The following is a 72,089-nucleotide window of genomic DNA, read 5'->3' as shown; positions in this document are numbered from 1 at the left end:
CTGTATCCCCATCTAGCCTGGCTGTGGGTCACACCAAATGTGCCATGGAAGCTATTATTATTAAGAATATGTATTCTTTGCTACTTATACACTTTTCAACAATGCTTTTTTCCTTTTAAAAAGCAGCTAGGTGGGGCCCAATCTGGACTGGGGCCATGGCACAATAGGGGAGGATTAACCCTGTGTGCCCACATTGATTCCCCAACTTCAGTTGCCCCTTCTCCTTTGCAGCTATAGGCACTTTAGTGTTTCTGCGGCTAACAGCAACTACCAGAGCAGGGATATCCATTGGGACTAGAGCTGTGGCATGGAAGGAAAGTGTTAGGCCTCTTCCTCCTCTAAAGTATGGCTGCAGTCAAGGCCCTCTGTGGCTGGTTTTTGAAAGAAGTGTTGGGAGTTCTAATCATGGAACTTCCGTGTCACGTCTAGTTCGGCCTTCAGTTTACATCCAACTAGACAATCATACCAAGGCAGGGGCATCCCTTCCATGAGGTGAGGTGAGGTAGTTGCCTCAGGCAGCAGTTTATTGGGGTGCCAGTGAGACAGCAAGATGCCATCCATGCTCCCTACTTTTAAAAGGGGGGGAAGGGGCGGGGGGGATGTGTAAGGGCATGGCATTTTGCATCCTGCCTCAGGGGCACAGAGTTCTTGAGCTGCCACTGTACCAAGGAGTATGTCATTCATCTGAAGGCGAGTTCAGACACAGACCTCTGTGGAACCCTCTCACCATTTTATGACTCAGAGTAACCTATGAGTAGTCTAGGCCTTCATTTAAAAACATGGACCATAGTAGTGGTGACTTGTTCAGTCCGAGAAATCTCCCAAGTGCAGAGGGAGATGAAGACATATCCTGAGGTCTCCTGAAGGTTTAAGGATGAAAAAGATACATGGGTGTACCAAAAAAAGGGGGTGAGGCTGAAGACATATTGTAATATGTAATACGGCTGCAATGTTTGTAAAGATGTCCTGGTATACAAGGGGAAAAGTTATAAAAATGGGAATGAAATACAACATAGGAACATAGGAAGCTGCCATATACTGAGTCAGACCATTGGTCTATCTAGCTCAGTATTGTCTTCACAGACTGGCAGCGGCTTCTCCAAGGTTGCAGGCAGGAATCTCTCACAGCCCTATCTTGGAGATGGTGCCAGGCAGGGAACTTGGAACCTAGATCCTCTTCCCAGAGTGGCTCCATCCCCTATAAGGGGAATATCTGATAGGGCTCACACATCAAGTCTCCTATTCATATGCAACCAGGGCAAACCCTGCTTAGCTAAGGGGACAAGTCGTGCTTGCTACCACAAGACCACCTCTCCTCTCAAGAGGTATTATGTGATATGATGTACTATTATGTAATGTTCTCTTTTTAATAAAATGGTAACAATTAAGAAAAAGAAAGAGAAAACAAGTCACGATCCAAGCAGAATTAAAGCATTTTTAAAGAACAGGGTGGATTTGGCGAAACTCCTTGGGTGGGAAAATCCACACAATGCTGCGGACAAGTTGAGCGGAGGCACTTTTGAGTGGGAAGGACCCCTGGCCCAGAGAGCCGCCCGGCATCCAACTGGAAGAAACTAGTAAAAACTGACACTGGCCCATCTCCGTTTACCATGGGAGCATCCTAACATTCACAGGACAAATTGAGGATTTAGCCCTGCTCTGCCTTTGAGGAGAAAGAATCAGAATTCTCTGTGCCAAAGAACAGGTAATTCCGCAAGCCGACAACTTTCTGGAAACAGCAGAGACTCTTGCTTGGAAGAGAAAGCAGAAAAACTTAGTGACTACTGTTTAATAAGTCTTATTAACAAGGAACAAAGCGGGGGGGGGGATGACCTCAATATTTTAAGCATTCTGGAAAAGGGTAACACTATAAAGATAGCCCGTGTATTCCTGGAAGTTTGCACATTTATGGAAACAAAAGGGCCATAACAGATGTGACTCAGGTTTCCTGACTTCCCCCTGCCCCCTCTAAAGCAGCTGTTGGGAGGAGAAGTGGTAGGTGGGTATGATTTCACTGAGGACAACAGTGTGGTTGAACACTCCCTCCTGCAGCATTGCTGCTCCAGGAAACACTGGATACCCACCTCCTCTGAGTTGCTTTAAGTATGGGGAGAGTCTGGAGATCTGATCATGGATCTCCTGGATCATGCCTGTGTGATCCTTTGAGTGATTCACTACTCTCTATTTAGAAATCACATGTTTTTATTTACCCAAACTGTAACATGTGAGCAAACTTTGATTCATTCATCTCCTACAATCAGAGCTCCATCTTTGACTGAATCCAGGCCTACCAGTGACGGGTGCTTTAATCCTTTGTTCCCACCATGTTCCAGTACCACATTACTACTTTCCTATTTGCTCCTGGAATACCAGCTATGGGGGTCCTGATCTTGATTGGGACCACAGAGGAGGGAAAGTATTAAAGCCCCCTCCTTCTGCCATATTCCTGATTTGTAATGGGCCAGCTACATGTGCTATTTTTTGTTAGAAAAACCAAACAGCCCACAGCTGAATAAGAGGTGTATTTTGTGTACTTTCATAAAGCCAGTTTGGAAATGACATTCTGCCACCTCCAACACATCATGTGAGGGAGATGCATTCATTCCTTCTCCCGCCATCCATTCAGCCACCGCATAACCACATTGGGTGGTGTCTGCCCTGAAACCAGAAGCAAGAAGCCCAAGAGGCAGTTGGAATTCCAGCAGGCAGTGAGCAACTTGCTACAACAAAGGCCAGAATGAGTCTTAAATACCTCCAGGCTCAGACCACCCCTCCCAGGCTCCGCCTCCCTGCCTGGAAAGCAGAGAGATTTAAAGGGGCAACCTTCTGGCCTGGAGTCTAGCACCCCTTCTCTGCTCCATCAACTCCCTACTGGCTGCAGTGTTGCTCACACTGTTGTTCAGGCCTGGGGGAGTGCAAGGTCCTTGGTGCAGAAGAGACTGGTTTATGGGGGCAGGGCTCGGGCTCAGGTTCAGTGAGTGCTTGAGGATCTCCGGTTCCAGGGTTTTCCAGCTGTCAGGCTCAGGTTCCAGCCTGATGTCAGAGCTGTGGACTAGGGCTGGGTCTGGGTCTGCCTTCTCTGGCCTGACTGCTTCACCTACTCAGGATCCAACTCAACACTATTTCTTAGGGCTAGGGTCATAATGGATGGCTTGTTTGAGCTAACTCTCAATGCACAAATTAAATGCCACATTCATTCATATGTTGAAGCACGGTTCAAATGAATTATACCCCCTCCAATATAATTATGTGGTGGCGGCACAGTGCATCAAATAGAGGCAAGTCATGAGCACACACGGTCTTCCCCCACATGATGGAGAAGGGCCAGTGGATGTACACTGTTCTCCATCACCAGAACCTCCACAACCCATTTCCCTTTTATCCTATGGAGGAGGTCTGGCCAACTTGAGGCTCTCCAGCTGTTGTTGGAGAGCTGTTGTTTTACAACTCCCATCATCACCAGATGCAATAAAGTCCAAAAACAGCTAGAGGTCTCAGGCTGGCCTGTGGCCATCCCTGCTGCAGAGTCCTTGTTTCCCACAGGCCACGGGCATAACGAGGCTGGAGTGGGCCCCTCGCTGATACACACACACTCACTTCACATATGACTTGCCTCTGGGGGGCCCCTCGAGGCGTGGGGGCCCCCAGGCAGCAGCCTCCCCTTGCCTAATGGTAGTTACGCCCCTGCCACAGGCATTGCTCTGCCCCCGCCTTCTACAATTGAGCTTATATGAGTCTACAAACTGAGATGTGATTATGCGGTGGCTGAATAGATGGCGGGAGAAGGAATGAATGCTTCTTCCTCACATGATGTGTTGGAGGTGGCAGAATGTCATTTCCAAACTGGCTCTATGAAAGTACACAAAATGCAAACTGAGATTTTAGATGCAACACAGGGATTTTAGATGCAACACAGGGATGACTTGCTTCAATGCAAGGGCAAATTCTCAGTCCTAAAAGATGATGCTGTCTTTAGATCTAATTCTATCCTTCACTCTTTGCAGGGACTCTTTGTTCAACACTCATACAAGTGTGCAGTGTACATAGGTACAGATCTGTACACAGGTACAGTCATGCACACGTTATGTTGAATGCAGGTACAGAAGTACACTTCCTATCTGTGCCATGCATTTGAAGGGCCTGTATCGAGGCTCACTTTTAAAATGAACACAGATTCAGTCATTCACACAAACAAATATGTATGAGTGTACAGACATCTGTACATTATTACACCACAATATCTGAATTCGGCTATTGTATTGCCTTGCTCTGTTGGCCCCACACTGGCATTTTCAAACATGATGGCTCTGTGTGGAAGTCAGGGGATATACACTGGTATAGTGTATAACTCCCCATATGTATGTATGAATGCATACATTTGCAAAATGACAGCCTGCATGAGGCAAATGGAATCATCTTGTCATTTGCAAAACCCAATGAGCTACACAGCAGATGGGGGATCTGAACCCAGCTATCCCTGTTCATTGTCCAAGAATATAACCACTACACCACTCTCAGCTAAATGTCATGTATTGGTACTCATGTCATTCAAATAATGAATCTTAATAAATTCAACACATCACCCAATTCATATAACCCACATTTATTCTCCGACAGTTTTCCCTTTTAATTTTGAAAATGAAGTTTGGATTAGTCTCTATCAGCACTTGCAATTAATCTCAGATTCAGTTTACATCAGACAGGCATAAAAAGAACCAGATTCTCGATTTGCCCATTACTGCTCTGAGACTTAAGAGTGTTTTCTTATAGGGATGTGCGGTTCGGTTCGGATCCGAACCGGTTCGGATTCGGAGGTTCGGGTCCGAACCAAATCGGGCCCAATTCGGATCCGAACCGGCTCGGAAAATCCGAACCGGTTCGGATGTGCCAGAGGCTCCAATTGAGTGTCTTCAGTGTCTCTTTTAAGTTAGAAGTGTGTCCTCCATTTTGTGGCTCATTCCTGAAACTTTTGCTCCTGGCATCCATTTTGTGAGGCTATTTTCAGGCATTGCATTGGCTGTGCTATTGATCCTTTGATTGGCCAGAATGAGTCCTTTGCTCTGGTAGGCTGCTTGGCTGTTGTACTGTTGAGAGCTGGCACCCTGTTGGCCGTGGGGGGAGTGCAAAGGTGGGGGCTCCCAAAGGAGGGAATTTCAAAACCTATATAAACCCAAGCCTCTTGCCTAGAAACTTATCTTGGCTGCAGTTGTGGGATCATCTCTGAGACCTTGCTTGCTCCTTGCTGCTGGTGTCTGCTGTGAGTCCCTGACTGTGTCCTGTCTCCTGTGTCTTTGTGTTGTTGTGTGCTACCTTCTAATCTTTTGTCCACCTGCCCTCTCTGTGACTCTCTGTGTGTCTCTGTCTGTCTCTTTTTACCTACTTTACTTTTTTCTTAAGTTTCCCCAAATTTCCCTGTTTCTTTGTCTGTCCTGCTTCCCTCCCCCCCCTTCCCTTCTTCCTTAGGCCTACCCCCCCACTCCCCCCCACTGCATTCATTGCTTTAAAAGTTCTATTTATTATTATTGCTCTTTGTGTGCCTTGCCTTGTTTTTGTTCAACTTTTTGATTTTCATTGCATATGATTCCATTGGTTTCATTTATATATTGCTTGCTGCTTGGTTGATTGCATTGCTTTAATTGTTAACTGGTACTTGCATTCTGTTTGTTGCTGCCCTGCCTGAGTTGGTCCCCACCCCCCGCAGAGAGGATTCTGTTGTTATCATAGCCAATTTTTGTTGTTATCCCATATAATCAATTTTGGTTCTCTTTTGGTGGTTGGTTGTGTGCTCCTCCAGTCCTCCCCCCCCCATTGCCCAATTTGCTTTTGCTTGAGATTGGTTTTCGTTCTGTGTGTTCAACTTGTGCATTTTGTTGATTGTTCAGATTATTGCTCCTTGTTCTGTGTGGCCCCCCTGCTCCTAACTTGCCCCTCCCATCCAGAAACCCAAACCCACCCCACCCCAGTTTCTCCCCCTTCCCATCCAGCCTTCTCCCCATCGCTGCTGCCCGCCCGAGTTCAGTTTTGTTGGTGCAGAGTGCTGCAGACTTGCTTTTTGCAGTCCATATTATTTATTACAGCAATTGTTTCATTGTCTGTTTGCTTTTAGTGGGCCTTTTTGTTTGGTTCCCCCCCCCCCCCCCTGAGAGTCTGCTGCTGGTTTATTATTATTCATTCATTGCTTTAAATTGGGTTTTAAACTTTTTGGCTTGTGTGTGATATATATTGATTGATCTGGATTGATTTGCTCCCCCTCCCCTTCTGTGTGGCCCTGCCTGGTCCCCCCACCCACCCTCCCACCCACAAGACTCCTCCAGTCCCCACCCAGCCCAGTTTCTCCCCCCTCATCCACATCCAGGGTTCTCCCCGTTCCTGCTGCCTGCCTGAGTACAGTTTTCTGCGGGCAGACCTATAGTTTGTTTTTTGTTGCAAATCAGTTTTTTGTTGGGTTTTTTTTGGTCTTCTTGCCTCTCCTTGGTCCCTTGGTGGTTGTTTGAGTTGGTTGGTTCCCCCTCTCCCCCCACCCCCGAGATTCTGCTGGTTTTGGTTTATTATTACTCATTGGTTTAAAATTGGGTTTAAAACTTTTTGGCTTGTGAGTGATATATATTGATTGATCTGGATTGATTTGCTCCCCCTCCCCTTCTGTGTGGCCCTGCCTGTTCTACTTTTTCATTTGCTGTTTGTTGCCCCCTCCCCTTCCCCCCACACCCCAAACTTGCTACACACACACTAACCCCCCAGAAACACACACCCTCCGGTCCCTCTCTTCTTGCCCCTGACTCCCTCTACATACCCCAGACTTGCTACACTCACACTAACCCCCCATAAACACACACCCTCCGGTCCCTCTCTTCTTGCCCCTGACTCCCTCTACATACCCCAGACTTCCTACACACACACTAACCCCCCAGAAACACACACCCTCTGGTCCCTCCTCTTGGGACCGCTGCTGCTACTGTCCTCCCCCCACACCTGAATCCCCCCTCCCTGCTGCGCTCCTCCTCTCTTCCTTCTCTCTCTCTTCTCTCTCTTCTCTCTTTCTCTTTGTCTCTCCCCCCCTCCTCCCCTTCACTTCTTCCACTTCCTCCTACAGCTGCAGCCACACAGTAGCCTACCTCCGACCCTCACCTGGCTGCCATCCGTTTTTTTTTTCTTTTGAAAGTTTTTCATTGATTTCATTTGTCTCTGCTTGGGGGTGAGTTGAGCAACACAAATAGTGTTGTCTCCTCACTTCTGCCCCTCCATCGTTGACCTACCCCAGTTGCCTGTGCCTCGTGCGGCCGCCCTGCCTGTGTCCCAGCCCAGGGTGGCTGGCTGGTGGCGCCGCATCCGTGACCAGCAGTGAGCGGCAGGAGAAGGACCGGAAGAAGAGGGGTTAGTGCGTGTGCAATTGTGCACCTTTTGTTGCCCCCTTTCTCTCCCTAGTTGGCGGTTTTAAATAGGAACACCCCTATTTTGAAATGCATTTGGGTTGTGTGGGGGGAGGAGGGTGTGTGGGGAGGGACCCTCAGAGATGTAATGTTGTGACTTGTGTCTTGTTGCTTGATGAAGAAATTGCTGCTGTGTGTTGTTGCATTGCATGCAGGTGAGGTGGTATTTTAACAGGTCACCCAACACACCACCACACCGTCCCCAGGTCATTATGTTCGGAAGATATCTATGATGATGTTCATGCTGCCAAGTGTTTGATGCCTGCTTGCTTGCCTTGGGCAGCAGACAGAGTGCGTGGGTGGGTTCTCCTCTCTCTCTCTGTGAAAGTGAAGTGCAATTTGGGTTTTGTGTCAGTGAAAGTTCCTATAGGCTGGCATCATCAGTTCGCCAAAGAAGGGTTTCCTTCCTGGGGTCATTCTAGTAATCTTTGAAAGATATGTGTTGATGATGTTCCAACCATGCTTCCATCAAGTGTTTGCTGCTGCTTGCTTGCCAAGTTGCCATGGCATTCGGGAAGGCAGAGTCACAGTGGGTGGGTTCTGTGTTCTGGTTTTAAAGTCAATAAATAGGTTGCATTGCAAGGTTGATGATGATGCTCCCCCCACAGCATTTGAAAACCACCCCCCAGAACCATACCATTCAGTTCACTAAATAAGGGTTTCCTCCTTTGATCTGCAGGTGCCCAAGCTTTGACTGCGCCCCCCCCGGTAGGTGCTGTGCCCTCCCCCCATCCACTCTCCCCCAAAATTAAAAAAAACTTGCCACCCACACCACAACTACTCCACCCAACTGCCCGTGCCACCCACACCAGGGGTCCACCCTTTAATCCCCAATTTTTAAAAACAACCTCCCCCAGACCCATCTACCCCCAATTGGCTTGACACCCAAATTTTAAAAGGTCACCCTCCCCCTCACTTCAATTGGCTCCCCCCCCCCATATAAAAAAAGTCTTCCATCCTTTCCCCCCTAATTGGCTTACTTTTTCAAAACAGCCTCCCCCCTCCCCGCTGGCTCCAAATCAATTGTGGTTTTTTTGTCCCTTTCAACCCCCTCCAAATTATTTTTTTGCCCCTTTCTGGCCTTACTCTTAAAGTCTCCCTCCTCCTAGATAAGAATGTCTGAGCGCCGTGTGGCGGGCAGGGCTCGTGCTAGGTTGCCAGGCAGAGGACGTGGGAGAGGCCAGGAGCAGGGTGCGTCTGCGGAAACTCGGAGACGGAGAGGACGCGGGGAGCCTGAGGACACCCCAGTCCTCCCCATTGGAGAATACTTTGCCCCGGGTCCGAGTTTGGTGCGCAGGATTCATTTTCCCCCGCCTGCTGCCGGCAATCGCGGGACGGGCATGGGCACTCGAACTAGGGCTGTGGCGGGTCCCTCCTCGGCAGCACCAGGTGCTGCTGAGGTACCGCCAGTTGTTGTGGTGGAGGAGACTGAGGATGTGGAAGAACAGGTAGAGGGCGGTGAGGACTGTGCAGCCAGGTTCTTCCTCCCTCTGGGGCCCCTTCCCCCAGCCCTTTCGCCACTCAGTGGGGCCCCCCCTCGTGAAGCCCGACACTCTGGTGGGGAGCGGACTGGCGAGCTGGTGGAGGAGAGGCCCGCCTCTCCTCTGCCAGTGGAGCCGGGCCGTTCCTCTGGTGTGGAGGGCGGAAGGGGCGGGTTGGGTGGCAGCAGTGGGCAGGCAGCGGCAGCCACCCCCCCCCCAGGACTGCAGCCACCCTGCGAGAAACGGCCTAGGACGGTGCCCAGGGTGCAGGAGGCCAAGGGCAGTGGTGTATGGGTGCATTTTGAAGTCCCTCAAGATGCCCCATTCCACACCCGCTGTGTCCACTGCAGGATGCAGGTCAGCCATGGAAAGAACCCTGGGTACCTGGGTACGACACCCATGTGGAGACACATTGAGCGTCACCACCCAGGTCTCAGGGGACAGGCTGGCAGCGCTAGTGCGCCTTGTGCATCTGCCACTAGGGCGGACAGCGGCAGTGTGCCAGCCCAAAGGCAGGCTGTACTGCCAGTCCAGCGGTGGACACAGTTGTCGGGCAGCCAGCGTACTGGTCGCGTGGACCATCATCACCTCACCCGCCTCATAGGGGAGGTGATTTTCACCGATGACCAGCTGTTTCAGGTGGTCGAGAACTCCGGCTTCCGCTGGATAATCCAGTACCTGGCTCCCGATTACCACATCCCCTCAAGGACCACGTTCAGCCGGAACGTGGTCCCCTCCCTGTACCGCAAGTGCAGGGAGCTCGTGTCGGCCGGGCTGCGTGCGGCTTTGGCGGGCACCAGCATGCATTTCACGACTGACCTCTGGACCAGTGTCAGTGGGATGCACGCTGCTTTCCTGGCCCTCACTGCCCACTGGTGGGGACCGGAGAGTGAGGGGACCTCCTCGGGCGATGCTTCCGGGTCTGGCGCTGCTCCCGCTGCACTACGGCACAGGTGGGCCGTCCTGCACGTGGAGACAATGGACACGAGGCACACCGGGGAGGAGGTGGCGGCCGTACTCGACTGCCAGATAGAGGAGTGGATTGGCGGGTGTCCACACCTCTCCCGCGGCTTCATTGTCACAGACAATGGAGCCAATGTTACCGCCGCTGTTGAGACAGTCATGGGCTGTGTGAACATACGGTGTATGGCACACATGCTCCATCTGACCGTCAGGGACGCCCTCGGCCTTAAGGAGCTGAGGGTGGCCCAGGAGAGGGGCCACCCCATCACAGGTGCTGTTGCTGCCACGGCCACGCTTGTTGAGAAGTCTCGCAAGCTGGCTGCCCACTTCCACCGCAGCGAGAAGTCCAGGAGACTGCTTCACCACAAGCAAGATGACCTTGGGCTTCCTCGCCATCTCATCCCTACGGATGTTGAGACGCGGTGGAACTCCACCTTCCTCCTGTTCCAGCGCCTGTTGGAGCAGGAGAGAGCCCTTGTCGCCCTGGCGAGGGACGAGTCCTTGGATGTCTGCGACCTCTCGAACACAGAGTGGAAGCAGATGTCCAAGGCGGTGTCGGCACTCCAGCCCTTCCAGCTTGCCATGAAGGGCTTGTGTGGCAACACCACTCCCTTGAGCCAGGCGCTGCCCACAGCTATGGGTCTTGAAAGGCTGATGGGTGAACTCCAGATTTCTCTGACCATGCCAGAGGGTCGTGCTCTGGCTGGGAGGCTGAAGTCTGGGGTTGACAGGTGGCTCATTGATGTGCTGGGAGACAGGGAGGAGTATGTCCTCGCTTGTCTCTGTCACCCAGCCCTCAAGGGCAATGCCGTGAGTGCCGACGAATTGCCCAGGTGGAGGGGCATCTTGGTAGAGAAGGTTAGGGAGGAGGAGGCCGCTAGGGCCCGCAGAGACCAGGATGTTGGTAGTGGTGCGGGGGCAGCCACCCAACCCGCACCCAGCAGCAGCATGGGCGGCCAGCCGGCGTCAGCTTCCCCTTCCCCTTCCTCTTCCCAGTCCAGCAGCGCGGCATCCCAGGTGGCGCCATCGCAGCAGCCACTTGCTACCGACTCGAGATCCACCCAGTGGTTTCAGTGGTTCTGCTATGGCGCCATGCCTGGTATGCGGGAGGCTCGACCTGCCAGGCCCCCCTCCAGTGCTGAGCAATGCATTGCGCAGTACTTGGAGAAGCCTGTGGAGGAAGACGGCGTGGACTGCGCACAGTTCTGGGCGACCCGCCACCAAGTCTGGCCGGACCTGGCGGTGGTGGCTGTGCGCCTCCTCTCCTGCCCCCCAACCAGTGTCCAGAGCGAGTGGGTGTTTTCACGTGCCGGGGACGTGGTGACACCCTCTCGCTCCTGCTTGGACCCTGGTCTGGTGGAGCAGCTGGTCTTCCTTAAGGTGAACCTCCCCCTGTTGGGCTACCCCAAGCTGGAGTTTGAGCCGGGTGAGTGATTACCGTGGGTTGCCCCATGGTTGGTCACCTGCCTGGCTCGACCTCTGTGCTTATCCCTACCCTCCCCCCTTCCACCTCTAGCTGAGCTGATGTGACAGATGCTGAGCCGTGCCAGCCAGTCGCAGCATGTAGTGTGATGCATTGGTAGTAGTAGTTGTAGTGCTGCGACTGGCCAGACGTTTACAATGCCCACGCCCACCTAAAAAGAAACCCAATGCTGACCAGCAGCAGCACAGGCCCTTATCTCTCCACCTGTCAGCATTTGGGGACCTGGTGTGGGCACGGCACACACCCCAAAAGTAGCACAGCCCTAATAGTACTAGACTCAGTGGCAGCGGCGGGTATACGTTCTAATGCAGTGTAAATATTGTAAATACTTGTATGTAAATAAACATGTAAATAATTTTTTCTTTAAAACCCCATGTTAAAATCAACCCTCAAAATTGTGCAAAAGAAAAAAAAGGTAACAAAGGCAGAACAAAATGATGAATGCCAAATGAATTGATTTCATTGAAAATGTTACCAGAAATCACATGTGTGTGTGTGGGGGGGGCTTGGTTTACATTGAGAAAATAATTTGATGATTTTTTATAGTGAAACGAATGAATTATTATCATCTTATGTTCATCTTGATTGTGGTCACTGTTGATGTTGGCTGATGGCAAAAAAAACAAAAACCATCAGAATAGCAATGAACTGGCTGCCAACATAACATATTGATTGATAACTATGCAGGGGGGGAATTGGGTCTCTCTGTGTGTGTATGGTGCAGGCTCAGTCTGTCTCTTCCTGTTGTGTGTCTGTCTGTCTGTGTGAATGGATGCCTAGCACTGTCTCTGTGTGTGGATGCTTTCTGTAGTGTGCTGTCTGTCTGTCTGTGCTGTGTGTCTACATGTTTTTTTTCCTTCCCCCCTCCAAGACTCGCTCCCCCCCGTGACTCCCTCCATCCCTCCCCCCATCCTCCCTCCTCCCTCTTCATCACCATCCTCCCTTCCACGCCCACCTCACCTGCCCCCAAACCCCGGTCTGGCAAGATGATGAGAATCTGGTCTCTCCCACCAAAGCACACACGTGATCACGTGTGTGCATAATATATGGCTGACCAACTCTGAGCCGGACCCTCCTCCCCCTTCAATCCCCTCTGCTACATCCCTCTCCCCCTCCCCTTCCCTCCCCCCTTCCCTCCCTCCCTCCCTCCCTCCCCCCTCCTAGCTAGCAGTGCACACATACACACACAAAAACACCTGTGGTGGCAAACACCACCTGCACACATGCACTCACACTGGTGCCACCACCACCTGCCTTGGGCCTCTCTGTGTCCTTGAGCAAATATGTGGTGGTGGACCAGAGAAGCATTTCTTTCAAGTAAGGCAAAAGGCATGCACTCACTGCACACCACACACACACGAAGAAGAGGTGAAAAGATGAGAAGAGGCAACTTCTAGAACCAGCAGCAGGTGAGTGTTGTGTTGTGTTGCTTCCCAATGCCATTGCCCATGCTCAATGCTCAGTCTGCTGAAACTGAACTAACTACTATTATCCTCACACGCACCTCAGCTCAGCTCAGCTCAGCTCAGCTGCACAGCACTCACTAACTAGACACTACAGCTGGTGGTAGAAAGAAGATGTCCTGGTGGATTTTAAACTTTCAAATCTGTGCTAGGATTGCCTCGCCTCCTCCTCCTGCCTGTAATTGTGCCCTCTCCCCTTGCAGTTGCGTTGTGATGGGTTGGTGTGCGTGCGCCGTCTACTTAGCTCTCTCCTCATGTTGGCTTGGCTTGCTAGGCACTGGCTGGCAAAAGCTGTTGGCTGTGTGCTAGGCTCAGGCTGTGGCTCGCGTGACTGGACTGGGAATGTTAGTGTAGCAGCAACACTGGTTGTGGTGGTAGCAGTAGTAGTTGTTGTTGTTGCTGAGCTGGTGGCTGCTGCCCTGTGCTGACTCTGCACACTTGGTCTGGTTTGGATGCAGATGTAGGGTGTGTGTGCATCATCCATGGGGAGCAGCGCAGCAGAGCAGAGCAGAGCAGAGCAGGTTGGCTGGCTTCTGTCTGTTGGGTCTAGTCAGTGGCAGGCACTGAGTGAGGCGGTGGTTTCTTTGGGCATCACATCACCCATCATGCAGAGCAGCAGTTCTGCTGCTCTGCTGCTCTACCTCCTGCTTCTTCTCTCTGTGTGTGCTGTTGTGCTTAGTGTGCTGCTCCACTGGCAGGCAGCAGTAGCAGCAGTGGCCTTTTTGTTAGATCAGAGAGTTGGCATTGTCTCTCTGAGTGTCATCTTAGTTGCTTGGAGAGGTGTGGTGGTAGTAGGTAGGCATTAAGGTGGACTGACTGGGTGTTACGTGTTAGGACGCCCAGAGAGAGGGGCAAAAAAGCTGGCAATTGTTGGGTTGCCCCTAGCATTGTTGGTGGATTTCTTGAAAAGAAGAGAAAAAATCCCATTGGCTAGATTGGGGTTTTTGGGGGGGCAGCCCCGGACCCGCCTCCGTGGGGCGGCAGCACCCCCAAAGTGGGTCCGGGGCCATGGCGAAAATGGCCTCAGTCCCTCCCGGCAATCCCCGGAGAGATAGGAGTGATGGTTTTTTTAATAGGATTTCCTAAGGCATTAAATAACTGTCTCTCTATGTGGCACTGGCTTTTATTACCTTTCACCCACTGACACACATTCTATTCTTTCCAATTAGATATTATTTAATGCCTTAGAAAATCCTAATAAAAAAACCATCACTCCTATCTTTCCGGGGATTGCTTGGAGGGACTGAGGCCATTTTTGCCATGGCCCCGGACCCACTTTGGGGGTGCTGCTTCCCCACAGAGCCGGGTCTGGGGCAGCCCAAAACCCCCATTCTAGCCAATGGGAATTCCCCCCCCAAAAAAATTCACCAATAATACTAGGAGCAACCAATTGCCTTGGGATTGTTGGGGTGGAGGACACCCATGGGTGGCTACCACCCACCCCAGCTTTTTGCCCCTAAGTGCTCCACATAGGGAGTTATGGGCAAAAATTGAATTTTTTAAAAAAAATTGTAAAAAATCAGAGGAAGGTCCAATCAACTTGAAATTTGGGTGGCAGGTAGAACACAAGGTCCCCTTTAAAACCAGCTATTTTTTTGAGATCCGAACCAGACCAGGGGGTGGTTCGGACAAAACCAAAACCAAACCACCCCGGTCCGGTTCGGACCCGGTTCGGATCCGATCCGAACCGGGCGAACCAGTTTTGTGCACATACCTATTTTCTTATTGCTTTCCTTCTCTTTTCTGCAGTGACTATTTCCCCCTTTTAGATCTCTAATTTCTTTTTGAGAAAATACTTTTCTCAGCAAGCTCTTTTTTTTGCTTTTTGTTTTATTTTGTTGTTGTTTTTTACTTTCTCGCTTTTCTAAAACTCTGTTTAGAAAAAGAGTCCCCAATACTATTTACATAAATATCTTTGAAGAGGATTCCCCCCCACCACAAAACCTGGTTCCTTTTTTCCGTTTCTTTTTAAGCACATGGACAGCTTTTTGTGGGTGGATGTCAGCATGGCTGTCAAAAATGCATCACACAGTTATAGACTGCAAAGATGTATTTTTGTGAGAGTGAAGCTGTATTAATAAGTTTTTCTGGAAAATTTCCCCCATATCCAGGATCAATGAGCAGGAAGACCATTTGGCTTGGGCTACAAGCTCAAAGGGGGGCTCAGATTTAAATACTTGTTAATATTTGGCATTTGATTAGTTTTTTAAATCTTATTTTTATGTGTCATAATTTTTAATTCTGGTTAAGGGCCTCGAAAGTTGGAAGAGGCCCAGGACTCTCTGGACCTCTGGGAGAGCCTGCTCATATCTTTTGAGATAATTGCCTGGTCAGTAGAAACTCATTTTCCTGAATGGCTACTTTGAGAAGTTTGTGAGGGGCTGCGAGGACCAAGGTCTAAGCCACCAACTGCTAAATAGACCTGCCCACAAGTTTTGTTGACTCGTTCACTTTCCCTACATCAAGGGACGTAACTTGGGGAGAGGGGCCCATGTTCACCCCTCTCTCTGGCAGCCCCTTGAAGTGAGAGAGATAATGAAAAAAATAGGAAGGGTGGAGCTGGGGGACCATCAGGAGGTCCGGGCCCTGGATTCTTTGAACCCATCTGCTCAATTATAGCTACACCCCTGCCTACATCCCTTTTGCCTGTGGGCTGGCAGCTAAAGAGATCAGTTGACATTCCTGGTGGGCTGGCTTTGGCCCAGAGGCCTCCAGTGATTAATCTCTATTATAATGTTTTATCTGCCTCCTCCCTATTCATCTCCCACCTCACTAATAATATCATTAACATGTTTTAGTTTTGCTTTTCTCATTTCCCACTCCCACCCCTTTTTTGCCAAGCTACCAATGGAATTCCCTTCCCTCACTTTATTGTTTTGACCCAAGGCTACCAGAGTGTCTCCTTCTGGAAAATTCTTTGCTTCCCCACTCTGTAGAAATCAGATATATTCCAAACTCCCCTCCTTTTCAGCAATGAACTTCTTTAGATAAGTGGGCATTTTATATTTTTGAACACCTACATTTTCTGAAATATTTAATACTTGTTATTCTGGTAAGCCATGCAAGATATTCAGTAATGTGGTCTGCTTTCTTTCTCCTTGGCTTGCAAATACCCTGAAGATAGTTTGCTTCCTAATTGGTCAAGGTTACCCAGTGAGCAGAGTGAGTGGAGATTTGAACCTGCATGACCCAATGCTTATTATTGTTATTCAGTAATCCAAAAACCTTTGGTTTGAGATGATAATTAAGATGCTTTACATTTTCACCTGTGTTCTAAATAATGGAAATTGCAAGTTAAGGTGCCCATCTTAACCAGCACCATATAAGCTGTAAAGACTTTGTACAGTCTGGTATATGATGATGGCTTTAGAAATGAGGTTCAATGTACCCACACTTTGCCTTGATCATAAATGCATCAGGCAGAAATTCATCAGGGGCATCTCTAGGGAGTGATTAGGGAAGCTGCACTGTCTGGATGCCTGCCTGGATGCATCACTCCCCAGCCCAATGTCCAACTGAAAGACCAAGGCAAAGCATGGGTGCATGGAGCCCAAAGCTATTAGCTGCTGATTGGCCTATCGGTCCTCCATGAATTTGTCTAATCCCCTTTTAAAACCATCTAGATTGGTGGCCATCATCATATCCCACTCAGCAAATTCCATAGTTAAACTACATGTTGTGTAAACAAATACTTTATTATGTTTGTCCTTAAACTCAAAGCATTAGCTCCAGTGGATGACCCCGAGTTATAATATTATTTGTTTGTTTGTTTTATAATTTCTGTTTTAATTGTTTTTATTTATTTATTTATTTATTTATTTATTTATTTATTTATTTATTACATTTATAAACCGCCCCATCCAGAGGCTCTGGGTGGTGAGCCTTTTAATGGTTTTGTTTTAATTGTAAACCGCCCTGAGCCACTTTGGAAGGGCAGTATAAAAATTGAATACATAAATAAATAAATATCATATTTTTATACTGCCTGATATGTACATCTCCAGGCGGTGTACAAAATTTAAAATGATATTTAAAAGTCAACATGGATTAAAATACACAACACAATAAAAACAATAATATAAAAGAGTTATTAAAACAAATTAAAATTATTAAAATTAATTCTAATTAAAAGCTTGCGAGAACAGGAGAGACTTGAGGGTCTTCCTGAAAACATACAGAGAAGGAGTTGTTCTTATTTCAGCAGGAAGCATATTCCAAAGCCTTAGGGCAGCCACAGAGAGAGCCCGGTCCTGGTTCGCCACCAAATCAGCTGGTGGTAACTGTAACCGGACCTCTCCAGAAGATTGTAACAGGCAGCAGGGTTTATGGCAAAGGAGGCACTCTCTTAAATAGCCTGGACCCAAGCTGGACCCAAGCTGTTTATTACATTTATATCCCACTCTTCCTCCAAGGAGCCCAGAGAGGTGTACATCCTCACAACAACCTTGTGAGGTTGTGGCCCAGGGTTAACCAGTGAGCTTCATGGAAGAATGGGGATTTGAACTTGGGTCTTCCCGGTTCTTATGAGAAAGGGAGAAAACCTTCTTACCTCTTCTCACCTCTCCAATTTGATCTGAGAAAGGATAGTAATGGTGGCTGGATACAGGGGCGTAACTATAATAGGGCAAGGGAAGACAGTTGTCTGGGGGCCCATTGCCTTGGGGGGGCCCCAGAGGCAAGTCACATGACTGACTCCCCCAGCCACGCACCTGCCTGGGCTTCCTTCAGTTGTAGTCATCCTCCGAAATTGATGTGAGTGTTAAGACCTGGAGCTACCAGAACAGCATGTCTTTCTCTAGTACCATTAAATGACTTGCATCGTCCACAATTTACAAAACCTTAAAAAAAAAATTTAGAATGATGTTCTATTGTGGCACATAGGTTGTGTGTGTGTGTGTGTGTGTGTGTGTGCTTATTGTTACCACTATTCAGCCTCATTTAATATTTCTTTACTTCTTGAGCTGAGCTTCAGTGACGGGGGGCCATTTTAAAATCTTGTCTCTGGGCCCACGCCAACCTTGCTACGCCCCTGGCTGGATAACAGCCTCTAAAAGTCTTCTTAAAATGAAAAAACCCAGGATGGTTTGATGATTTGATCTCTTCTAGCTAATATCCATGAACATCCTAGTTCCTCAAACTTTGCCTGTTTCTCAGTCTATTATTTCTTCCCTGCCGAGAACTTGGGCAGTTTGGTTGCTAATGTTGCCATTGTTCAGTGCTGGAAGGGTAAATAATTTGCTCTCATTAAATGATATTCCCTTTCTGTCTGCATCAAACCCTTGATGCATCTTCATCCCCACAGGATTTTATAACCTTTCTGCCCTCTTTTGGTTAGTGATGTCAGAAACAAAACTGTTACCATGGAGAGGAGAGGTCCAAACTCCACTGAGACAGACACAAACGTAGCCTAAAACTCAAGCAAACTTGCAATTCATCAACCAAATTGGATGTCATTGTTAACAAGTTAAGAGGGGTCATCTACAATTCCACTCAAAGGTTGATGCAGTTGGAGAGAAACACATTAAAGCCTCACGTTAATAAACTGGGCTACATTTACGTACAAAAGCGCCCACATTTTCTTGGCTAATTAATAGGTGGAATAAAATGAAGGTAGGGTGTCATCACATGGGTGAATATAGACAAGGGATATTGAACCCTGGCTGAAAGATACAAAAAGAGAGAAAGGCATATTTGATGGCTTCAAGTTCCATATGGCCAACAGAATATTAAAGGAGTTTAACAGTAACAGCAGTGGGCACTAAGTGCTTTTAAAAACAATTCCCAAAGAGGTTAATATAGAAAACTAATAAACAAATGGTAATAATAATAATAATAATTTATTTACACAGTCAGACAGGTGTTATTGACTGGTTTGTTTTATCCAGACATCGAGTCCTTCCCAAGGACCTGGGATGGCTGAATTTTATTATCAATGTTGTTGCTGTTGTTATAGATATCGTCGCAGAATATAGGCTGTTCCCAGTAAAGCTGCTTTTTGTAATTGGCTGATGGTGATTTCTGTGGCCCCTATGGTGTTGAGGTGCTCTTCAAGGTCTTTTGGATCTGCACCCAGAGCACCAATTACCACTGGGATTATTCTGGTCTTCTTCTGCCACAGCCTTTCAATTTCAATTTGTAGATCTTTGTATTTGGTGATTTTTTCTATTTCTTTTTCTTCTATTCTGCTATCCCCTGGTATTGCCATGTCGATTATTTTCACTTGTTTTTCTTTCTTCTCGACTACAGTTATATCTGGTGTATTGTGTGGCAGATGTTTGTCTGTTTGTAGTCGGAAATCCCATAATATTTTTACATCTTCATTTTCTACCACTTTTTCAATTGTATGGTCCCACCAATTTTTGGCTACAGGTAGCTTGTATTTTTTGCAGATGTTCCAGTGTATCATGCCTGCTACCTTGTCACGCCTTTGTTTGTAGTCAATCTGTGCGACCTTTTTACAACAGCTGATTAGGTGGTCCACAGCTTCATCTGCTTCTTTACAAAGGCGGCACTTGCTGTTTGTTGTTGACTTTTCTACTTTTGCTCTTACTGCATTTGTTCTTAGTGCCTGTTCTTGTGCAGCCAGTATTAAACCCTCTGTTTCTTTCTTCAAGTTGCCATTCTGAAGCCATTGCCAGATCTTGAAATGAATGAACATAAAAATAAAAAAAAAAGAACTCCACCCACCCACCCCCGCCACATTCTTACTGTGGAGGAGATGGTGATCTCTTATTTTGCATGCATTTGTAATATGGTCATACTCCATGGCCCTCAGTGAAAGCTAATGTGACTAGAATGGGGCTGTAGCTCAGTGGTAGAGCACCTGCTTTTGCATCCAGAAGGTCCCAGGTTCAATCCCTGGCATATCCAGGTAGGGCTGGGAAAGCTGATGGCCAGTCAGTGTAGACAATACTTGATGGACCAATGCTCTGACTTGGTATAAGGCAACTTCCTTGTTCCCGTAAACAGGGGCAATGGGGCAGCAGGGAGGTATGCTGCCGCCCCATGGACTTTGCCAAAAAATGGAGCGCTGGCAGGGGGAAAGCAGCGGGAGGGGTACGTGCACCTTCTCCCACCCTTAAAGCAGCACCCCCCCCACACCTTTGAACTGGCAGAACCACCTGCCGTTTGAATCCGTTCAGAGGCCCATAAAGGGCCTCCGAACTGGTTCCATGCACATTCCTAGTCAAGACAGCACCCAAACTATATTCACAAACATCAGTGGTTACAATAGTTTGCCTGTTGGTGTCAAAAGAAGTAAGACCAGGGCTTTCAGCAATGGCCTGTTGGATAGTCTGAAAACTAGCCTTGCAGGATGCACCCCAGTTAAATGCTACATTCTGTTTAAAAAGAAGATGCACTAGAGCAACTTTTGAGGCAAATTGTCTAACAAATTTAGAGTAATACTCACGGAGTCCTAAAAATGATTGAAGTGCATCCTTTTTGTGTGGCTCTTTTGCTTCCCGAATAACTTTCACCAAGTCTGTTTTGGGATGTACACCACTCTGAGATATTGTGTGTCCCAAGTACGTCACTGAGTGTGTGCAAAACTGACATTTGATTGCAGAGAAAGTAAGTCTGTGTTGTTGGAGTTTTAAGAAAACTCCGACAACACAGACTTACTGACAATTTAACATAATGCTCTCCAGTGGTTTTGCCATTGACACTAAAATGTCATCCTGAAAGTAAATGATGACATCCATAGTCCCAAAAATTCCATGCCTCATTCTTTGAAATACCAAAGCTGTAGAGGCTAATCCAAGGGGCAGTCTCTTGTATTGAAAAAACCCTCTGGGGTAATAAAAGCTGTGTATTTGTGAGAATGTTTGAGCAGAAGAAATTGGAGACAGGCCGAAGACAAGTCCAAAGTTGTGAACACGAGGCCTCTTTCAGAGTAAGCAGGATTTCATTGACATTGGGTAATGGATGGCAATCTACTATCATGGAGTTCACATCTCTTAAATCTATGAACATTTGAAGTGCTGTTTGATTTTCATACAAGAACTGTTTGATTTTCATACAAGAACAATGGGAGATAACCCATTCTGATGAAAACAGGTTCTATGATGTCAGCATGCTGCGGTCTTGAAAGCTCCTCTTTAAGTGGTTGGTGCAATGCTATGGGTATGTTCCTCACTTTGTGTTGTACAGGTATTGCATTTGCCTTCATCTGGATTTTATGTTTGAAATGTATGGTAGTTTCAGGAGTATCAGCAAAAAGATCCAAGAAATCAGCAGTCATATCAGCATATGGATGCTCCACCATCTGTAATACAAGTTCATCTGCCTCATCCTTATCATATAGTGAATCAGTAATGGAGTGGACAGCAGACTTGCAAACCTTAGCAAAGTGCCCCCCTTTCCTTGCACCTGTTGCAAGTGACCTTCTGTGCAGGACAGTGAGCAAAATGGGCTTTGTGGGCAGAGTCTCCACATCGGCAACAGTGGTAGTTCTTTTTGTCTTGTGCTGCTTCTTTCTGGGTCAGTGCCATATGAGAAGAATAGGGCTGGAAGGATTTAGACTGAACAGCCTGGATTTCAGGAGATTGGAGTTGGGGTACCAAAGATCGCTATATGGTACAGTGAAGAGCATTCTCCACCCTCCTAGCCATCTCTATAACTTTATCCATTGTAGGTTTCTGCTCCAGTGGCAGTTTTTAATGAAGTTTGGAGCAGTTTGTATTCATAAAAGTCTGATCCCTGATCATTTCATCAGCAAAGTTGGTAAACTCACAGTTACACATAAGCCATGCAATGCTGTGATATACTGATTGCTAGATTCACCAGACAGTTGGAATATAGGATCATAGGAAGCTGCCATATACTGAGTCAGACCATTGGTCCAGCTAGCTCAGCATTGTCTTCACAGACTGGCAGCAGCTTCTCCAAGGTTGCAGGCAGGAATCTCTCTCAGTCCTATCTTGGAGAAGTCAGGGAGGGAACTTGAAACCTTCTGCTCTTCCCAGAGTGGCTCCATCCCCTGAGGGGAATATCTTACAGTGCTCACACTGTAGTCTCCCATTCATATGCAACCAGGGTGGACCCTGCTTAGCTAAGGGGACAAGTCATGCTTGCTACCACAAGACCAGCTCATCCTAGAACAGAACTTGTAAATCTAGAATAGAACTTGTAAAGTTCAGCAATCACATTCAAAGTAGGGTTGAGATTATCATCTAAGGCTTGAAGAGCAGCTTCATAAGGGTTGGTGTCCCCTTCCAAGTTGGTAGGAAATGACAAATGAGTATATATTCTTTGGCCTTCAGGGCCCAGGCAGTGAAGCAGTATAGCCTCCTGCTTTGCTGGAGTAAAATCAGGGGTCTGTATAGTGAAGAGGTAATTGCAGAAATAGGACCTCCATTGCTTCCAGGGAAGAGCAGGTTCTCCTGGGGTGGACAAGAAAAAAGGTGGTGGTGGGATCTGAGCCATGCTGCAGTGGGCATCCAGTGAACAACAGAGTTCAGGACTGATAAGGAAAAAGTACCCTCAGGGCTTGTGCAGGTCAGGAATCTGGAGAAACAAGCGGCAGCAGCAACAATAGCAGAATGCAGTGCATTCTACATTCAGGAATGTAGGCCTAGTAATGCAATGAAATGAAGATACAGGAACCTTGAACATAACATTCGAATGCATCTATTATATCAGGTATGCAGAGGTAGGTCCTAAATCACTAAAGATACCTCTCTTTTTCAGAGGCAGTTCCTGCATTTCCAGTTGTGTGCTACACGGGTAAGTCAGAAGGGAAGCAGCTGCTATGCACACCTGCCCAACTATCTGTAGCCTTGATATGTCCCATCTTCACAGTTGTTCACAGTTAGCTATTTGTTGGCCTTTGGCCAGACCACCCACTAACCTCCTCCTCTTCTTCCCCCTCAAGCTCCTGTCATCTGTTTAGCAATCTGGTTCCCAAACCACTTGTCATTTCCCTTTCCCTGGATGCCAAACAGCTGCCTGCTGAAGCTGGCACTAGTGACACAGCACCCTCTTGACAATGAGTTGGTTGGCACTCTTCCAGAAAATCATTTCAAATTTTTAAAATGGTGCAGGTTTTTTGTTAACATTAATTTGTGCAGTCATTTGTCATACAGCCCACTGCTAATTAACACAAAAGGAGCTGGGGCAGTCTGCACCACACCATGATTTGTCACACTTATTCCTGTTTAGGGCTGCAATTCTAGGCTTTTTCCTGCAAACGTTTGAAACTCATTAAAGAGACACAAAAGACTGGATTGGAAGACACTTCTGACTCGGTCTGATCCATTGAAGGAGCAAGCTTAGGCATACTTTTGTATTTCCCTCTCTTAAATACAAGACATTTCAGAATTTATTGAACGTGTGCATCATTTACACCAGGGATCCTCAATGTTGGGCCCCCAGATGTTCTTGGACTTCAACTCCCATAATCCCCAGGCCCAGTGGCCTTTGGCTGGGGATTATGGGAGTTGAAGTCTAAGAACATCTGGGGGCCCAACGTTGAGGATCCCTGATCTACACAGGTACAGTTATTCACATGTTATGTTGAACACAGGTACAGCAGTACACTTCCTGTCTGTACCATGCATTCCAGGGACATGTATCCAGGTTCACTTTTAAAATGTATTCTGGCTCAGTCATTCACACAAAAGCATATTATATATTAATATGTATTAACATTAATAATAGGTGCATGCTTGTCTTCTTACCTCACTTTATGCCTGGGTTGAAAAGCAGGGCTACCCAGGGGAGGCATGGCCGGATCTGGAGTGATCCTGGTGCTTCACACAATTGATCCTACCTGGGGTAGCCCTGTCCTACCCCCATAGGACTGGTTGTGTGAATGACCTTAATCTCTACATAGGACTTTGGTGTGGCTTTAATCACAAACTGTGTTAAGAATTTAAGAAACAGCAACTTTTTGTGCGTTCTCTCTCTCTCTCCTTCTCCATCTGACTCTGCCCCTTTGTCCCTCAACAGTAGAGGGAGGCAACCAATAATGTATGTGCTGCCAAAGTGAGAACAGTAGGCAATCAATAATTGTGACTAAGGATAATGGGAATTGTGCTGAATTCGTCCAACATTGGCATCCAGCAAAATGTAAATTTATTACTGTCCGTGTTTAGGGAGGAGGAATTCTCTAATTAACCTAAATTATAGGCAAAGGCATTGACTCAGAGTTGAGGGAGGAGGGAAGTATAGTCACTCCACTCCTTCACCTGTCAGTGGGAGAAAAGGTCTGAGCTCCTCCCCAGGAGTCCACCAGACCAACAAACCCCATCCCTGCTGATCGTCTCATCTTTGGCAGCCCCTGCCTTAAATAAAGCCCTACATTTAGGACACTCCTCCCAACTTCCAGCTTGCTCCTTCTTCCCTGGCCAGGCAAGTAGTTTGGCCACCCAATCCCTGGCCTCCAAAGGGGACTTGTTCTTCAACTCCACCCCCTTCACTAGCATTTCTATACACGTCTGCAGCTGTGAAGCTGATAGCAGCTGCTGCCCGCCTCTCTGAGCCTTTCCTGGCTTCTGAAAGTTAATTACTGGGGTTGTCCTGTCATCTGGAGCCCCCTGCTTCTCTCAGCACACTGACTAGGTAAAAAACCCTGTCTCACAGAGGAGGGTAGGAAATCCCGACAATTATTACAAGAGAGATTTGGATGTTTATGCTCCCCCTGAAATAAAATGATATAACTCCAAATAAATCTGGTTCCAAGAGACCACAGTGTTCCATTAGTCAGACTCAAACTAAGAAGTGAAGGAGGTTTTATAGGGAGAGAATGTTCAGAAATCAGAAATTAAAGCGGTCGCTATCTGTGGAGTCAGGGAAAAGTCTACCTTATGCTATTCTATTTGCAGTGGCAAATTCATACTTCAGCATTAATACCCTGGTTACACTCTAATAACTTGTGACTTGGATATTCTTCATCTATGTACTTCCTCATTTTAAAAATTTTAATCTCTTATTAATAGCTCCTGACCAACTGTTTACTGCCCTATACTGTTATGTAAGGCACAAGTTGTAAAACTTGTATATTTTTATTTGTATATTTATCAGCGCCATTTCCAGGAGCAGTTAGCCTCAAGATTCAGGCTTGCAGTATCCAGTTGAAACAGCATGACCATTCAGTTAGCAACAACTGAAGACTAAAGCCATTCAAGACAATAGGGTGGGGGAGAAAGAACAGGTAACTTAAGACACAGGTTTTATATAAATTTCAGCTTGGCAATGTGAGAGAGTTGGCGTCATCATAGCCATGTGACTTTGGGTCAATCATAACATCTTTCCCAGGGTGGCCACATTGCCTACGATAGATTCTCTGGTAGGAATGAGAGTGGATTCAATGACAAACATTGAATCCACTCTCATTTCCTACCAGAGAATCTACTCTCAGAACATCTCAGAAACAACAAAACCCAGTGCCCCATGGGCTTGTTGTTTGGGGGGTGGTTGGCACCCTATATGAGAGAATAGGAATATAGAGAGGAATATAGAAAGCCAGCGTGGTGTAGTGGTTAGAGTGCTGGACTAGGACCAGGGAGACCCGAGTTCAAATCCCCATTCAGCCATGAAACTAGCTGTGTGACTCTGGGCCAGTCACTTCTCTCTCAGCCTAACCTACTTCACAGGGTTGTTGTGAAAGAGAAACTCAAGTATGTAGTACACCGCTCTGGGCTCCTTGGAGGAAGAGCAGGATATAAATGTAAAATAATAATAATAATAATAATAATAATAATAATAATAATAATAATATATGCACTACACCACACCCTGCTCTGGGCCACCCTGGTGGCCTGCAAGTGAAGTTATGGGGCTGCTGAAATTCCCCATTATTCCCTATGGGGGAAAGCTTAAAGATGTGCAAACTTTAGAAATCCTTTAAAAATATCTCCTTTCACCCATTTCTTTGAAATCTGGGTGGTAGCAGGGACCCATTGGGACACTACTACCTGACCCACTCTTTGCCCCCCAAACCCCTTTTCTGCCCCAAATCTGCCCCAAAGACATGCCAAATTCAAAAATCTTTTTAAAAACCACCCCTTTGCCCAATTCCTTTGAAATCTGGGTGGTAGCTTCCTTGCATCCATTGGGCACTACCAGACACCACAAGCCACTCTGGTCCACCCTGGTGCCCCCCCCCCCGGAGTTATTATTAAGGCTGCTGAAATTCCCATTATTCCCTATATGCTTAAAGATGTGTAAACTTCAAAAATAATTTAAAAACCACCCCTTTGCCCAAATTCTTTGAAATATGGGTGGTAGCTTCCTTGCACCCATTGGGCACTGCCACCCACCACAACCCACTCTGGACCACCCTGGTGCCCCCCACATGGAGCTATAAGGCTGCTGAAATCCCCATTATTCCCTATGGCAGGGGTGGGAAACCTTGGCCCTCCAGCTGTTTTTGAACCACAACTCCCATCAAAAACAGCTGGAGGGCCAAGGTTCCCCACCCCTTAAAGGAAAAAACTTTAAAATGCACCAACTTCAAAAATCATTTTAAAATCACCCCTTTGCCCAATTTCTTTGAAATATGGGTGGTAGCTTATTTGCACCCATTGAGCACTACTACCCACCACCACCACCATCACAACACATATTTATATAATGCTTTTCAACAAAAGTTTCCAAAGTGGTTTACATAATAAATAAATAAATAAATAAATAAATAAATAAATAGGATGGCTCCCTGTCCCCAAAGGGCTCACATTCTAAAACAAAACCTAAGATAGACACCAGCAACAGTCACTGGAGGTACAGTGCTGGGGGTGGATAGGGCCAGTTACTCTCCCCCTGCTCAATAAAGAGAATCAACACATTAAAAAGGTGCCTCTATACCCAGTTAGTAGGGGATTTTAAAAAAAGATAATAGCTTTGGAGGGAAAGAATCAGGAAATAAAATCTGATCCTTGATATGTTATGGAAAGTTTGATATTATACAGAAAATATCTGCTAGTTTTATATTTGATGGGACTCACTATGGAGTGCTCTTGCTGGTAGCCTCTAGGCTTGACTATTGCAATGTGCTCCAGTCCCAGCCACCACCCACATCCCCAGGTTCAACAAGATGTCTGAAAAGGGAAGCCTGCCTATGCACATACAGCTGTATATATTTAGGTTCTCCACATGCTCAGGAACCCTGATCACCCAGGGGTTTCCAATCAAGTGGAGAGTCTATGTTCATATAGCTGTGTATTATACATTTACATATACATAACATGGATATGCTTCCCTTTCCAATATTGTACTGAATGTTCAGACATGGGTGGTGGTGACAGACAGGATGCCTCTGAATACCAGTTGCAGGAGAGTAACAGCAGGGTAGACGGCATGCTCATAGCTCCTGCCTGTGGACTTCCCAGCTTCACCTGGTGGGCCACTGTGCGAAACAGGATGCTAGACTAGATGGGCCTTGGGCATGATCCAGTAGGGCTGTTCTTACGTTCTTATGACAGTGGTTGGGAGCAGGGCTAGTGGGTGTTTTCTCATTACCCCTTCCACATGTTTGCTGCTTGCATAAAGAGGGGTTATTAGTGAAAAGGGCTTGGGAGTGGGGAATCTGAAGGTTAGGCTGTACTGAAGGAGTAAGCTTCATTCTTTCAGAGTGGCTTGTGTTTATTAAAAAAAGTAATTGATATTATATTTCCTTTGCTATTCCCCGAAAAAAAATCCTATACTGACATTTCGGTATAAAATACATTGCAACAGCAAGGTTTGAATGGACTTCCTACATGCCAGAATCACTTTAATTTGTTGACGACAACATGGGAAGACAATTAATTGGCTTTTAAAGTGAACAGCCTGACTGTCTTCTGGCCCTAGGGATGTGACAGCCACCTTCCATTTCATTATGGCCCTGCTTTGGTTCAGAAAAAATTACAAACTTAATAGCAGATCAAGCTTAGCCCAGATCATAATGCATGCAACATATATTACAAATATTGTATCCTCTCGATCACTAATGCCAGCTGCAAGAGAAATGTAACATATGCATAAGGTGGGATTGTTTAATTTGTTGATTGGTTATGGAGAAAGTGATTCAGAATGTTGGGATAACAAATGCTGTCCACCAGGGCTGCCAACTAATTTTGTCTGTGGCACAGTTGGTGAAGTAAATCCATTACTCAGTTACTGCACATGATGTGACTTGCTATGCTATTTTGTGCCGAGTGAGAGCCTTCAGCTTTCCCCCCCAAATACAGGCAGCTGACATGTCAATTAGCAAATACATGTGGCCAGTGGCGGCTCAAGACCTCTGTGTGCCTGAGGCAGGGTGTCAAATGCTGTCCACCTTGTGCACATACCCCTCTCCCTCTTTCCAGGAGTAGGAGGAGGGCATGTTGCTGCCTTGCTGGCACCTCAATAATATGCTAACTGAAGCAACTGCCTTGCCTTACCTCATGGAAGAAATGCCATTGCTTGTGGCACTAAATCACAGATCAGTGTAAAAAATTTTAGGGCTTTAGAATACACTAAGGATACACATACATTATGAACTTAAATTGCTATTAAAAATCTTTCCTTCTATACAGGTCATCTTTAAATTATAGTGCTGTGAGAGGGAAAGGCTAGAGATCTCTAACAGAGACGTCTGTACACCGTTTCTAAATTACAGTTCTTTGGAGACAGCCATGACCATCAACTAGTATAGAAGTGGTACAGGTCTATCATGTAAATATGCTGCAAGTACCAATAGTTGTTACAAAAAAAATATCTCCAGAATGTGGAAGTCTGGAATTTAAAAGTCAAAAGGCTACAGGGGTAATGCCTGTGGCACTCACCCAGACTCTAATGGAGATGGGAACGGAAAGTGAGGGAGGAGGACCAGGACTCTAGCAATAATTCATTATGTCTTGTCCCTCTGTTCTTATAAAATGTTCAAAATTTGTCATTCTTTTCTGGGCTGTCTTCCAATTGTTGACTTAGAATTTCCACTTAACAAAAGCTTGCATCATAAGGAGATAGTGTATATAGATATATAAATGAGAACACTATAAAATCCTACTTTTTTCCCACAATGAGAAATACTTTATGCCAATTCTTACTAGAGAAAGATAAATTGTGAAGATTATCTCTATTAAAAATAGGCACGGTCCATTTGAGGAGTCTGTTTCAGTTCCCTAGTACTGAATAAAGTTTGTGCCAGAGCACAGACAATCTTGGGCAGTTTCTGTTCATTTCACAGGTAGCCAGTGAGATTTGCTTGCATTCTCTCTCTCTCTCTCTCTCTCTCTCTCTCTCTCTCTCTCTCTCTATCTCTCTATCTCTCTATCTCTCTCTTAATCTCAATCTCAATCTCAATCTGTCTCTCCTCCATTTTAAGTAATGTCAGTTTATTCCTAGGAAGCCATATTAATGAAACTGAATGAAAAGTGAATCCATAAAACAGCAGCTGTGGAATGAATGTACCCATTCTCCAGTGAAAATGCATGCTGAATTAGGGAATGAGATAACTTCCTAAGCAATGGATAGGCACACTGAGAGAAAGTGTGAGCTTCAAGGCATTCCTGCTGGATCAGAGCAACGGTCCATCCTGTTGGAGAGTGATTACTTATCCTCTATAAGTAATTGAACAAGAAGCCAACTTTATCTGAGAAACAAGTGTTTGATATTTATTACTGTCTAAATATAGGGGCGTGGGATGGGCAGATTAACAGTCTCTTATGCAGAGACAGGGCGAACCTCTCAGTTTGAGAATATATGCATATATATTCCTAAGTAATTGAAGACACATTTCTTCAGCCAAGCTTTTTAGTTGAAGTTTTAGCTGAAGTTTTTAAATTACATTTTATTGATTGTTTTAACTTTAAATTTTATATATGTTTTAAATATGTTAATTTGGTTGTTGTAAACTGTCTAGAGACTTTGGTAGTGGGCAGTATATAAATATAATAGATAGATAGATAGATATGCCTTGTGTCTAAATACCATAATAGGCTTTGTTAGGTTTTGTCCCATTCTACAGTTCAAAGGGTGTAACTCCTTTCATTTTAGTTGGAAGTCTATTCTGCATATAAGTTGCAGTCATTACAGCTTCTCCCCAGGAGTTGTTTTCCAGACCTGAGACAAGAAGTATACTTCTAGACATTGAAATCAAAGTTCTGTTCTTTCTCTCTGCCACTCTATTTTGCTCTTGAGTATAAGGTATTGTTCTCTCGTGTTTAATACCTTGATCTTTTAAGTATTGTTCAATATATTTCCCAGTATATTCCTCACCATTATCAGTGCACAAAGTCTTAGGTTTTCTTCCAAATTTGTTGCTTACTCTAGCCGTATATTCTTTATGTTTTAGCAACACTTCACTTTTCTCTTTGACTAGGTAAGTGTAAGTATAATGAGAAAAATCATCTATGAAAGTCAGGAAACAAAGATTCTTTCCTGGTGACTTTACTGGAAAGGGCCCACAAATATCACTGTGAATCAAACCCAAAACTTCACTGGATTGCCTTTCTGTGTTTTCTTGCCAATTGTTCTACTAATTTTGAAATGCATTCCTTGCTTGGATGCCCAAATTGGCAATGCCATTCATTGGATTTGATTCATTGGATTTGAAGACACAAGGCACAAGGAAAACACAGACATTTTCCTCCTTTGAAAATAAAGCAATGGTCCCTCCTGAAAAGAATTCAATATCCATGCCTTGTAACTGTTTTTACATGCATTAAACTGCTTTGCAAACTTGGAACATAGTATGCCTCTGGAGTACACACTTCATTCACTCTATTTGCACCAAGATAACACCTCAGATAAACTGTCCCTTTTCCTTATGCTAAAAATTTGCTGCCCATTAGCAAGGTATATAGGACTTATGTCCCATGCTTATCTCAGATAAATCTTGCAAATCATTGAAGAAATGTGAAGTAGCTCCATTATCCAAATATTTTATGTTTCTACTTAGAATTTCATCAACCTTGCAAATGATTTCTTTTGCAGCACACAATCTTTCATCTTTCTCAGCATTATTTTCATTGCTTTCACATTTGAATACGCAAATTTGTTTGTTAGAAAGTCAATTTTTTCTGGAATTTAGTCTTATTATGCTTTCTCTGTTGAAAATAATTCCCTTGCTTTTTATTAGCATATGCATTCCTTCAATGCAAGGTGGTTCCATATATAAAACATTGCCTACCACCAGCAGCTTTGTAGGCTTGGTTTTTAATTGATTCCTCCCTTTCTTTTTGCCTTTTAAAATTAGATTCTTGCAAATACTCCTGCACAAAACTCAAAGTCACATTTTCTTTAATTTACAGAAGATTGACAATATTCTCATATTCTTTAGGCAAGGTACTAAGCAAAAGTCCAATTTTTGCTGGTTCAGGCATATTTATCTCCTTCAGTTTCAACTCTTTTGTTATCCCCAAAATGAGCATATGTTCTCCTGCAAGCTCTCTCTCTCTTTGAATCTTTTATTACACAACTGCAGCATAAGATAAACTTTAGTATACATGGTTCTTTGTTGAAAGACCTCCTCCAATCTTTCACACCTCTCTTGATGTATTTTTGTCTTCTATGTGATAGATTATTTGATCACTTACAGTCAGAGATATGTGTACCAGGGATTGCTTGTTTGATAAATCCCATGCTTGTTGTTTCTCTTCATTCTCTGTTGATCTTTTCCTCCTCCAGAACATAGGATTGTCCAAGAGCATCCTGCAACATCTTCACTCTGAAGGATGATTTTCTGTAGTTTTTTCATTGAGCAGTTCAACAATGAGATGCCTCCCCACAGATGCAAAAGTAGTCATCTTGTCTAGCTTTCTTGCCTACAAACTCTTTTTATCTCACAACCTATTGCTTCACAACTGTGCCTATAACCCAATGTTGCAGAGTGATTACTTAGGCTCTAAAAGTAATTGAACAGGAAGCCAACTTAACTGAGAAACAAGAGTTTGATATTTATTACTAACTAAACATAAGCTAGGGGGCGGGGAGCAGACTTACAATCTTTTATGCAGAGAGAGGAATAACCTCTTAGTTTGAATTCAAGGCAACAAGTAAGGAGCAGACAAACAAACCATCACTCCACCCCAAGCCAGTATGTAGGGACATTCACATAAAGAAGCATGCCCCATACACATAACTGAGACAATGTCTATGGCAAAATCCCAGCACATCTCGTCCAGCATTCGGTTTCCCACAATAGTCAGCCAGATGCCCCTGGGAAGCCCAGAAATGTCACCTGTAACTTGTAAGCATTCTTTGTTCCACATTTTATATCCTTGATTTCTGGTTTGGACTTTCCCTGAAGTCCTGTCATAGGAGACTGGTCGCTACCACTCCTTTCTGCTGCCCCCAAAGCCTAACCGGCTGAGCACCACTGTTTGCTCAAGTCCTTTCTGCAGAGCTAAATCACTGAACTGCCTTCCTAAGTTGGAACACAAGACTTCAGGGCCCAGAGCTGTATGAGTTGAAATCACTAGCCTTCTACATTCCTTGCATGGGCATGCTCTGGGGACCTCTACTCCTCATTCCCCATCCTGTCTTCCCTATCCTACTTTCTCTTCATGCGCTTTGACCCTTCAAAGGATGACAAAGTCAACAGCGGATCCTACCTGTTGGATTGCAGAGCTCCCAAGAAAGAACCTGATGCATGAGACAGGGATAGCCATCTTCCTCTACGCGCACCAATGCTCAGCTCTTGGATATGTGATGTAATATTAAAGAATTGCTCTAGAATGTGTACAGAGTAATTATATGAGCCTTTCTTTTCCTATCAAGCAATGTTCTCTTTAATGCTTCCTACCTTTCATGTTCTCAAAACCATGTGATGGGACTTTTATTCTGTTTCTCTTCAATAACGTGCTGTTTATTGAAGTGAAAATGGGTGTGTTCAGGAAGCACCTTGATGCCTTTGCAATCACAACCCGTTTCCTATATGCTGCTATGATAAGCTTTCAGTGTTCCATTGAATATCTCTATCGTTTTAACAACAGCAGTTGGTGCTGCTATAAAGGGAATGAACATCTTTTAGGGGAAGAGGAAATATGGCCCTGAAGGCAAACATTAATAGCTCGTGTGGTTCTGTGTATGTCCTGCTAACTGAGCAAAGAGGCACCTTTTAAAAGTGGTTATTCTCTTATATTTAGCAGGGGAGAGCAACTGGCGCTATCTATCTGCAGCACAACATCCCTCCAGTGGCTGCTGCTGGTGTCTATCTTATTTTTATTTTTTAGATTGTGAGACCTTTGTGGACAGGAAGCCATTTTATTTATTTATTTATATTTATGTAAACTTTGGTTGAAAAGCAGTATATAAATATCCATCATATTTGTATTTGTAACCAAAGAAGACATGCCAATTCAGCTGCCCTGTATTTCAGAATAATCAGACACAGCATCACACCACAAATGTCCAGATATTTAGGAGTGGGTTGGTTTCTTTTTTAAGCGAAGGCTATGAACATAGGTAAGGCTGGCCTTAGATATATGGATACTCTAAGACAGGGGTTCTCAAACATGGGTCCCCAGATGTTGTTGGACTGCAACTCCCATCACTCCCAGCCTTTGGTCAAACACTCAGGTTTGATGGGTTTTGTAGTCCAACAACATCTAGGGACCCAAGTTTGAGAACCCCTGCCCTAGGATTTTTATTTTGTTATAAAACAGCATCTGTTTCTACACTGGATCCTGGAGCCATGTCCTTGTTATCTGCACCTGCTCTAGATTCCTGCTGGAATCCTCCTTCTGGAATCCAATCAGTTTCCCCCCCTTCTGCATCTTAGTGAACCCTGCTAATACTTATCTGTTCATTCCTCAGTCTCTGTTCCTGGATCTTTGGGATTGAAAGTCTGGAAGAATCAATTTATTTGCTACATTTATAGCTCTCCTTTCTTCCGTGGACCTTAAGTCAGAGTGTGTAGAGTTCCTAGTCAGTCTCCTGCTCAGGCACTGATTGGACCCAGCCCAGCTTAGCTTCAGCAAGGCAGCAGCAAAATGTGCCTTCAGATCATGCCTTTCAAGACTACCTAGGGATGCTATGTAGCATGCTACAAAAATCACACCTGCCATTGTACTCATACCTCCCCAGGATTATGGGCTGCCATATAAGAGGCTTCCATCAGGGAAACAATCCCTCCCACATGTAGGCACACAGGGGGCCAGGGGGGCTGAGAAATGGGGGTAGCAGAGACTGCTGCTTCCCACTATCACTACTCATTAAGCTTGTTAGAGGGCAGAACCCAATGGGGAAAGAAGCACCCCTTCTCTCACTTCTTCAGAGGGGATCAGATGGGCTCATAGATTGACATAGGTCCTTGAGGCCATGTGTGACTTGGCTGGCCCACAATGCTGGCTCTGCCAGGTTATGCAACAACAATCCCAGAGCTATCTTTGTTTCCATTGTGCTACTAAGGATCTTCTTCTCCAACTCTATACTGGGTTGCGCCAGCCCTCTCAGACCTACTCCCAGCTATAATGCTCTTTCAGTCTCCCCCTCTTTGATGCTCTCATTTTCCAGCTTTTCTCCTGCAGGAAGGGTCTCCGCCTCTCTTTCCAGATCAGACAAATACAGGTCACAGTACGAGCTGTAGCCCCCTTGGCCAGGATCTCAAACTGTGGCCCTCTTGCAGATGTTGATCTACAACTCCCATCATCCCTGGCTACTGGCCATTGTGATTAAAGATATGGGTGCTATGGGGCATAGTCTGAGACCCTGCAGACTGAGCAGTCCTGTTCCAGAATCTTTTATGAATGTGTCAGATCCGGTTTTAAACTCAGTGGCCATCACTACATAATTTGGTAATGAAACCCATAAATTAATTATAAGCCCGTAAATCACAAGCTCTTGCAAATGATAAGAAACACCTGTACAGGGCCTATTGGGTTAGGCCTACTGAGGGTTGCATAAGCCATGCTTAACTTAATGATGGTTGTGCTGCAGTCGAACTTGTGTAATCTTTGTGTCTGCTGAAGTACAAATTCTTTATGGCAGGCTCAATCTCTTCTCGCAGTGCTCTCTACAGTGATTAGCTCTGAGAGTTTCTGAAATTTGGTCCCTGATTGCATTCACAGAGGCACAAACCAAGGTGCTTTTTGTAGGCTGCACTTGAAAACAAAACAGTAATGCTTGCTTATTTGAAGTTGAATTTTTATTTCCCTTTAGGCAAATAAAAAGCTGGCTTTCTTACTGAGACATGGTGACAAAGTATAAGCTTAAGAAATCTAGCATGGGCAGTCTGCTTTGCTGTGTTTCTGATCCTCAATGGACCCCGTTTGCCCAAACAGCCTGCCCCATGTGATAAAGTCATGTGCATGTACATCTCCCCCCACAGAGTGCATTGACCCTTAAGTATGTGCAGGGTGGTTCATCCAAACTGCTCCCCTACAAGCAGTCCAAATGCTACTTTACAATTAGTGCATATGTCTCCACCTCCTGGGCACCATTACATAACTGCATGGAGGATGGTTAGTATGAACCACACCTCTGCATATGGTCCAAATACTACTTTAAAGTAAAGACTGTATGAACTGTGCCCTCATACAATTAAGGAATGGTGCACTGGAGAAGGGGGAGATTATAATCTAAGCTGGCCCAGTATGTCTCTAGAGCAGGGCTGCACAACTTTGGTCCTCCCTCTGTTGTTGGACTACAGCTCCCATAAACCCTACCCACAATGGCCAGTAGTCAGGGATGGTGTGAGTTGTAGCCCATCATCTGCTGGAGGGCCAAAGTTGTGCAGACCTGCTTTAGAGGATCTACTTGGAGTACTGTGAGCATTGTCAAGGCAAATCACATGTTATTCTGCAGCCATGTTTGATGAAGCCTCAACCTCACCCTTGCAAAGCATCCGTAAGGAGTGATTTGCATCAAAGAAGGAAAGGGCATGCTTTACTCCTCTTAACCTAACTTTTCTTTGCAAGAGTAGAAACAGCTGAGTGGATGACTTTCAGGGGCAAGTGACTAGCGGAAGAAGAACAAACAAGAAAATGTCATCCCGCTCCATAAAAAGTAATTGTAACAGCTTGTACTTTCCTCATACCTTGTAGGCAGAGGGCTTTTAAAGAGCATTGTAAATAGCCCTTGACTGGAAAGCTATTCAGGTCAATCAAGAAGTCTTGCCTCCCTTGGAGCACAACAGGATGCTGCTAGTCTCTTCTATACCTTCAGACCTGGGCCCATTGGTCTCTATACCTGCTCCCTTTCACTGCCACTAGAATCAAGTCATATTGCTCAGACACCTGCAATGGGCAATCTGTTAAAGGCCAAACTACATGCTAACTTTAACATGTAGTTTGGTTCTGTGTTGGCTTTTTTTTTTTTTTTTTGCTTCAGCCACCAGGGGAGGGTTGTGATCAGGGCCAGGATCACAGCATGTGTCAAGGAATTATTTAATCCTTTCTTCTTATCCTTTCCTCAAATCAGGAACCCATGAGGCAGGGCTAGGCAGTCAAGATATTGACTGAATATTTCCCAGTGAGCAACTTGCTCCAGCAAGGGCAGCCGCATACAGATCCATCAAAATACAACCCAACAATATAGCCTCCAGATGGATAAAGGCCCTCTCCCAACATCAGGAGACAGGGCAAATCAGCACCCTGGAGAGCTTCCAGTGAACAACTTGCTCCAACAAGGTCCAGAGGTGGAATGAGATCTTAAATACTTCCAGGCTCAGATTAGCCCTCCCAGGTTCTGCTTCCTTGTCTGGAAAGCAGAGAGATTTAAAGAGGATTCTAGACATTTTTAGATATTCCAATTGAATTTGTTTTATTATGAAGAGAGGAGAGCTGGTCTTGTGGTAGCAAGTATGACTTGTCCCCTTAGCTAAGCAGGGTCTGCCCTGGTTGCATCTGAATGGGAGACTTCATGTGTGAGTACTGCAAGATATTCCCCTCAGGGGATGGAGCTGCTCTGGGAAGAGCAGAAGGTTCCAAGTTCCCTCCCTGGCATTTTCCAAGATAGGGCTGAGAGAGATTCCTGCCTGCAGCCTTGGAGAAGCCGCTGCCAGTCTGTGAAGACAATACTGAGCTAGATGGACCAATGGTCTGACTCAGTATATGGCAGCTTCCTATGTTCCTATGAAGGCAAGAAACTCAGGGAAGGACCAAAGGAATAAAAGCCATTCACATGAGTCTGTTCCACAATAAAGAAACATGTTTAATGGTACTGTGAATAGAAGTTCCTAAAAAGTGAAATAAAATGCCAAAGCTCTGACCTATAAGGGCACTTTAAAATTCTAGCATTGGCACTGCACATTCTGAGGATGGCCAAACTAGACATAACAGTGGCAGACATGTTTTCTTTACCCAAACCCTTCCTATTTACATATTAAGAGAAGGTAAAAGGCACACATGAGATAGGGGCACTGAACTGGCCCCATTCATTCACCTTACTTCCTTTCATTCTGTTATTCTAGTTATTTTTCCCTTTCCTGTTTCTCAAAGCAGAAATGTGCCAGAGAAATGTTGCTCTAGCCTATCTGCTGGAGCAGAGTGACCAACCGAGGGAAGGGACAATGTGAGAGGAGGGACAATTTGGTGTCACTCTCCCATGTGGTCTTTTATTAGTAAAGGAAGACCCCCACCACCACCACCACTTGCTTGCTCTGCGAACAGCGTTTGGCCCTGAGATCATGGCTCCTCTTCCCTGAACTTCTTGAAAATGCAACTTGCCATGTTTCTTTTCCTTTTCTACGTAAAAAGAATGGAGTGTGTGACAGTGATAAGCCCTTTCATTAACAATGGATTTCAGGGCTCAGCCCTAGTGATCCTTGACTCTAATTAAGTCTTGCTATTGACAGTTCATTTGATGTTCCCAGCCCCTTGCATAAAGGTTGCCGTCAGTTTTTATTATCGCCAGTATCTCCTGGCTGGATTAGTTTCAGCCACTGAGAAGTGAAAAGATATCTGCAGTCTGCTGCTTGAACCATCAAGTCAATTTGTGACATGCTGTCAACAAAGGATTTCATTGCTGTTTCAGGACCATTAGAAGCTTCTTTTAGTCAGGCACAGCAGGTGCTATAAGACGTCCTTTTCCAGCTGTGCAAAAGTGGTTCTGTCAGTGACTCCACCAGGAAGTCACTGCACATGCATTTTTCATTGCCATACCACTCCTTTCTTTCACCAGCCTGCACTGTCAGCGGTGTAGATGGGCTTTAAGAATTGTTTCAGCTGCAGAACCCCTACAGCTGAATGGTGGGTGTCAGTAGCGGCTGGTGGGGGCAGCCAGAGACACCTTAAGAGTAAATGAATTGGTGCTTACCTCTGCTCTCGCCACACCTGAACGCTGCTTGCATGCCACCCAACACCCCCTGCGGTGGGGGATTGCCTCTGCCACTCACCTGGCCACAGGCAAGGATTGGTTCCGTGGAAGCCCGGTGAGTGGCGGAGGTGATCCCCCACCGCAGGGGGTGCTGGGCGGCACACTGCTTCTCCAAGCAGCGTTCAGGTGCGGTGAGAGTGGAGGTAAGCACCAATTCTTTTACACTTAGAGGTGCCTCTCGCCGCCCCTCCACCAGCGCCCTCAACAGCCGCTGCTGGTGGGTGTTCAACCTACTAATACCACCACTCCCAAACTTGGGAGAATTTGCTCTAAACCTATGATCTGATACAAAAGATTCCTAATAAGACAGGAAGAACTGTGCTTCATGATTTGCCTCATTGTGGGTTAAGCATTATTGCAGTATTGTATTTATGTGAGATGCTTCAGCTAGTGCTGCATTCCCAGCCTGCCTGAGAATGCGTCTCTCTATCTTTTGAGGCAAGGAAAGGCACTCCCAGTCAGGCTGGAACCAGAAAACGGCACAGCCCCATTTCCACATATGTCCATGCCCCTTGCATCAGATGCAGGGTGTGTTGGTAAGTTGGATGGGGTGGTTCCACAGGGAGTGGTGGCTGGGTTATTTGAACCCGTCCGCACAATGGTGGCTCTGTCTCTGGGTGAGAATGATTATCTCTGCATGGTGCCAGGCAGGCAAACTGTGTAGACTAGAGCACTTTCCTAACCTGGGGGCTTCCAGATTTTTATTATAGCTGGGGATGATGGGAGTTGTAGTTCAGCAACACCTGGAGGCCACACCCCAGGTTGGGAACCACTGGTGTAGAGTATTCAGCTTTAGTGTGTAGAGTATTCAACTGCCTGACCAATAAACAATTAGTCAAGGAGCCACACGTAGGATTGATTGGGGCTTGCAGAGGTCCCTGGGCCTTACAATGAAGAACACTGCTTTAGATTGTAGGAGTGATGTAATATGTATGTATATAATCATTTAAAATCTTACAAACCAAGCCTGAGAACTCACGATTGATATAGCCACATTAAGCATAAAATCTATGTTAAAGATAAGACAAGAATAATACATTCTGCTTAGAGGCCCTCTGCTCAGTCACAACCAATGAAAAAAAAATATTTCCCTAGATAGAAAGACCTTGCCTTGGCTTTGGAAGATGCTCAGGCCTGTTTGGCATGCCTCTGGCGGAAGAGAATTCCACGACTAGAGAGCAATCATCAGGACCACCTCAATGTACGCTCTTGCACTTATGTGGCACCATCAAGAAGCCACCATCATATCATTGTAGAGACCAATACATTTCCCCCAGTTTCACACATAGCATGAGCTCTTGAGGCACCGTTATGATATATGGAAGTACCCTGAAACAGGCTTGGCTTTGATATTCATTACTAAATTGGCTTTGATATTCATTATAGTAAAGCTCTGCTTCTCATCTTCACATGATGAACATTTCTTCTCTGTGTGTCATTTCTTCTTGGATAACATTAGCTTTCCAGGATATGGGAAATATTCTTTATCTATCCACCTAATGGTGCAGCAGGAAATGACTTGCCTAGCAAGCATGAGGTTGCCACTTTGAATCCCCACTGGTATGTTTCCCAGATGATGGGAAACACCTATATCGGGCACCAGAAATATGGGAAGATGCTGAAAGGTATACTGCTTGGGAGATGGCAATGGTACACCCCTCCTGTATTCTACCAAAGAAAAACCACAGAGCTCCGTGGTTGCCAGGAGTTGACACTGACTCAGTTTATCTATCTATCTATCTATCTATCTATCTATCTATCTATCTAATTTTTATACCGCCTGATATGCACATCTCTAGGCAGTGTACAAAATTTAAAATATTTAAAAGTCACAGATTAAAATACACAACACAATACAAATAGAATAAAATAGTTATTAAAACAAGTTTTTAAAAATTAATTCTAATTAAAAGCCTGCAAAAACAGGAGAGTCTTAAGGGTCTTCCTGAAAACAAACAGAGAAGGAGGTGCTCTTATTTCAGCAGGGGGCATATTCCAAAGCCCTGGGGCAGCCACAAAGAAAGCCCAGTCCTGGGTCGCCACCAAATGAGCTGGTGGCAACTGTAACCAGACCTCTCCAGAAGATCTTAACAGGCAGCAGGGTTTATGACAAAGGAGGCACTCTCTTAAATAGCCTGGCCCCAAGCTGTTAAGGGCTTTATAGGTAATAACTAGCATTTTGTTTTTCACCCAGAAACATATCGGCAGCCAGTACAATTCTTTTAAAACTGGTGTTATGTGGTCCCTTTGTGTTGTCCCAGAGACCAATCTGGCTGCAGAATTCTGTACCAATGGTAGTTTCCGGACTACGTACAAAGGCAGCCCCATGTAGAGCACATTACAGTTGTCAAGCCTGGAGGTTACCAGCATATGTACCACTGTTTTAAGGTCATTCACCTCTAGTAATGGACGTAGCTGATGTATCAGCTGAAGCTGATAAAAAACACTCCAGCCACCTCCTATACCTGAGAAACTAGGGAGAGCTTTGGGTCCAGAAGCACTCCCAAGCAACGCCCTGGAGAAATATCTTCTCTCCAGGGCATAGCTAGTGCCGTTGGATCCTGTGTTTGGCCAACTGGCAGTGCACGCAGCCCCCCAGTGGCGCACGCACCCCTCCGCTTACCCACTGCACCATGGCGGCATCTTGCCTTTACTCTTCCTGCCCTCCTCTTGCCTCTGCTTGCTCTTCCTGGCCTGCTTCTACCTGGGGGCAGGGAGCAGAAAGTGCTGGCAAGCAGAAGCAGGCAGAGGCAGAGAACAGCAGAGGTGGGTGCAAAGCAAGCAGGCAGGGGATAAAGGGAGGTGGCAGAGGTTGGGGCTGGCACAAAGCGACCAGGAGGCAGGCCAGAGAGGGGAGTGAGACCAAGGCGGCTCTCAGGAGCTGAGCGGCTTGTGTTCCTTGGTAGTTCCACCCCTGCTTCTCTCACTAGATTAGGAGCATCTTCAAAAGAAATGTTCACCACATGAAAATGGCAGTGACTGACTTCACCACAGCAAAAATTACTGTGCAACAATGCGGGCTTGGATAGCTAGTTTAAGCATGAATGATGCTGGAACGGAGACACTGGCTGACATGATGGGGGAAATTACTCAGAGCAATCCCATTGAAATTTAAAGGACAAGCAATGCCTTACCTGTCTTTTAAATTTAAATGGGACTACTTTGAGTAATTTTCCTCATATCAGCCACCAGTTATTTTCGGTTTACTTAAGCTTTCTTACACCTCAGAGTGAACACTATGCAGGACATTGATCACATGCAGTCCCTGCCCGATTTCTTTTTTTTCTTCACTAAAGCAGCCCCCAGGCAACAATCTTAGACAGGAAACAGGCAGAGGTGAAGGGGAGCAGCTTTATTCTTCCTTCCAAGCCAGTTTTCCAGAGCCAGTCTAGACGGATACCTGTATCTTTCCCCCATAGGGTTAAATGCTAGGGATGTGCACGGAACCACACGGGAGAGGCTTGAAGGCAACAGGGGTGCTGCTTTAAGAGTAGGGAGGGTGCCGCTTTCCCCCCACCGGCATCTGTTTTCCCCCGAAAGCCCATCAGGGCGGCAGCGTACCTCCCTTCCACCCTGTTGCCCTTGTTGTCCAGATATGACCAGAAGTCTCCAATGCACCTGCATGTGCTGGCACGGGCGCTCACACATCACACATGTGCACCCATGCTGGTAGGTGCAGGCACGTCGGAGACTTCTGGTCATATCCGGACAACAGGGGCAACAGGGCAGCAGGGAGGTATGCTGATGCTTTGATGGGCTTTGAAAAAAACTGATGCCGGTGGGGGTGGGGAAGCAGAGGAAGGGGTAAGTGCACCCTTCCCCACTCTTAAAGTTAGACACCCCCTGCCATCGAACTGGTGGAGCCGCCAGTTCTTCAAACCAGTTCGGAGGCCCATAAAGTAGGGGTGTGCACGGAACCAGCTGGCCTGGCTTGGTTCGAGGCTGGACTGGCCGCGAACCCAACTGGGCCAGTTCAGTCCGGCACCCCCTCGAAACCCCCCTTGGTTCTGCTCGGTCCGGGTGGGGTGCACACCTTAATTTTTTTATAACCTTAACCTTTTTTTTTACCTTTTAACCTTGCTGAAGGCTGCGGTGAGGTGTGTGTGTGTCCGCGGAGGTTCCCCCTCCCCCCGCTGGCATTAATAATAACTGCCATGGCCGGTTCTATAGCCCTTTTCAGCCCATTCGAGCCTCCGTAGCATGGTGGCCATTTTGGCCACCGCTGCACATGCACAAATGGGGCGAGGCCTCACAGAGGCCATTTGTGCATGCATGGTGGTGGCCAAAATGGCCGCTGTGCTGCACTACGGAGGCCCAAATGGGTCAAAAAGGGCTATAGAACTGGCTACAGCAGTGATTATTAAGGCCTGCAAGGGGCGGGGGAACTTCCACGGACACACACACCCCTGCCACCTTCAGCAACCCCACGGAGAAGGTTTAAGGTTAAAAAATTATTTTTAAAGGCACACGAACCCCCCCAGACCGCCAGCGGGGTTTGGCCTCACGCCGAGCCAAACCGGGGGGGGGGGGGCGGGGGGGTTCAGCTCGACAGTGAACCATCGAACCGAACTGGCTCGAGGGCGAACTGTCAAGATGGTTTCCACATTCCTACCGTAAAGGGCCTCCAAACCGGTTCCATGCATATCGCTACTAAATGAAGCAGGAGACTAGGAAAGGAGGATATTTGAAAAGGAAAATCAGTAGAGAAGAAATATTTGAAATGCCCCCCCCCACACACATACACACCATTTATCTCTCAGAATCAAAGGATAATGTATCCTGACTTCTTGTTTTTGGTTGAAAGGGGGGGGGGATATGGAAGGAGCCTTATAGGTGATTAATGTCTGTGTAGGTTGTGTAGGCTGAGCCTGAGACGCAACAAATCCCAGTCAATTAAGTAAGACTGAAAATAGTTTGTCTCCGTGGAGCTGAGACCCAGGAAATCTCAATCAATTAAATTAGATGGGTCTCTAATGGAGAAAATAACAAAGCTTAATACTTTAATTGTCTGCAAGACCAATGCAAGCAAAGAACTGAATGAAAAAAATGTGGTGCCTGAAAGCCAAAAATGAAAGCACATTGATATGAATAAGTTTACTGAATAAAGATGAAGTGAAAGTGTGTGAATCATTCTCAACTGGGCCAGTTCAGTCCCCCTCGAAACCCCCCTTGGTTCTGCTCGGTCCGGGGGGGCTGCGTGCCTTAATTTTTTTTTTAACCTTAAACCCCCTCCAAGGGGTTGCTGAAGGCTGCGGTGAGGTGTGTGTGTGTCCGCAGAGGTTCCCCCTCACCCCGCTGGCATTAATAATAACTGCAATGGCCGTTTCTATAGCCCTTTTCAGCTCATTCGAGCCTCCGTAGCATGGCGGCCATTTTGGCCACCGCTGCACATGCACAAATGGGGCGAGGCCTCACAGAGGCCATTTGTGCATGCACGGTGGTGGCCAAAATGGCCGCTGCGCTGCACTACGGAAGCCCAAATGGGTCAAAAAGGGCTATAGAACTGGCTGCAGCAGTGATTATTAAGGCCTGCAAGGGGCGGGGGAACTTCCACGGACACACACTCCCCCGCCACCTTCGGCAACCCCACGGAGAAGGTTTAAGGTTAAAAATTATTTGTAAAGGCTCACGAACCCCCCCAGACCGCCAGCGGGGTTCGGCCTCACGTCGAGCCAAACCGGGGGGCGGGGGGGTTAGGTTCGACAGTGAACCATCGAACCGAACTGGCTCGAGGGCGAACCATCAAGCTGGTTTGCACATTCCTACCGTAAAGGGCCTCCAAACCGGTTCCATGCATATCCCTACTAAATGAAGCAGGAGACTAGGAAGGGAGGTTATTTGAAAAGGAAAATCAGTAGAGAAGAAATATTTGAAATGCTCCCCACACACATACACACCATTTATCTCTCAGAATCAAAGGATAATGTATCCTGACTTCTTGTTTTTGGTTAAAAGGGGGGGGGATACGGAAGGAGCCTTATAGGTGATTAATGTCTGTGTAGGTTGTGTAGGCTGAGCCTGAGACGCAACAAATCCCAGTCAATTAAGTAAGACTGAAAATAGTTTGTCTCAGTGGAGCTGAGACCCAGGAAATCTTGATCAATTAAATTAGATGGGTCTCTAATGGAGAAAATAACAAAGCTTAATACTTTAATTGTCTGCAAGACCAATGCAAGCAAAGAACTGAATGAAAAAAATGTGGTGCCTGAAAGCCAAAAATGAAAGCACATTGATATGAATAAGTTTACTGAATAAAGATGAAGTGAAAGTGTGTGAATCATTCTCAAGTACTCCTCTCCCAACAAATCACAGTAATTTTTGCATTTCTTTAATTGGATTAGAGAATCTTTGCAAGGCTCTGTGCCTTCATAGATGGCTGGATCTTGCATGTGATAACTGCAGTATGTTATATAACTATCTAACTTACTAAACATATTGCTGAACAGTAGAAAGTGAGTAGCTCTGAGTGGAATGTATGGAGGATTTCAAACATAAGTTTTTCAAAACTCTAGTTCATATCATACTATAGACATGAGTATAGTTAAAATGGGAGATCCATGGGTCACACAAATGGAAGAAGAGTCACTGCAGACTCATGATGTCTTTGTAGTATTTGAATGATTCACACAAATATACAGGATTAGCATTGGATGAAGTTGAAAGATAGCAGATCATTCCTGCTAGCAGAGGCAGACTGGGAAAGGATTTTAATGCTGGAGATATGACTCCATGGGCATTGGCTCACATCACTTACAATTACAGGCAGAGAGTAAGGATGTGCGAACAGGTTCGATTCCAAACCTGTTCGACATCGAACCAGTTCAGTTCTATGTGTTTGGGGGTTCTAAGTTTATTTTTTTCTTATTTACTCACCCCCTCCAGGGGGCACTGCCATGACCCAGGCCATGCAGAGACCCATTGGGCATGTGCAGTGGCCTCCAAAATGGCAACCACAATGGAGGGCAGTCCCGGAACAGGCTGAAGACCACCCAAACCGAGCAATTTGGGCATAAACGGAGGCTGGTGCAGGGAGGGGGGACCTCCAAAGCCACCCCTCCATGGCCACAGCAGCACCCCCTGAAAGCGGGTGAGTAATTTATCATTATAATATCGTGACCCCCCCAACTGAACTGGGAGTGGTTGGGGGGATCCCAAAACCGGACATGCTTAGTCCGGTTCGAGTCTGGTTCGGACTCAAACTGAACTGGGCAACCCAGTTTTGTGCACAGCAGAAAGTGTAGGACTTCCCCCTTGATCTCTCTGTACTCTTCCACCTCTGCTGTGAGTCTCTTCTGATTGGCTTATGATACTCACTGCTTCTTTGTTCTCTCCATTCTTTCCTTCTTCATTCCACCATTAGGTAGCTAGTACAGAGTCCAGGATTTCTATCTAAGTTTGTAACTTATTTAAATAAATATTTACTTGTTTTAAACCTTAAGCAAATCTTCATACCTCCTCTGTGAGCTCTTTCTCATTAAACTGGGTTCCTCTGCTAAAAAGCGGTTGACTCAAATTATCTTCTACAATTAAGAGATGCACGAACCACACACATAACAGAGGCATTTTAGGATGCAGAGGTTGAACTCTCTGATGTAACTTTGTTGCTGACCCTTAAGTCTGAGGGAAGAGAGTAGTTAAGGTCTCCTGATGTTGCTAGTGTCACTCTCTAATGTCGCATCAGTCTCTAATTCACCTCTTGAACTTGCAATCAAAGTAGAATATAATAAAGGAGTCCGAGGGGGGCTTGAAGGCCATATAGCCCAGTTCCCTGCTCAGTACAAAGCCAAAGTATCTCCAGCATATGGATATGAATATGACAAATATTCATATACCACTTTTCAATAGGGAAGTGCATGGAACCGTCTGGCCCGGTTTGGTTCGAGGCCAGACCAGCCTCAAACAGAACCGGGCCAGTTCAGTCCGGCACCCCTCAAACCACTCTGGTCTGGTCCGGTCCGGGGGGGGGTTCGCAAATCTAAAGCACTTAAAAAATTTTTTTAATTACCTTTAAAATGATTGTCGAGGCAGCGGTGTGTGTGTGCAGAGGTTACCCCTCCCCCCGTTGGCCTTCAAAGGGCACCCCTCGGGCCTTTTAGGCCTCTTTTTTCAGCCCATTCAGGCCTTGCTGAAAACGGCACGATGGCCAAAATGGCGGCCGCTGCGCATGCACAAATGGCCTCTGCAAGGTTGTGGGTCATGCCAGGCCTCGCAGAGGCCTTTTGCTCATGTGCAGCGACCGCCATTTTGGCCACCGTGCCATTTTTTGCAAGATCCAAAGGGGCCGAAAAATGGGCCTAAGTCCTGCGGGGTGCGCTTTGAAGGCCGGCGGGGGGAGGGGTAACCTCTGTGCACCCCCTCCCGCTGCCTCAACAATCATTTTAAAGGTAATTTAAAAAAATGTTTTAAGTGCTTTAGATTCGCAAACCCCCCCGAACCATCGGGGTGGTTTTGGTTCTGGGGGCTGTCGAGCCGGATGGTGTTTGGTCCAGGGGGTCGAACCATCGAACCCCTGAACCAAAACCACAAACCTCGAACCCCCGAACCTGTCTGCACATCCCTACTTTTCAACAGAAGTCCCCAAAGCAGTTTACGCAGATATAAATAAATAAAATGTCTCCATGTCCACAAAGGGCTCACAAACTAAAAATGAAACATAAGACAGACACCAGCAACAGCCACTCGAGGGATGGTGTGCTGGGGATGGATAGGGCCAGTTGTGCTCTCCTGCTAAATAAATAGAGGATCACCACTTTTAAAAGATAAAAGCCACCTTCAGATTTTCTTAATGAAAGGCGGGGTATAAATTGAACAATAAATAAATAAAAGATGTGTTAGCAGGGGATGGCTGTCCTACCTCTGCCTGAAGACCTCCAGCAAGAGAGAGCACCCGTCCCCCCCACCCCCCGATAATTGGTTCCATAACTGAACTGTTCTTATAATTAAGAAGTTTCTCCTAATGTTCCAGTGAAGTCTCCCCTCCTTAGATTCACCCCCTGGGCAGCAGAAAAAAAGCTTTGCCCTTTTAAATGAGTGAGTGCAGGCCAGGTTTGTTCTTCCTGCATCATAAACTAGATAGGCTGTGTAATGTTTCATAGAAAGTGGACTACTTCTCCTCCCCGCTGGCCAACTAAATTAAAGAATAAAGCCTACACTGAACAGAGTTCCTCCATCAATCAAACTCCATATTTATTTTCACATGACAACTACCAGATTTGCATACTCTCTTTCAGAGAAAGACCAGAGTCTTTGGATCCAGGCTTGCATGGGGGAGGGGGAGACCTTGTATTTATTTATATTCAAAGTGCCTGGTTATTTGCGTGGGGGTGGGGAAATGAGAGCAATGTACGAACATATTGCTAAAGGCCATTTTCCTCTGTTGCCATTCTTTCTTTTCTTTTTCTATTGTACTTTTTATTCAATTTTCACAACACAAAAGGACAAACACAAATGATACAAACACTCACAAACACACACAATAAAGACTTCCATCTCATCATTGGAACAAGTGTTGTTAACAATGACCAGATCTTGCCTATAGATTAGACATTCTCTCCCCAGTAATTCATATAGAAAACAACTTTGGGGTGTTTTTGAAACATTTGTAGTTAGCCCTCAAAAGCCTGACAAAAATCCATTTTGTGATGTATTTTTAAATAGACAAGAAGAGGGTCCCATTCTTTTTTAAATTCTTCAAATTTATTTCTTAGTAGTGATGTTAATTTCACCGTTTCTGCCAATTCTAGTACTTTAAGAATCTAATCCTCTTTAGACAGGCATTGACTGTCTTTCCATTTGCGCGCAAATGTCAGTCTTGCTGCTGCTGTTAAGTACGACCTCTGTTGCCATTCTTAACACATGCATGGAAACTACCAAAAGACATCCATAGATGTGCATCTTTGTAATATGCAGGTGGTCAGATGTTGTTTGAGGGATGATCTGCACGTTCAACAAAATGATGTAATATAGTCCTTCCTAGGGTGGGTCACTTTGAACCCTAGGCATGGGTTGCATTTTGAATGCACCCCCATTACAATTCGACATGCACACCCACCTTCTGTTTCCCTGATCTCCCTGCAACCTGTCCGCCCCATAGTGTGCGGAGCATGCCACCTTCCACCCCCCTGGTCTTGCATCCCCCTATCCAACCCCCTTGAAATCTTCCACCCTTGAAGTATGCAGAGCACCCACCTTCCACCCACCCTGGATAAGCCCTGCCAATTTACCTCACCTGGTAATGCTTGCCCTCCTTTCTCTGCTCTCCCACCTCTACCTTTAGAAAAGCGAGAGTGGAGAAGTCAGAGACTGGAGGAGGGTAACAGTGGCTGTTGCTGAGGTGAAGGCAGCAGACTGGCAAATGTTCCTAATTTGTCATCTCTGCCAATCTACTGCCTGAGGAGGCCACCTCTCCTGACCTCATTAGCAGGCCATTTGTGTTAGGGAGATTGTGTACTGCTTCTTTAAGTAGCAAGCTTATAAGGCCTCAGGATGAGAAAAGCCATGAAAGGGAACTGGGAAACAACTTTCAGTTTTTGCAGCAGAATCCTGTGTGTGACTGAACATATGTGAACAAATGCCCTGAAATTTTTAGAAAGCAGAGGCTCAGGTGCACTAAAAATAAAAGAAAGTCTGCAAATTAGCTATGCTTAGTTTTTATTCATAACTCTGTTTGTATGCACTGGGGTTTTCCAGTGAGTTGTTAGCAATACATAGGAAGCAGCCATATACTGAGTCAGACCACTGGTCTATCTAGCTCAGTATTGTCTTCATAGACTGGCAGCGGCTTCTCCAAGGTTGCAGGCAGGAAACTCTCTCAGCCCTATCTTGGAGAAGCCAGGGAGGGAACTTGTAACCTAGATGCTCTTCTCAGAGCAGTTCCATCCCCTGAGGGGAATATCTTACAGTGCTCACACATCAAGTCTCCCATTCATATGCAACCAGGGTGGACCCTGTTTAGCTAAGGGGACAAGTCATGCTTGCTACTACAAGACCAGCTCTCCTCTCCCTTAACATAGTTTAGGCTATTCACATGACCTGGCGGGCGAGCAGGTAAGCAAGCAGGCAGCGTTCAACTTTCTTTCCCCCCAGATAATTGCAAACATGCAGTGGGAGTGTGGCTCACACTCCCAGACAATCCACACTGCTCCAAGCAGTGTGGATCTCCGGAGGCCGGGACAATGAAATGAGTGTGGTGCATTGGTTGATACCTCCATGAGACAGGCACTCTAGGCATCCATCTCTGTATGCTTGAGCTGTGTGCAGCCTGAGCCTACACATGACCCCACACCTGGGGTAAAGGGCACGCTTGCACCCTTTACTCCAGGAAAAGGCCCATGTGCAAAACCCAGGCTTGCAGGGGAGGCAGCGCCAGGATCTGGCTCAATCCCAGCACTGCACACAAACAGCCCTACCCTGGTAGTGCTTCCCTAACCTGGGTAGGGCTGCTTATGCGCACAGCCTTGTTGAGTCATCAGAAGACACCTACTGCTATTCTCAGATCTCTGATAAGGGAAGGTGTGGGGGGTCTGATAGGGATGGTTAGTGCCTCACTTCATCAATTTGGGCTTTTCCAGCATTCTTATCGAATGTTTAAAAAGAACCTATAGTATTCAGCAGGAACATAAGAAGCCCAAATGATTTGCAGGTGAAATGGGGAGGAGGCCTTGCTCATCAAAAAGAAGTAATAAGCTACCAGTGGTGTGTCCCATTAGAAACGGAGATGCCATGTTCCATCCCAGCTGCAATCTCAGACTTCAAAAAATACCCCAACTTGGGGAAAGTGGTAGGCTTCTGATAGCAAAACCTCATGTTCTGTTGAGAGAATTACTAACCTGAACTGCTCAATGACATTTCTTTGTAATTAAATCCATATATCATTTTTACTGGCCTCTATACGGCGGAAAATGTGTAGCCACAGTAGGCCAAACACTTCTGCAAATGGTTCTTTACATTCAAGACTCCCAAGGGGCAGCTGAGCAGGTAGTTTGCTACAAAACAAATAATATTTCCTCCTTTTGGGGGGGACACTTTAGCTAGACTTTTGACCTTCTGCAATATTAACTACTATAAGTAATAAAATTTGCAACTTTCTGATATATGGGCTTTTCTGTATATCTGTTATTTGCTATCCCATTGTCCTGCCTTACTTCGTTTCATCAGTACCAGTAATGACAGTACATAGCCCTTAGCTAGATATCTTAACGTCTCAAGCCTCGCTTTTTAATTTTTTGACTTGGGCGTTATTATTTATCACATAATTTGTAATCTTAGCATAGATACATCGTACTCATTTGGTCTATTGTTTTTCCTTTTCATTTTTTTCTTTTCTTTTCACTAACACTTGATCAACTACAGCTAACTCTTGATCTTGACCATGTTATTGCTAGCTTGTTAAAGATTTGGGTAATGTTTTTTAAAGGTAGTGTATTTTCTGCTTTCCAAGAAGGCATTTCCCCCTATTGTTTTCCTTCAAGATTCAGGCTTAGGTCCAATAGAGGCAACAAGTAATAGGAAAGAATACACAGGGGCATAGCAAGATTGTAGTGGCCCAGAGACAAGATTTTAAAAGGGCCCCCCCATCACTGAAGCTCAGCTCATGAAGTAAATAAATCTTAAATGAGGTTCTATTGTGGACAATACAAGTCATTTAATGGTACTAGAGAAAGACATGCTATTCTGGTAGCTCCAGGTCTTAACACTCACATCAATTTGGGGGGATAAATACAACTTAGATTGTGAGCCCTTTGGGGACAGGGAGCCATCTCATTTATTTGTTGTTTCTCTTTGTAAACCGCCCTGAGCTATTTTTGGAAGGGCGGTGTAGAAATCAAAATAATAACAACAACAACAACAACAACAACAACAACTGAAGGAAGCCCGGGTGGGTGCATGGCTGGGGGAGTCAATCATGTGACTTGCCTCGGGGGGGGGCCCAAGGCAGTGGGCCCCCAGACAATTGTCTCCCCTTGCCCTATTATAGTTATGCCCCTGGAACTACATCCTTTCATCTTTTCTGAAATGACTCCATCCATTCCTCCTTGCTGCTCATCACACCTGGAATCTCCTCTTCAAATACCTACTTGGCATCTCTCTCTTTCTCCCTCCTTCCCTCCCTCAAATCTCACCCATTCTACAAACAATAATTGCAACAAATGCTCTTAAGGGCACTGTCATTTCACAACTGAATGTTGAATATATCCAAGGATAGGCTTTGGATTCCCCCCCCCTCCGCCGCCGCTCTCTCTCATCTGAAATGGCATCCATAATCTTTTCTGCTAGCATGGCTAATGCCATCACAATTGTTCCCTAGAAGTGGGAATGGCAATTGGCAGTGCTTCAAGTTCTACTGCATGGGATCTTGGACTGCTGCAACACTTTTATGGAACCAGGAGCATAAACCAGGAACAACATCCACTCAAGGAAAGCTTATATGGCTGGGGACAGAACCCCCAAATGTCCTGGAGCTGCAGAGGTAATAATTAAAAATGCAGGATGAGGCAAGAGATATATGTTTTGACATCACATTTCCTATGAAAAATTGTCACATCACTCCAGAGGTCTTTATGCTACCAACAATTGGCCATTCCACCTCTCCCCAGGGTACCTGAGAACTGTAGTTCTTAGAAGGTGCTAGGGATCTCTTAACATTCTCCATACTCCCACCATCCTACAGTTCCCAGGATTCTTTGAAAGAAGAGATTATAGTGTATAAGACTGATGGCTTATTTGCATAAAGGAAAGAAAGGTCTGGTCCAAGCCCCACTGGCATCTGAGGCAGTGTAGCCAGACCCTGCTCCCACCTTTGGTCTCCCCATCCACTCCAGCACCAATTCTTCCTCAATCCCCTCACCCACCCTGGTTTCTCTTTACCAAGTGGTCACCACTCCTGCTACTCTTTCCATCGATCCCACCCTGCTACTTACCTTTTCAATAGGCAGAGGTTGGAAAGCAGAGTGGAAGCATAGAGGAATAGAGTAGTGGACTAGATTGATCTCCTCCATACTTGCATTGCATTCCCCATCTTTTGAAAAGACATAAAGCTGGATAGGATGAGAGGAAGGAGAAGCAGTAAAGTTCTAGTGGCAGTACAACTAGTGAGGTGGCTGGCAGAGAAGGCCAGTCACCCAAGGAGATCATCTCACCACATATCATTAGTGGGCCAGCCCTGTGGAAAAAGGTTTCCAAAATTTGCAAAACCTGTTTGACCTGAAACAAAAGAAGTTAGTGGCTGCATTCACACATAACACAGAACCGGAGTTGCAGGGACAAGAGGTTTCCCTATCATTACATCCAAATTACATCAAGTAAGAAGGAAGCCTGCACAGCCAGTTCCCCTTGCTCTTTGCAGTCTCCCTGACGGCAGAGAGCCCATTGTCCATTTCATCCAAATGTGATCAGAAGAGTGGGGGTGGGGTGGGGAGCAGAACCAGGGGTCCACTGGAATGTGGCCAGTGTGTACACATGACAATGATGGTTGTGATATAACAGTTCCAGTACTCTTAAGAACTACTATCTTTCTCTTGCCTGTGTTCCAGATAGTGTCAAATATGCCCTCAGGAAGTGTATGTCCCACTGGGGGGGGGAGCAGGGGGGACATCAGTTCTATTCCCTTAGAGCCAAACTAGACATTTGGCAGACCCTTGACTGTCCCCACTGAACATCTAAGAAGCCCCTGAGGAGCACAACACTGGAGGAGTGTGATGGGATCTAGCTGATTATTTTAAAGTTCATTCAGTTAAGCTGGTTAGCTCCATATTAATAAGGCCTTAAAAATCCCATTGTATGCCTGTAAGTGTGCTTTATTTCTTTCATGATTCTGTCACTTAGAGCAGAAGCCTCAAATTGCTCCTTTTCCATTATGTTAATTCAGTTTTGAGTGTCCTGTGAGCACTTTAGAGGAATTTCCTCCATCCTGCCAGACTGCTCTATAAAGGTGAGAAGTCTTCAGCCTTGTAACTGTGGCAAGCCAAAGGACATTTAAGAACAAATTCTCCAACTGATTTGCATAAAGAGCGGCAGATCTGAAGGGACATCAGCTTCTGAGACTGGCTGTTGCAAGCCTGGTCCTGTATGGCTGTGCCCATGGACTGACTCTCTTCCAGAAGTGGATTTGGCCATCTTGTCTCCTTATCAGATTGCTTCTGTCTATTAAAGGTTACCCCCCCACCCAAAAAAAAAATCAAGAATGTTGTCTCCACTTAGAATTTGCTAACTATGGTGTGGGCATTCTGCTTCTCTGTGCTTTCTTTGGCAACAGGCGGCTGTGTCCATTTGAATTAATTTAAGTTTTGGGGAAATCGTGCTAGCCATAACATCTATGGCTGTGTAAAGCAAACAGGCCACCAGCCTAAGCAATGCCTGTTCTCTCCCTGTTGGTTTTCTATGGCATATAAACTCTAATTTCCTTAGATAAATTCAACTTTTCTTTTCAATTATAATCGTGTGCTTTGGGTCTTCAATACTCAAAAAACAAGTAGGGGGAGTCAAAAACAGCTGTGAAAATCCAGAGAGAAAAGAAAACACAAGAAGACAGCTGCAAAAACTGATACATTTCCAATGAATTTTGAACATATCTTTATCATGGGGAAACAAATACTCACACATTTGCTCCTTCATGAAATTGCTCAAAAAGGCCGCATGCTTCAGTGACAGGCAGACTGCACTGGGAACACACTCATGAGCCTTGCAGCTGTCTTTTTGTGCTTTCATGTGCCTGCCCATGCCTGTTTTGGCTGACAGGCAACTAGATTTGTTCTGCAGATAATATTTAAGTTCTTTTTGTTCTTTGATAAAAAGGATGTTTAGTAAAATGTTTGTTTTGTTAGGTTGCAAAAGAATAAGTAAGGGTCAACCAGGCTTCTCATAGATCATAGTATTTTGCTGCTACATAAGATGGATGCTGATACATAAGAGGAGAGCTGGTCTTGTGGTAGCAAGCATGACTTGTCCCCTTAGCTAAGCAGGGTTTGCCCTGGTTGCATATGAATGTGAGACCACATGTGAGCACTGTAAGATATTCCCCTTAGGGGATGGAGCCACTCTGGGAAGAGCAGAAGGATCCAAGTTCCCTCCCTGGCATCTCCAAGATAGGCTGAGAGAGATTCCTTCCTGCAACCTTGGAGAAGCCACTACCAGTCTGTGTAGACAATACTGAGCTAGATGGACCTATGGTCTGACTCAATATATGGCAGCTTCCTATGTTCCTATGTTCCTATGTCTGGAATAAAAGTCCACTAGAGCAAGAACTACAGGAGCCCAGAAGATTTTAAAAAACCACCAACCTGAATCACAGTACCCTTAGCAATACTTTTAATGTTATGCTATGTTATGACCTGTAGTCACAACAATAAGCTTATTACTTATTTACTTATTTTTATTTATGTTTCTATCCTGCTCTTTCTCCAAAGAGCCCAGAACAGTGTACATGGTTATGTTTATCCTCACAAGAACCCTGTGAAGTAGGTCAGGCTACGAGATAAGTGATTGGTCCAGAGTCACCCAGTGAGTTTCATAGCTGAATGGGGATTTGAACTCAGGTCTCTCAAGACCTAATCCAATATAACCACCACACCATGCTGGCTCTTAACAATCTTATAAAGACTTGAACAGCTAGCTCTCGGGGCAGGGCTCTCCAGCTGTTGTTGGACTATAGATTTCATCATCCCCAACTATTGGCCACTGTGGCTGGGAATGATGGGAGTTGCAGTCCAACAACAGTTTGAAGGCCGAAGTTGTGTAGCCCTGTCTCAGGGGGTTCTCAGCCATGAGCTGAGGATCATTATGACTGGGGATTATGAGAGTTGTACTCCAACAACATATGGGGACCCAATGAGTTAGGTGATGGTGGCATATCAAGGCTTCTTAAACTTTGGGACCCTGTGTGTGAACAGGCAGTAGGCAAACCAGGCGATTAAAATCCTAAATCCTCCCACCCATTTGCCACAAGAAGATAAGCTGTAACCCTACTTTACCCTCCACCTCTCTCCAATGTTTCCCTCCTCAAGCTACTTTGCTCCAGCTAGAGTTCCCAGATGTGTGTTTGCTGTGGCTGGAAGAAAATAACCAGCCCATACAACTAGTGGCTCAGGCTCAGGCTCAGGCTCAGGCTCAGCTACTTGGCTTCTCTGAGCTTGGGTTCCATTCCTGACCTCTAGCTTACTGCTGGCTTACTGCTTGACCTCTGCTTCCTGGTTTGTCTATACCCTTGGCTGTGGTGTTGACTCCTTGCTTGCTTCCTGACCCCAGCTCCGGGTCTGTCCCCTTTGCTCCTACTTCTCTGCTGGTCCCTCCTGGGCCCAGCTTCAGGTTGCAACCTACCCTCCGGTGGTGGCCCATGAATCAGTGCTAACAGATACAGGTGGCCCTTGTTACTCACAGTCCCGGCACTTGTGGTTTTGCATACCCCGGTTGGGTGATCGGGACCTAGTTTCTTTATCCATGGTTTTAAAAATAGGCAAAATCAGCCAGTCCACAGTTCCTAGGTGGTCAGAAATGACTTCCAATGTCATTTCCATGGAGGCATTTTGTGGCTCTTAAAAAGAATTTTAATGAAAATTTGGAAGATTTGTGGGTTTGAGGGGGAGGGCTTTCTGGAGAGCAGGTTACTATGCTTTATTCCCTTTGTTTCTGCTTTTGGGACCCTTTTAAAGCTCAATGAACCTAACCCCCCAATTCCCATTGACTCAAGGTTTCATTATTTAAGGTTTCCATATTCACACCTATACGTGAGAACAGAACCCTCAGGAATAATGAGGGCCACCTGTACTCCAAGTCACCAAGGCCTGGGCAGTTGCTGTAATGAGATGCAGGGAGAGTGCTGACTAGTCCTGTCCTCCCACACCAGTTCCCTCCACAGCTGTGCCCCCTGGCTCTGTCCCAACTACTGCTCAACCACTCAACTTCAGCAAACAAAGGGGTTATTCACAGGACTGTGTGGCCAGGCAGGCAGGGGTGGGGAAGGCAGGGTTCAGCCTACCTTTCTGCAGATGACTATGCTGAGTGCAAGCCCCTGTAATGTCCAAGCCGTGCACCCATATGGCCAGCACTGCTGGGAGCAGCATGGATGACTCTCTGCACTGCTCCTCCTGGTAGTGCTGGTAAACAGAGCCCAAGACTCATGTGAATCCCATAGTGCACAATGCGCCAAGCGGAGTGCCCTAGGAGATTCCCACAGGAGACGGGCGCTCTAGGCAACACACGGCCTTTGGAGATTGGTTAAGGGCATGTTTGCATCCTTAACCTCAGCTAAGAGCTGGGCTGCGGTGCTGGGTTTAGTGCCGCAGCACCTTTTGGATCTGCGTGGTTCTCATGGGCAAGCAAGCCCAGGCTTGGCTGCTTGAGCCTGAGCTTGGCTGGTCATGAGAACAGCCTCAAAGACACGAGTCTGCTATAACTCCAGGGTGCTTTCCAGACTATCTGCTCAACAGCAGCAAAATGCCTCCGTTCCGGCAAGTCGCACTGAAAACGTAAACATCCGGGGGAGCACTCTCGCAGCAACTAACAACCTGAAAAAAACAGCAACTTCCTTACGCCGGATATACGACGTCCTGGCTCTATTATTCGAGACAAGACATTGGCAATGTGAACGGCACCCTGCTGTCCACGTAGGGACTGCGGTGTGACCTGTCACAATGCAAGAAGTGTGGAAGCACACTTCCGAGATCCAACGTGACCCTGTTGCAGGGTCTAATCCAGAAAGCGCCTAGGCTGCATCAATTCCTTAGTTAGAAGATTAAATTCCTGCTGCCTGTCTTGTGTCATATTTGCTCTGTCCCAAAAATAAGTCCTCTGAATCACCTGAGCTAGAGAAAGAGCTTTCCTTTTGTTTTTGCAATATCATATCAGATAGTTTCTATCTTGCAATTCCCAGATACGGGATAAAGGCGGGGGTGGGGGGAGGATCAATGTGATTCTTTGCTAATACATACTTGCAACAACAACAAAAATCATTTCTTAATGGTTGACCTTGCTTTGAAAATATGATGGGAGCATTGCTATAATCTACTGTTGTTGCCAAGGCATGTTTCCTGGTATGTAAGACAAGAGTTGTATCCTGAAACAGCTGAATCACGTAGAAACTGAAGACCCAAACTCATAGATATAGAAGTTATGCTATAAATGGTCAATTTCCAGCCAACTTATTGGACTCAGCAACCTGGGCGTCTTGGAAGTTGCAGTCCCCTAACATTTAGGAAAATGTATACCTGAACTCGTGAAGGCCATTCTGAGTATTAAGGACAGTGGAAGGCATTTCTAGCACTAGGCCAGTTCGTGAACACAGCCCTCTACACGGGATAGGTTTGGGGCCGTGGAGAAAATGTGCCTGCTCCAAAATCACTAAAGGACATGCCGATGCAATCTCAGCATGTCCTCTAATTGTGTGTGAGGGGTGAGCATCTGAATTGCCCCTCTACATGTGCTCCAAAGCCCTATTATACACTATCAAACAGTTGAAAATTAAATCCAAGAATGTAAATATAGGTTCTAATAATGCATGGTAATGTCTGCTCACCATGAATTTTTTAACCCCCTTTGGCAGGTGGAGAAATCGCCTTTCTGTCTATGTTTTCTTTCTGTCATAGAAAGCTGCCTTCTACCAAGTCAAAGCATTAGTCTATCTAGTTCAGTATTGTCTACACAAACTGACAGTGGCTTCTCCAAGGTTACAGACAGGAGTCTCGGCCCTATCTGGAGATGCCGAGGAGGAAACCTGGAACCTTCTGCAAGCATGCAGATGCTCTTCTCAGAGTGGCCCCATCCCCTAAGGGGAATATCTTACAAAGCTCACATGTAATCTCCCAATCAAATGCAAACCAGGGTGGACTCTGCTCAGCAAAGAGGACTCATGAGCAAAGAGGATTCATGCTTGCTATCACAGGACCAGTTCACCTCCCATCACTCCCTTGTCATTCCCACGTTGTTGTTTCTTTCTTATATGTTTCTTCAGTGACCTTTCCATTCTCCAGAGGAAATCATCTATAGAGGGTAAGTGTCAGGGGTGCAGATGCCCCCACTGCTAGCATATGAGGAGTTCTCCAATCATTTTACTGGACTCCCCTTCAAAGTGTTACCTTCTCAGTTCTCCTCAAAGTGTTTTTTTTTTTCCCTTCTTCTCAGCTGTTAAACAGTATTTTTCTCTCCCCATGTTAAAAAGCGCTTTTCTGTCCCCTACAAGTATATTTTCTTTCCCCCTAAGTGTCTTCCTCCCCTTCCTCAGAAAGAAAATGTAAGTTAAGATTTCTCCTCAAGCTTTTGATCTGTCTGCACCCCAGTGGAAAGTGTAGATGTGCCCAAGGCGAACAGCAATTTGCAGGACATCTATTACATCACAGCAAAGAAATTGGTTCTGTGTCCTAAATGTTGCCCTGGGTCAGCTTGTACTGCCAGGTCAGAAGTGAATGCTTTTCTTCCCTAACATTTCTTATGTGGCAATGGAAACTTTTAAAGAGAAAAGACCTTTAGAGAGCACGCTGACATTCCCATGATTCCTGGTTCTGCGTCTGCTGCCAAATCCCACACTTGCGCCATGCCACTGCAGAGGCATAGAAGACATTGAAGACACACAGCCTTATAGCCATAAAGGTGCCACAGCTACACAACTATAAAAAGAGCGGCAATTTAATTACTGTCATCAATCAGCCACTGGCTGATTGCAATGGTCATCTCATTGTGCTCCTGCAAAATTGCCATTTCATCTGTTGGAAGAACTTGATGTCAACAATTGCTAAAGGAATCAGGGCAGAACCACATGCTAGTGTAGTTCTGTGATTTATTGTTGGGGGGACATACCCCCCTTTTGGACAATACAGCTACTAAGCCAGCAAACTGAAAAAAGAAGAGTAGCACTGGAGAGGGGGAGAAGTTCTTGAATCATGGGGGTTAGAGGGCCTACATGAGACCCACTCTCTGAGCCCATTCTTACAATTGGAGAATGGGCTCCAACAGGGCGAGGGGAGGAAGCTGAAAAAAGCTTACCCCTCCTGCAGATGATCCTGTGCATGTTGCTGGGTGGCTGGAACAGCCACCCAGATGATTGTCGGCTTCTGCCAGTAAGAGAGAGGGAGAAGGCAGATTTGGGGGCCAGGAGGCCCCTGGAGCTTCAATAATGCACTGTGTAAGTGCGCAGTGCAATATGGGGAGCCTCCGGACGCTGGTTGGGAGGCTACTTGTGTGTAGGTTCTGTGCAAAGCCACATGGCATAACACATGAGCATTTAGTCTGCTTTTGGGGTGCCCTTGCACCCAAAACCCAGGCTAAGCGGCGGGCTCCCTAAGCAGGCTTGCTGCCACGCCGCCTGGTGGTACACACATACAGCCAGGCTGGGCTTCCTTAGCTCAGTTTTTTGGTGTGTGTGTGTGTGTGTGTGTGTGTGTGTGTGTGTGTGTGTGTGAATAGCTTCTCTGATTCTACTCTGCTTTTAGTCCAACCAGGCCCTCCCATAGCCTTCAAAAATATTGTAGCTTAGGGGGCTGTCATAAAAGTCAAGGGAGTTACCCCACACACATTAGACTGGTACTGTCGATCAAAAACTTGCCCTACCCAAATTTGGAAGCTGTAAACACTCCCAATTTCCAATTGTGTGTGAGCAAACAACTAGGTAAGAGTGGGGGAGTAATTGTGTGTGAGGGAGAAGCTGGATAGGACAGCTTTTCCTCCTACATTTTTAAAATGCTGGGTATGAGAGCCGAGTCAGATGGTGCCATCCTACTTAGCTCTTCTCTCTCACAAAATCACTCCCCATTCCTCCTACCTAGTTCTTTGCTCACACACAGTCAAAAATCAGGAGTGTGCACAGCTCCCCAAAGCTAGGTAGGATGCTCATCCTACACAATTTTCAATTGTCTGAACCAGCCTAATATTTATTATAATTTATTATAGTAATGTATACCCTGCCTTTTTATAGTGGACTGTACTCAAGATGCACTGCACCCAAGCACTGGTAGGGGCAGAGGGTCTTTTTAATCCTTTCCCCTTGAGCTATTTTTCAACGGAACACTGCCCCCACCCAAGCTGTTTTTACTCTTGCTGGGGAAAATATAAGGGTACTGGTACTGGGGTAGAAAGCAGCATGGTAGTGGGGCCATAGCTCAGTGGTAGAGCATCTCCTTTGCATGCAGAAGGCCCCAGGTTCATTCCCTGGCATCTCCAGATATGGCTGGGAAAGACCCCTGCTTGAAACCTTGGGAGATTACTTATTTCTCAAACTAAGAAGGAAACATCTAACAGGATGATTATTCCAATCATCTCTGATACACATTCTTGGGATATACAGCAGATAATCAGAAGACATTTGCGTCTATTACTAGATATACCAGGACGTGAGGAGCAACCTATGATTGCCCACAAAAACAGTGCAAGTTTGAAAGAGATGTTCATACATAGCAACTTATTGAATAATTCCACCAGAGAGTCACATCCATAGATGGAAACATACCCAAGGGGCAATTTAGTAGTGGTTATTGTTCAATATGCGGCAACTGTGAAAAGATTGTGATATTTAGAAATCCCCCAAATCAGAAAGAATATCATATTAGGGATTTTTTAAACTGTAGCAGCAAAGGAGTTATTTACATCATACAGTGTCCTTGTGGACTATTGTATGTTGGAATGACTAGAAAACAGATAAAAGTGAGAATAATAGAACACAAGAGCTGCTTTAGAAATAAGAAAACGCAAGCTCCCTTGATCATTTTATTGAATTTCAGAGTCAAGTACAGAGTGTTGATTGAAATGCTAGCCTTATCCTTGGAGAAGCAAGACCCAGCCACTATGATCTGGGTCCACCTGGGGTTCCATCTGGGGTTCTTGAAATCCATCTGGGGGTTCTTGAATCCATTTGGGGTTCTTGAAACATATTTTGATTAAATTTGGATTTCCCCAAAGTTTTTTTTTTTACTTGGATTACTATGCTATATATGGTCCCTTATTCACAACTCATCACCCATGGGCTATTGACCCCTTCAGTCAGGCTAGAATGGGCACATGTCAGGGATGTCCTCTTTCTCATATTTTTTCAATATGGTTTTAGAACCCCTGGCTTGTGCTATTAGAGGCTATGATAACATAAAGGGTATTATACTAGGTGGGACTGAACACAAGTTGATTTTATATGCAGATGACATTTTATGCTTTGTTGATTAACCAGAGGTCTCAATTGCTAATCTTATTTCTTTAGTTCAAAAGTTTGTTAATTTATCAGGTTACCCCATAAATCGAGGTACATTTATTTGGATTTGGTGCCTTTAGGTTCTAAACAAGTTCCTGATGAGTGCAGGGTTTGGGGTTTTAGGTGGTGGTCAGAGACTCTTGTGTATTTAGGTATAGTAATCTCCAGGAAGCTTTATCAATTAGTTAATTTAAACTTTTCCAAATTTTTGGTTCAAATGAAAAATGACTTAGATTGGTAGCCTACAATTCTGTTGAGTATTTGGGGGGAAATACTCAAAAGTCATCATAATAAATATTAATCATAATAAAAAATAAATGTGATTAAATGCCCTGGCTCATATATATTTTAAGAGGTTTTCTAGTTCTTGTACTTTCATCTTACTTTAAGCAAGTCTATAAATTAGTTAATGACATATGGCAAGGACATCCACCAATATTTTCCCTTAGTAAACTTCAGCTAGCCATTGAAGAAGGAGGATTTAATTTTCTGCATTTTAAGTGTATCATTGGGCATTTATTCTGTCTTCAGTCCTTGAGTGGAACAATGAGTCTCAGGTTTCAGCCACGCTTTGGGCACAGCTCAAAAGTTATAAATGACCCCACTGAAATCTTGGCAGGTGCTAATCCATGAATTATTTGTTTGTGGATCAAGGTCATGCTGTTTAAAGCAGTAAGGCATAGATGGAGAATTTTGGATTCTAGACATGTTTCTATCCTTTCTTGCATGAAAAGCTTATATTGTGGGAGAATCCCTGTTTGAAGATTGCTCGTAAATCCTTTTATTGCGCTAATTGGGCCTCCTACAACATGAGTACATTAGATCAATTTATCTCTTTTGAAGCTGTTCTTAAATCTTTTGATACTTTGAGAGCCGTGTTTGATTTATCTCTAAATGCTAGCTGGCAGTTTATTCAGCTAAAATATTTATTATCACAGCTTTTTGGTCCTGCAACTTCTGAAACTCCATTTCTATTATTCAACCTGGAACGTTTATTGGATGCACCTAAGTCTATAACTTTGCTCCATCAGAAGCTTAAAGACATTGATAAGATTGATATTGATTATATCCGAGATCTTTGAACATAGGAACATCCCTGCTGGATCAGGCACAAGCCCATCAATTGAAACATTGCCTCAATTGCTACCTAACTTTTCCATGCAGTCTGACAGTACATCCTGTAGCTTGTCTCTGAAGCTCTTCTAGTTCATTATCTTTAATCAGCTGCAGTAACTAGGAGTGAGCTCTGCATATTTGATGTACGCCTGCCAAACCCAAAATCTGGAAGAATCAAGACTGGCAGAGAAGGCTTTTATTTTATGACACCCTGTTATCGTACCAAGTTGTACACAAAATGCCTCTCATCACCTTACTTTCCCTGTCATGTTTCACTAAACAGCTAACGCTCTTTAATTGCTAGGATCCTCACACCCCACTCCCACTCCTTCCGAGAGCTTCCACTTAATTCCTGACTGCATTATTGTGATTTCCCCTAATTAACTTTTTAATTAATTCTCTTAATTAAGTTAATTTAAATTTAATTCTGCTCAAGGGACTAGTCCTTCTGGGGTCACATTACACCCATTACTCTGCTGAGTGTTGGGCTCATAGGTAGGATTGCGAGGTCCAGATGGTGAAAGAAGTTTATATCCATCACCAAAAAACTGCAAATAGAGGATGCTGTTCACCAAAAGTCTCCACCCTGCATAAGATTTGCACATGTTTACTGGTACTACAGTTGCATATTTTGAATAAAAATTGATAATTTGAGCATAATTTGAGAATCCACCCTCAGGACAGTACCTCCAGTGACTGGTGCTGGTGTCTATCTTGTGTTTCTTTTTAGGTTGTGAGCCCTTTGAGGACAGGGATCCATCTTATTTATTTATTATTTCTCTGTGTAAACCTCCCTGAGCCATTTTTGGAAGGGCAGTATAGAAATCGAATACATACATACATACATACAGCTCACCACTGTGCAGCTGATGACCAGGGACCTTTACACACAGCAGGCTTTACCACGAGTTTACTGGGAGGCTTTACTGTGAACTCGAAGTTGTCCAAAAAAAACCCTGCACAAATAGTGGATTTTTTAAACCCTGGATATAAATCAGGCTACATTCTAATGCACAGTGAAAAACCCGAATTGTGTGTGAACTGCTCCCTAATAACTTGTAGGGACTTTGGGGTAAATCTGGCCGATATGTCAATGCACCCCCTCCATTCTGGAGGAGATGCGAGATAAAGGGCTTTATAAGCACCATGTGAAAAACTTCCAGGTGAGTGGTATGTCTGCTCAGTCTGTTGTCTAGGTGTAGAGTTCACAAGGTCCCAGCTTCTTACCTGTAAATTTATCTCTTGGTTAGGTTTACAACAAACACACAATCCTCTGTCCTCCCCCCCCCCCCACTGGTGACCCCCATGGGTCACCCAGCCTGTTCTCCCCAGTCAAGTCAGCAACTTAACCTATTGGCTTGAAGCATGGCTACCAACCAGCTGCTGAGCCAGCTTCTTTGCATCATCATGCTGGCACAGAGGTACATGCATTGTCTCCCATTCGCTTGCTGTTCTCCACAACTCTAAACATTTATAAATAGTTATTCAACAGAAGGTTTCATTCAGAGTGGTTTTCAAAGAAAAAGAAATAATAAGATGCTCCACCCTGTCCCCAAAGGGCTCACAATCTAAAAAGAAATGCAAGGTAACACTAGTATCAGCCACTGAAGGAGTGCTGTGCTGGGGTTGGATAGGGCCAGTTGCTCTCCCCATGACAAACAGAAGAGATTTAGCACTTTAAAAGGGGCTTTTTTACTTGGTTAGTAGGGGTAGCTGCTTATTATTATTTTTTTGCATTAAATTTTTATTGATTTTAACAATATCTTGAACATCTCATTACATTCAATTAAACAAAAATTGACTTCCAGCTCACCAATCCGCGCGAATCACTAACTATACAATTAACCCTTGCTATAATAATTCAAAACATATAACCTATATCTTACCAAACTCGATTTTAGTCTACTCAACCTGCTAATATTACTAAATTTCAAACCCTGTTGAAAAATCAATATTAGAAAAATAGTTCAAGGGGTAGCTGCTTATTGAGTAAAGTTAGTTACAGCCATGGAGCCAGCTGAACAACGGCCTGGATCCACCCCCACTTGGTGGCTCTCTCCAGTTACACCCATGCGTGTGATGTCACACACATGGGGGTGTGGCTTGGGCTCCAGAGGAGCCCAGAGCAAACTCCCCCCTCCCGCCTGGGCTGCCAAGAGTCCGTGCAAACTGTCAGTTTGTTATTCTGGGTGGCGCCGGTTATTCTGGGCGGTGCCTGATAGGACACCGATAGGCCGGTTATTCTGGGCGGCACCGGTTAACTGATAGGCTGGTTATTCTGGGCGGCACCGGTTAACTGATAGGCCGGTTATTCTGGGCGGCACCGGTTAACCGATAGGCCGGTTATTCTGGGCGGCGCCGGTTATTCTGGGCGGTGCCTGATAAGACTTCCTCCCCTTTCTCTCCCTGGAGAGACATCACTCCCTTAAGTGACGTCATATGCAAAGGGAGTGTGGCCAAGGCTGAAGAGCCCCAGCAAACGATCAGCTTGTCATTTCAGGCCCTGATGGCGGCCCTTTTCATTGGCAGCCCAGGTTCTTTGATTGCCATTTGAATGTACCTTTGCACGTCGAATGCCGTTTGAATGCACGTTTGCACAATAGTGGCTACGCCCCTGGTTAGTTAGCTAACTTCTCACTGCCGCCGCCACCACATGAAGCAAGCAAACTGCACCTGGTGGGCCCACCTATCCCTGCTCCTGCATCACATGACCCTGCAACCTGTTACCTGCCACTAAAGCAGAACCTCCTCTCTGGCTTCCCCTTCCGTAGGAAGGTAAGAAGGAAGGGGAAGAAGACAGAGGAAGAGAAGCTGCTCAAGAGAGCAAAGTGTTCTGAGTGAACAAAATGTCCCAGCTGCTCCCCAGAACTACCCCAGAACTACAACACATGCAAAAGAAGTTGTTTGGTCCCCAAAATAGTCACTTGACCTCTATAAATGTTCCTAGTTGGCAACCCTGCTAGCAGGAATTAAGCCTTATCCACTGAACTGAAACTTGAAATGGAGAGAGAGAGAGAGCGCGCACACTGGGTGATCCAGCATGGCATAATGGTTAGCGTGTTGGACTGAGACTGGGAAGACCCAAGTTCAAATCCCCATTCAGCCATGGAACTCACTGGGTGACTTTGGGTCAGTCACGTATCTCTCAGCCTAACCTACCTCACAGGGTTGTTGTGAGGATAAATATAAACATGTACACTGCTTTGGGTTCCTTGAGGAGGAAGAGCAGGATATAAATATAAAATTAAAATTAAAAAATCTCATAAGGTTAGTTTCCTTAAGGAAAGTAGGCTAAACATAAGAGCAAAAGTTAAAGAAGACATCAACTATAGTCCTCAGTGCTCACCTGGGCGCTTTCCAGATTGCATGCTACCACAGTGTCACAAGGTATCCCTTAAGTGTCCTTCCATACTGTCTGTGTCTTGACTTTGCAGTCCCTGTGCTGTAAGCAAGGTGCCGTTCACATTTCCAATGTCCTCTTACATGTTCTATTGCTGCATTACAGCCCTATAACATTGCATCTGCAATGCAGAAAAATAGCTCTATTTGCCCATTGTAGGAGGCAATGGATTTCAACAGAAGTTTTAAATCAACACCACAAAACATTGCAGTTTACACCACTTTTTGCAATGTGGAAACCACCCTGGGGAGGCCACTTGACCAAGGGTTGATCCTGATATTGTTCTTGTGGCATTCTTATATGACAGCTGCTAGCACCATATTTTTCTTATAGGTTTTAGAATTTCAATACATTTTCTGTCACTTGCCTGGGAAAAGAATCAAGACTGGGAGTGGAGGAGGGTTTCTCAAAGGTATCAATTAGCACATTTTCTTTGAGACAGCGCTTTGGAATATTCACCACTGGCCTCAGAGGAGTTGTGGGGGAGGACATCAGTTTTCCTTAATGATGTCTTTCTTTTGAAGTCTGGACTCTGCAGTAGACATGCTGCTCTCACTAAGTGTGAGAACAAAGGGTGTCGCATGCTGGGATACAGCAATGATAGCCCTTACTGCTAAAACAGGACGAAGGAGAGAGGTGATGTGGAGAAGAGGTGATGAAGTCATTTAAAGGACATACATAAAACACCACACCTCCTCTTAATACTAAGCAAATTATTCTCAAAGTGATCACATTGGGGATGGGGCTGTAGCTCCGCAGCGGAGCATCTGCTTTGCATGCGGAAGGGCCCAGGGGCAATCCCTGGCATCTCCAGGTAGGACAGAGGGAAAGACTCCTACCTGAAACCTCAAAGTGTAGACAATGAAGCTATTCTCACGAGCAGCAAAAACCGGGCTAGGGAAGCCCAGACCGGTTTTTGCTGCTCATGAAAACGTGAGGAGAGGAGAGCTGGTTTTGTGGTAGCAAGCATGACTTGTCCCCATAGCTAAGCAGGGTCTGCCCTGGTTGCATCTGAATGGGAGACTTGATGTGTGAGCACTGTCAGATATTCCCCTCAGGGGATGGAGCCGCTCTGGGAAGAGCAGAAGGTTTCAAGTTCCCTCCCTGGCTTCTCCAAGATAGGGCTGAGAGAGATTCCTGCCTGCAACCTTGGAGAAGCTGCTGCCAGTCTGTGAAGACAATACTGAGCTAGATAGACCAATGGTCTAACTCAGTATATGGCAGTTTCCTATGTTTCCTATGTGGCGGTGTGGCGGCAAGCCCTCTTATGTAGCCCGCCGCTTAACCCAGGTTTTGGGCACGAGCATGCCCAAACACCGGGTTAACTGATCGTGTGGCTGCGTGCTGCTTGTTGTGGCTGGAGGGGGGCTCTCAGTAACCCCATGCTAACTTGGCAAAGAGGCACATTTTAACGTGGTAATTCTCTTTATTTAGCAGAGGGAGAGTAACTGGCCCTACCCAGCCCCAGCACAGTGCCTCCAGTGACTGTTGCTGGTGTCTGTCTTATGTTTCTTTTAGATTGTGAGCCCTTTGGGGACAGGGATCCATCTTATTTTTATTATTATTATTTCGGCGGTATAGAAATTGAATTAATAATAATAATAATAATAATAATAATAATAATAATAATAATAATACACTGCGCACTTGCGCGGTGCATTATTGGGACTCGAGAAGGCAGGGGGCTTCCCTAAGCCCAACCCCTGGAGCATCCGAGCGAGGTGCAGCGAGGCATGGGAGGCCTGCAGGAGAGCCACCGCTGGTCTGGGTGGGCGATCCATCCACCCAGCAATGTCCTTCTGATCGTCTGCGGGGAGGTATGTGCTTTTGGGCTTCCTCCCCACAAAATAGGGTAGCCCTTCTCACTGTTCGGAAGAAGGGCTTCAAAAGCGAGCTAGATGGACCAAATGTCTAGCAAAAGATACATCAAGTGGTAAATGTGTGGCAAAAGGTACATCAAAATATAAGCGTAAGCAAACTATAACATTCTAAGAATCATCAAATGTGTGGCATTTGACGCTACTATTAAGAGTGATGTTGTGAATAATAAAATCCGCCCCAATGTCCCCTAGCCCTTTTCTATACTAAATGGACCTAAACCCCTTAACCTATACCCCTAAGAGCAATCATATTGACCCTTCTGGCAGCTTGAGGTGTTTTCAGGTTCCCCACAAGAAATCAGAACAAAGAATTAGCTACTCAGTGGATAGCTGAATATATCAGAATATAAATTGCTTAGATGAAGCATATATCCTTAGAAGAGGATAGAATACTTGAGATTTAATAAGAATGATGATTTCTGTGAAGGAGATAAGGAAAGAGAAAAATAGTTTCTGAGAGAGAAAGCATCTTGGATAGAGAAAGGGAAGGTTCAAGAGGAGAGAAACAAAGGAGAAAAGTGCAAGAAGGGAAAGGTAAGATATAACTGAAGAAAGGGAGGAAATCCTCGTGTTTTCTTGCTGACTTTTCATTTTATACCTTGAAAAATCAAACTTCTCCCCTTTGTCTTCTTAGGCACTAGATTGGTTTCCACTTGTTGAGCCCAAGATTCTCATAGGCTCTTTGGGTTCCCCATTTCCATATTTATTAGAAATCTAATATTCTGCGTTGATCATGGCAACCTGGATCCTATCAAAAATCAAATTCCCCACTTTTGACAGGGCTTGTTTACCCCTAACTGCTACCATTAGGCCTTGTAATTCTTCTTCTTCATCCCTCGATAAGGTACCAGGAATCCAGTAGCGGCTGATGAGGGCAGCATGGGGGGGGGGGTGGCGGCGAGAGGCACCTTTAAGGATTTATAAGCAGGTGCTTACCAGCATTTAGGTGGCACCTTCAAGCTGCCGCGTTCCACCCACAATCCTGTGCGGGGCAGCGGCACTCCACCCAACATCCAGTGGGGCATTGGCGTGGCCCACACGCAGAAGCTAAGGCCACACTGCTGCCCTACTGGATGCTGGGTGGAGTGCCCCCCCCCGTGCAGGATTGTGTGTGGAGCGTGGCAACTTGCAGGTGCTGCCTAAATCCTGTTAAGTACCTGCTTATTAATCCTTAAAGGTGCCTCTTGCCACCTCCACCCCCAGCGCTACCCTCACTGGTTGCTACTGCAAGAACCTTATACCAATTTGACAAGTCGCCGATGAAATGGGTCTTCCAGTCGCCTCTTCACAGACATTCCAAGACTTGTAAGCCCAAGATTTATCTGCTGCCTTATCTTCAAACACTCTTTAGCTAAATGGTACCAAGCCATGCCTTTCTCTTGCTCAGAGGCCCCTTTCTTCAAGCAAAGTTAGCCATGGGCTCTCTGCTAGAGTATTTCATTGTACATAGCAAAAGATTTTCCATGTATTTTCCTTCATTTGGTTCACATCCCGCTCCATTGTTCCTTTTCAGTATGAGTTGCCATAGTCCAACATAATCCAGAACTAGACCAGGTTAACAGCTGGACTGTATCTCAACTACTGATACAGCTGGACTGTATCTCAACTAACAGCCGGACTGTATCTCAACTACTGTGTACATCAAATTCCCAATGTACTGGCAGCCCAAACTCCCCATCTTATAAGCTTCAATTTTCCTACACTGATTATCTCCATTCATCTCCATGCATCAAGCCTGAAGTAGAAACTGGAACTACTGACCTGAGGGCTGTGAGGTGAGATTTCTCCTTCTATGCCACCCATCTCTGGGCAAATAAGAGAGACCAGTCAAGGAAACCTCTCTATGCCAGTAGGTCACAACAGGTCAAATGATGCTCACAGACCCTTACAGAAGCTTCTGGATCAAGTTGCTTGCTGGTTAGTGGTCAGCAGAGCTGCATTTGCTGCCCATCTAACTATGCTTTACAGCTGCACAAGACAGGAGTATGACATTGCACAGGAAACTATGTGAAGTGGCCTTTAGAAGGATTGTGAGCCATACTTTGTCAAAGTTGTTGTTGAGCTCCAAAGTGAATATTTCTGAGAATATTCACTGACATCCCTTGCTGGCAATGACTTGTGACAAACTGCTAACAATGGGATACAAGGGAACAGTATCAATAGCTCTCCTGTCCCATCTAAAGGAGGGTTCTGTAATCAGGACATTCTTCTTCTTTTTAAGTGAATGAATGGTTTTTAAGAGTGAGAAATTCCATTTTAAAGTGTTCAATTGAAGGGCAGAAAAACAGAACAAAGAGAAGATGCTTCATAGCTCCCATGTATTTCCATAACAATGGCCACAACTAGTATACCACTGAACATGTTCTGAAAGTCATGATGGAATACAAGTACAGAGAGGGTTTTTAAAAGGATTTTATATTTCTGTTTCCATGGAGATAGAGAAAACAATCCTGAATGTCTCAAAGATGTTTTTCGCCATTCTTGAGCACACTGCATTTTTCACATCATTTTCACATTTGAATGTGGTTTGAGGAGTCGCTAGTTATTTTTAGTTATGTAGGGTAAATAATATGAATTTACATGAATACATGAAACAACATGAATTTACATGAATACATGAAACAACATGAATTTACATGAATTTACATGAATACATGAATAATATGAATTTACATGAATATATGAAACAACATGAATAATAGTTGTCTAGCCATTCACATGGTGATGGTTGGGAGTGATTGAAACCCTTTGAAAGTGAGGTGCTACAGTCCTCTGGTCAGGATTTTGCCACTTTTTCATGTAGGGAGCCATTTGTTTGAAAGTGTGAAAATTATGTCCCATGTAAAAAAAGAAGAAGCAAGATAGAAAAAGCGCTGACGCTTTTGAACTTTGGTGCTGGAGAAGACTTTTGAAGATACCATGGACAGCCAGGAAAACAAACAAATGGATCATAGAACAAATCAATCCAGACTTTTCACTCGAGTCACAAATGACTAGGCTCAAACTATACTTTGGACACATTATGCGAAGATCCACCTCCCTTGAGAAGTCTATAATGCTGGGGAAAGTTGAAGGAAAGAGAAGAAGAGGACGACCAGCAGCAAGGTGGATGGACTCAATTACAACAGCAATGAATGCACCACTGAGAGACCTTAAAGGTCAAGTTGAAGACAGATCATCCTGGAGAGAATCTATCTATGTGGTCGCTAAGAGTTGACACTGATTTGGCAGCACTTAATCAATCAATCAGTCAAAACAACAACAACTTGCCATATAAGAAGAATTAGTCTAGCCTACGCTTTTTCTCTCAACAAATACTCACATGAAGCAGTTATCATATTGCAAAGAAAGGTAACATGGGACCAGGTCTCAGTAGTATAAGAAGGAATTTTTATGTAGTAGAAATGATAGGAAGGAGGCAGTGGCCAACATCCTAATGCTCCAGCTGTGCAAGGACATTACACTAGTGCAAGCCTTTTGCACTAGCTAGGAAAGCTGGTCTTGTGGTAGGAAGCATGAATAGTCCCTCAGACCCTTAGCTAAGCTGGGTCCACCCTGGTGTGCATTTGAATGGGAGAATACATGTGTGAGCACTGTAAGATCTTCCCCTTAGGCAATGAGGCTGCTCTAGGAAGAGCAGGTACCAGATTCCTTCCCTGGCATCTCCAAGATAGGCCTGGGAGAGTCTCCTGCCTGTAACCCTGGAGAAGCTGCTGCCAGTCTGTGTAGGTTCATTGTACTGAGCTAGATGGACCAATAGTCTGATGTGGGGGGCAATTTCTTAAAGAGGAAGCACTGGAGTACCAACTTTGAGGCCATGACTTCTGACAAGAAGGTTCTGCCTCCTTTTCCAAGATGTATGGGAGCTGGCAGTGGCTACTTAGTGGGGAGAGAAATGCACATGGATAGATTGTTTATTTAGCATATTTGTATACCAAGCAGAATTCACATCTCTGGGTGCTTTGCAATAAAGCACAGATTAAAATTAAAAATTAAAAAATTAAAACAATTTTTAATAATGATAGCTTCTATAAGTCTAATTAAAAGCCTGGGTGAATAAATGTGTCTTAACAACACTTTTAAAAGCCCTTTAATTGCATGTCCGGGTTCATTGTTATTACTTCATACAGTCCAAGGCCCTGCCTTGCATTAAAAACAGGCTCAAAGTAAGTATTGATGACCACCTAGGATAGTATGGCCAATCAGTCCTGTCTGCTGATGCTCATACCAGTACAGTCCTTAAATTACTCTCCCCATAGACAGCATAATTGGAGCATAAATCATCTGATAGATCATTTATGTTGCAGTTGCAACCAAACCGCACTTTGTCCTAGTGGTCCTCTTGGACCACTGAGGGAAGGATCTGAGTTAGCCCAGCTGCTCACAAAAGGGCTTAGCAATGCTTTTTCAACTTCTCTCTGCAAAGCAGTGCTCTTTCATCTTCCCGGCTTAGACTAAGTGGCAGCAGTGCTATGGCAACTAAGAAAT

Source organism: Hemicordylus capensis, chromosome 5 (genome assembly GCF_027244095.1).
Source record: "Hemicordylus capensis ecotype Gifberg chromosome 5, rHemCap1.1.pri, whole genome shotgun sequence".
Classification (NCBI taxonomy): domain Eukaryota; kingdom Metazoa; phylum Chordata; class Lepidosauria; order Squamata; family Cordylidae; genus Hemicordylus; species Hemicordylus capensis.
The sequence above is the reverse complement of the archived record's forward strand: the minus strand, read 5'-3'. Positions refer to the sequence as shown.